At 42.3% G+C, this 69,699-nt stretch overlaps 7 protein-coding genes across 9 annotated transcripts in view; 4 read left to right on the top strand and 3 right to left on the bottom strand.

The window, feature by feature from the left end:
* trh (thyrotropin-releasing hormone) overlaps positions 1-1,502 on the top strand; it is a 2,504-nt gene extending 1,002 nt beyond the window's left edge. Inside the window, exon 3 of the mRNA XM_022189113.2 lies at positions 194-1,502. Within this exon, the coding sequence (XP_022044805.1) occupies positions 194-816 (623 nt within the window). The 3' untranslated portion in view covers positions 817-1,502. The remainder of the gene's footprint in view (positions 1-193) is intronic.
* Positions 1,503-2,912: 1,410 nt separating this feature from the next.
* LOC110947841 (rabenosyn-5) lies at positions 2,913-11,266 on the top strand. The gene is made up of 12 exons (XM_022189124.2): positions 2,913-3,056; positions 3,952-4,241; positions 4,639-4,773; positions 4,906-5,006; positions 5,111-5,156; positions 5,246-5,407; positions 5,512-5,774; positions 5,936-6,006; positions 6,115-6,201; positions 6,310-6,412; positions 7,665-7,769; positions 7,858-11,266. Exons 2-12 carry the CDS (start codon positions 4,079-4,081, stop codon positions 8,959-8,961), a joined length of 2,340 nt encoding a protein of 779 aa, XP_022044816.2. The 5' UTR covers positions 2,913-3,056; positions 3,952-4,078; the 3' UTR covers positions 8,962-11,266.
* An 11,437-nt stretch (positions 11,267-22,703) lies between these two features.
* mrps25 (mitochondrial ribosomal protein S25) lies at positions 22,704-26,003 on the bottom strand. The gene is made up of 4 exons (XM_022189112.2): positions 25,766-26,003; positions 24,263-24,369; positions 24,085-24,172; positions 22,704-23,198 (listed from the first exon to the last, which is right to left on the bottom strand). The coding sequence occupies exons 1-4, from the start codon at positions 25,897-25,899 to the stop codon at positions 23,009-23,011; spliced, it is 519 nt and encodes a 172-aa protein (XP_022044804.1). The 5' UTR covers positions 25,900-26,003; the 3' UTR covers positions 22,704-23,008.
* An 830-nt stretch (positions 26,004-26,833) lies between these two features.
* Positions 26,834-40,100, bottom strand: nr2c2 (nuclear receptor subfamily 2, group C, member 2). 3 transcript variants are annotated; one of them, XM_022189122.2, is made up of 15 exons: positions 39,961-40,099; positions 37,728-37,812; positions 37,375-37,470; positions 36,957-37,157; positions 36,690-36,795; positions 36,342-36,521; positions 33,201-33,357; positions 32,993-33,083; positions 32,638-32,783; positions 31,778-31,949; positions 31,184-31,305; positions 30,882-31,021; positions 30,109-30,246; positions 29,843-29,948; positions 26,834-29,233 (listed from the first exon to the last, which is right to left on the bottom strand). In XM_022189122.2, the coding sequence occupies exons 2-15, from the start codon at positions 37,785-37,787 to the stop codon at positions 29,059-29,061; spliced, it is 1,890 nt and encodes a 629-aa protein (XP_022044814.1). In that variant the 5' UTR covers positions 37,788-37,812; positions 39,961-40,099; the 3' UTR covers positions 26,834-29,058. The 3 variants fall into 3 exon arrangements, 2 of the variants coding, with proteins under 2 accessions (XP_022044814.1, XP_051805847.1); XM_051949887.1 differs by lacking the exon at positions 39,961-40,099 and having other exon boundaries at positions 37,728-39,912; XR_007942686.1 differs by lacking the exon at positions 26,834-29,233 and having other exon boundaries at positions 30,850-31,021; positions 39,961-40,100.
* A 10,914-nt stretch (positions 40,101-51,014) lies between these two features.
* On the top strand, positions 51,015-53,921 carry b3galt4 (UDP-Gal:betaGlcNAc beta 1,3-galactosyltransferase, polypeptide 4). Its single transcript, XM_022189120.2, has one exon. The coding sequence runs from the start codon at positions 51,848-51,850 to the stop codon at positions 52,961-52,963; it is 1,116 nt and encodes a 371-aa protein (XP_022044812.1). The 5' UTR covers positions 51,015-51,847; the 3' UTR covers positions 52,964-53,921.
* Positions 53,922-54,892: 971 nt separating this feature from the next.
* Positions 54,893-63,588, bottom strand: wdr46 (WD repeat domain 46). The gene is made up of 14 exons (XM_051949852.1): positions 63,489-63,588; positions 63,055-63,207; positions 61,784-61,864; positions 61,573-61,685; positions 61,375-61,462; positions 60,693-60,754; positions 60,156-60,260; positions 59,883-60,033; positions 58,427-58,662; positions 57,921-58,074; positions 56,407-56,554; positions 55,953-56,143; positions 55,741-55,854; positions 54,893-55,637 (listed from the first exon to the last, which is right to left on the bottom strand). The coding sequence occupies exons 1-14, from the start codon at positions 63,543-63,545 to the stop codon at positions 55,518-55,520; spliced, it is 1,773 nt and encodes a 590-aa protein (XP_051805812.1). The 5' UTR covers positions 63,546-63,588; the 3' UTR covers positions 54,893-55,517.
* A 1,172-nt stretch (positions 63,589-64,760) lies between these two features.
* LOC110972741 (cytosolic sulfotransferase 3-like) lies at positions 64,761-66,962 on the top strand. The gene is made up of 8 exons (XM_051949545.1): positions 64,761-64,858; positions 65,285-65,423; positions 65,541-65,666; positions 65,840-65,940; positions 66,142-66,268; positions 66,360-66,457; positions 66,555-66,729; positions 66,824-66,962. The coding sequence occupies exons 2-8, from the start codon at positions 65,285-65,287 to the stop codon at positions 66,934-66,936; spliced, it is 879 nt and encodes a 292-aa protein (XP_051805505.1). The 5' UTR covers positions 64,761-64,858; the 3' UTR covers positions 66,937-66,962.
* The last annotated feature ends 2,737 nt before the right edge of the window (positions 66,963-69,699 follow it).

The following is a 69,699-nucleotide window of genomic DNA, read 5'->3' as shown; positions in this document are numbered from 1 at the left end:
CAAAATAATGTTTGAAAATGTGTTTTGAAGTGGAAATTACAAAGGAACATCCCCCCTGTACAGTAATATAATGTAAGGAATGTGGAGAATCAGCTGGGCATCATCGCGCGTAATTTACGCATGAGGTACAGACAAATCGGGGGGGGAAGGAAGACTTCTGAAGTAATCTAAAAAGTGTTTCCCTATTTTCCAGAGGGGTTTTATTCGCTGCCGGAATGGGTGACAAAGAGGCAGCATCCTGGTAAGAGGTACGGCGAGGATTTGGAGAAGCGGCAGCATCCAGGGAGGAGAGAAGAGGACGAGGACGAGCAGTACTTGGATGTGCAAAAGAGACAGCACCCGGGCAAACGCGAAGATGAGATGCACTCGTTCATGGAGCTCCAGAAAAGGCAACACCCGGGAAAGCGCTCCGCTGCGGAACACAATTCTGACGACCCCCTGGTGCTGCTCAGTGAACTTTCTAAACGACAGCACCCAGGCAAGCGTTACCTGGTATTGCACAGCAAGCGCCAGCACCCAGGTAAGCGCCATCCCGAGGACGAGGACGACGACGGGGACTGGGATGCCGACGCGGATGGAGAAGAAGACCTGTCCGAGTTGGAAAAGCGTCAGCATCCCGGAAAACGCTTTTGGGATAACTCGAGTCCGGATTTAGGCACAAACAGTCCGTGTGACGTTTTGGACGCTGCCAGTTGCAGCAAGACCAGTCTGCTGCTCGACTTTTTAGACAACATTAACAAGAACCACTCCGAGGAGAAGAGACAACACCCGGGTAAAAGGCTCGCGCCGGAGGAGGATTTAGAGGAAGGAGAGTAGGTTCAGTCTGGTGTGCGTAAACTGCTGTATTGTAAGCGAATAAATGTATAAACTAAGTGACCATAATGAATTGTGAAAAATGAAAAAAGAAATTTACTTCATTTAACCCTTTGTGCCACTGTATTTTCTTTGGCAGACAGTCACTGTTTCACTGCAGATGACGTTTTCGTTGGAGAGCCTATGCGTAAAAACTTTGGACTGACTATATCTCTGTACATATGGTTTTCAGAAGAGTTGCTGCCTCGCGTTGATCTACTATTAATTAATATTTATGAAATTATTAGGGATTATTCCGTTTAAATACCTGTGCGTATTGCGAGTCCAAGGATTAAAGCATTAGTCAAGTGGCTTCAGCGATGTTGCCTCTGTGAGGAAACACACGCTGGTCAGTCGCCTGCAGTTCATGCTTGAGTTAAAATGAACGTTTACAGTAACAGGATCTCCCTTCATTGATTGTGTTTCGTTATTTTCTACCAGTGTAAAATATATCAAATACCACAGCATATAAATTGTGTCACTGATTATTTTTCTACATTTCTGCATGGAAATAAGTTCATGATGTTGAAAATGAAAAGCTGCTTTGCCTTAAAGTCAACCACCCAATGTTTTTGTTGGACAACACCAGAAATGTCATATTTAGTTGCAGTAAATGTATGTCTCACTATTAAACTGTTTATTCAACCCAACCAGGTCTAATTGGTGTCCAACAAAGTATTCACCAGCCCTGAGCCTCTTGATTAATGTAGTTCAATAGCAGACAGACAGAGTCAGGTATCCACTTCATTGCTTAATTGGAGTCATTCCATCAGAGCCTCGGGAGCAGCTGTCCATAGACCTGATCAAGATGCAGATTATTCATCAAGCACAGGCACACTCTCAAATAACTTTCAACTCCAGCAGAAAAATCCAGACTTCAGTCGATCGTGAGGCTGTTTAGCCAAGAAAATTGACATTTTCTGACGGTCAAGAGAAGCAGGGATGTCTGACACACAAACTCTTTTAGACTATATGGAAATGCATGAAGGAAAGAAAGCAATTAGCATAATTTGGATAAATCTAATGTGGCTTCAGAGTTTTACTTGTTTTCGTTTGATCTGTAAATGTATGAGAGTGAACTGCACACAAACACTTTGGTGACACTGTTAGTGTTGTTTTCAAACATTTTTCTACTCACAAAGTCACCCTAATCACAGACTGTGGTCAAACGTAGACAATAATTATGAGCAGTTGAACAAACAACTAATTTTTCCTCTTTAGGCTATTTCACTTTAAACTTCAGAGGCCTGGAAAATTAAAGTATCAAATTTCCAGAAAAAAAATCTGACAGAATATTTGTTTTTACAAAAAACATACTATGCATATATTTCTACCCTTTCTTATTAGCTTCTGGAGTCTCACAGTTGAGATGAAATCCATCTTCAGACCGAGGACAGATGATATAGCAATTATGCTCATAACTGGAATAACCATAAGGAGCCCTCTGGCTCAAATAAGCTTTGGTCTCCTATTATTCCACTGACTCTCTATGAACTGTGTATGCACTACAGTGCATACACTACTGGCATTACAGGTACACCCTGTAATGCCAGTTAAGCTGGGTGCACACTACACATGGCATCTAAATTCAGCTTTTTCCTCAAGCATGCTGTAGGCCAAAACTGCACACAGTTTCTAAAAAGTTAAACTGACAAAATTGGAAGTCTTAAAAGTAGAATTTGACACAGGAACACTGAGTCACAGAGTTAGAATAAAAATAACACAGGATCCACCTTAAGGCTGTTATCTTCAGTTAATTAAATTCTCCCAAAACTAGCTGACACAGTGAAGTCACACACCTTGTTACCCAACCTACAGCAAATAGCAAGTCCACTCTGCTAGCCATGCCAAACTTTTGTGCAACATTTCAGGCTCAATTTTAAGTTTCAACGAGTCTAAAAGCCTGTGTTATTTACACCAGCAGGGTAAGACGGACACAGAACGCAAGAGCAGACTCAAACAAACTAGCAGAATACGAAAAACACGGTACCAATATGTGTACTCACATTGTGATTCAGGTGTGTGATGGAGCTGCCACAGTGAAGTCCAGCGTATGTGAGTTTCCTGCCGTTTGTCCCTCTTCTCTTCCCGTACAGACGGAATGCTAATCACATGACCGGGCAGGGCTGCTGCTGCTGCTGCTGCTGTCGGGCTGTCAAAGAAAACCCAAACTGTCAACAACACCTTTTTTATCGGATACATATGTAAGTATAAATAATCTATAGTGTTAATTAGTCCACGATCTATTGCTGTCGTGCAGTTGGAAGCTATTTAATGTCGTGTTTTGAGCAACGAGATTGGAGAAAATATGGCTAAAGTAAGCTAGACCTACTATTAGCATTGTCTTGCTAACGTTTCCTTCTCCGTTAAATATAACGGCGGACAGAGTTGGCAAAAATATGAAACAGCAACGTTGAGCCCTTATTTAACTCTGCTAGTATCCAGATAACACTCTTATAATAAGGTGTGGCAGGCAGTAAATAAAGATTTGTAACCTCGATAGGTGTGTCTAACGCTAGCTGTGTGGGCTAGAAATACAAACTGTGAGACATGGGTGTAAAAAGTGTTAGCTCACGTTAACTTTAACTGTTAAAAATACAGCGATGAAATGCAAATTAAGTTAGCTTTACTATGCATGAGGGCGGAAAACACATGCGATCTTAAAGCACTGTAATTACTGTCAAATGTCAGATGTGTGTACCTCATTTACTATAACTTTAGCCTTAGTTAGAATTTTAAAGTCTACTTAATTGTAACCATTTTACTTGGTCAATGAGAGTAATCGTTTCACTATAAATAGCTAAAGCTGCGAAAGTAGGAATTAATGTAATTTGGTTCAGCTTCACATTCTTCTTCAGCTCATTGTGTTCGGCACTTTAAAGCTCTTTATTGCAGTCACACTCCTGCAGCTCATATTTCAGTCACATAAAAGTCACACTGTCGTTGCAGTGAATTATTTTGCAGGTAAGTGACCCACACATATAAACCAGAATACATTTTAGTCACAAATCTTTTATCTTCAGTTCAATTATCTGAGAATTCATGTGTGGATTTTGTATTCTTGTGTGTAGCCTCAATCTGCCCTGTCCTGCTTTTCAGTGTCCTGGGTTTTTCCTCAAGCGTCATGGACCTACTATGGGGTTGGCTGCACACCCCGTGACATGTGGACCAAAGCAGGATCGTGCCGCCTTGCACCTCTTCTGCAACAACACAGCCGTCTGCTGTCATGGCCTCCAGCTACCCGCCTCCCTTTGAGGGCACAGGTGAAGTGAAGGAGGGCTTTCTTTGCCCGCTGTGCCTGAAGGACCTCCAGTCATTCTACCAGCTCCAAGACCACTATGAAGAGGAGCACTCTGGAGAGGACCGCCATGTTAGGGGGCAACTAAAAAGTAAGTCATTCATTTCTTAACATGTTCTGTTACAGTCTACAAACACAAAAGTTACTTTGCACTGTCTAGTTTGACAAAAGGGAGTTTAATTGATTCGGTATTTGAGCATAGATTAAAGATACTGCAGTGTTAGACCAGAGGAAATTCTTGGCAGGATGAATTGGCAACATATGCTGCAGGTTTTTATCTGATAGGAAAATGATTAAATGTGAAGTGAAACGCTCTTGGCTGGAAATGGAGGCGTGCAATGTTAGTCAGATCGGTGATGAATTTTAAAATGAGGGAATTTTCCTGCAGACTACACACAAACAGGATTGGATTCACCAACTCCTACTCTTGCCGACTCTTTTTGGTATTTACCACACGTTCGTATTTTAATAATATTGTTTGTGTTCAGGCTTGGTTCAGAAGGCAAAGAAAGCCAAAGATAAACTGCTGAAGAGAGATGGAGATGACAGACCAGATACGGGCAGTTATGAGTCCTTCTACTATGGTGGAGTGGACCCATACATGTGGGAGCCTCAGGAACTGGGTGAGACTGGAAAACTGGAGTAAAACTGTTATTTGCCTTACCTTTAAATCACTGCTAAAAAATACGGAAAGAATATGCAACAAGTTTTTATATACGACACCCTAACAGAAATCTTTCTTGTTTCTTTTGAAGGAGCAACTAGAAGTCACCAGGACTTCTTTAAAAAACACAGAGCAGCCCGGATTGATCACTACGTCATAGAGGTCAACAAGCTCATCATCAGACTGGAAAAGGTGTGCATACAATAAAAAAATCATTTTATTTTGTCTCCCGCTTTTGCTCAAATTACAGTTTTAAATGAGCTTAACACTCTTTACAATGAAAACTTATGTTTCAGTTGACATCGTTTGACAGAACCAGCTCGGATGCTGCTAAAATCAGAGGTTTGTGTTTTATAATTCTGACTAGTTTTGGCGTATCCAAATATGATTTATTTACTTTTCTAAAAATGAGTGTTCATCCTTCCTTGTAGCCATTGAGAAGTCTGTGGTGTCGTGGGTGAATGACTCGGATGTCCCGTTCTGCCCCGACTGCGGAAACAAGTTCAACATCCGTAACAGACGGCACCACTGTCGCCTCTGTGGGTCCATCATGTGTAGGAAGTGCATGGAATTTGTTCCCTTACCTTTGGCCCGTAAGTATGCACAGATATACCAAAGCCTCCGAAATCAGAAGTCACCTTTTGCCATGCGCCTCAGTGCTGTGAGGTGTTTTTTTTTACCTTTTATTCATTAACAGAGAAGCTTATTAGTGGGACTCGAGAGGCCTTGTGTGTTCCTGGAAGTCCTGGTCAGTCCCAGTCTCCCCCAGCAGGAGGTGGCAGCAGTGGGATGGGCTCTAGGAGAGGCAGTATCAGCAGCTTGAGCAGTGTAACCTCCATGCTGGAGGAAAAGGATGACGAGAAGATCCGCTGTTGTCACCACTGCATGGACACGCTGCTGAAGAGACAACAGAAGTTAGAAGAGAAGGACCATGTGCCAGATATAGTGAAACTTTATGAGGTTGGTTTATCAGTGTTTAAAATGAAGAGCCAGCAGTGCAGTCGATTCTGTACTTTCTTTTCAAGCTCTTGAGTTTACTCTATTGCATCCTTCCTGTCATTCATTGTTTGTCTTTTGGGGTTTCCTGTTATTCGCTTGCCAAAAATTTGTCTTCCTGACAGAGGCTGAGGATGTGCATGGAGAAGGTGGATGAAAAGGCTCCAGAGTACATCCGAATGGCCGAGTCTCTCAAGTATGCTGTATTAAGAATTACATCGCTGATAGTATCTGATGTGACAGATGTTTTTTTTTCTATTTTAAAGACAGTTTAATTGTTTACTTTGGGTGTGTCATTTCACAGTGCCGGAGAAACTACATACAATCTGGACACTGCTGGTGGACTGAGACTAGAAGTCCAGAAATACTACGAACTAATCGATGCTCTAAGGTACACGTTGGCCACAACTGATAGTTTTAAAGTTAAACATAAGTCGTGTTTTTCATGTTTGTTAAATATGAAGTATTTAAAGAATAAACTAAGCTCTTTTCTTCTCAGTAAGAGGATTTTAACCCTGGGAGTTAAAGATGAACCACAACCACATCCAAAGGCGCTCCAGCTACAAAGGATGATCCGCTATACAGCCACACTATTTGTCCAGGTGAGAGGAAGTTCAGACAGCACTTAGCATGAAAATAACAAATCAGTTTCATACAGAATGCACATTACATGGGTAGATGGGAATGGAAGTATTTCCCCTCCTCCCTCATAGAAGTCATCATTCTGAAGGGCATTTTAGCCACTGGCACATTATAATAGCCAGTACTGCAACAGAAAACCTATTTAGCAATAATTATTCAATTGTATTTGAATTGCCAGAGCCACTTGCAAACTACACTAAGGTTTCTTTGTGAATAAAAAATGTACTTACATCTGCAACAGTGCTTCTGCATTGCAACTCAGAACACACAAAATGTTCCGTCTTACAGTGCAGTACTGTGATTTTATTGTTGGTCTCGTAAAATATTTTTTCTCACTTTTTACTGTACCAGCTGACTGATATTAATGATTTGCTAGCTCTGTAAAATCCTTTTCTATGTCTTCAGTTCACTGTGCACTGAGCTGATGAAACTCTGTGTAGAGTTTACCATTGTAACTCCGCTTTCATTTCCTTTGAGTAAAAAGCGAAAACTGAATTGATCGGTTCTTCTTTTTCTGTTTTTTTTATTTGATGGTGGCACCCTCTAGTTTTGTATTAATTTGGCAGAATTGAATTTTGGTGTCCATTTATATAGACAGTGGCTTCATTTCAATACAGCCGATCAAAAGAGAGCAGTCTGCTCCACAAAGATCCTATACGTTGAACAACTGCCACATGAGTCTTTCTAATCTAACCTGCAAACATGAATATATAAGTACTCAACATGCTCTTAAACAAATAACCACAACATTGACACAGATGAAAAGTAGCATATCTGATAGTTCCCCAAATATTTTTTCTCTTCCTTAGTAGAAAATAACACACCAACAACAATATATTAACATAAAAAAACATGTTTGCATTTTTTTTGCTACAAAAAAGGTGACTAAATGGGATTTCAGTTGGACTTTAAATTATGGGTTGACTGAAAAACACTAAGTAATGAGGGCTGTAATTATTACAGGGTGAGAGTCTGGAGTGCTGTTGTAGTTTTTTTTTTTTTTTTTACAATCGTGTGCGTTCAAGACATGCTAAAAATTACTGATCAGCTCAAGTAATGCTGAAATCAACCCCCCTTCCTTAGAGAACTAAATAACATACAAATACAGTCTTTCCAATCACCACTTTTTTTTCATTTACTCAGAGTTTCTGTCACATATGTCTTTATCCTCTTGTCTAAATTCACCTATTCTGTGTGTCCTCTGTGTTTCAGGAGAAACTGTTAGGTCTGATGTCTTTACCCACTAAGGAGAAATATGAAGAGCTGAAAGAAAAGAGGAAACAGGAGCAAGAGAAGAGACTCCAGCAAGAGAGACTGGTGAGGCTTTGTGCGTGTACTTGTGTAGATTTTTAGTTGGCGAACAAGTTTCTAAATGTGTATTGTTTGTGTATTTTCTACTCAACAGGCAGTCCAGGAGACTCTGAAGAGGAGGCAGGAGTCTGAGAGAAACCGTCCACCTGCCAACGGAGAGCTGCCCCAGGCCCCGAGAGCTCCACGCATGACCAAAGCTGGTGGATGGCTGCCGTCTGCAGACTCTGTCCATGCACGCAACGAGCTAGAAGACCCTCTCCTGCAGCAGATTGAGAACATTCAGTCATTCCTTCGTCAGGCACGGGAGGCCAAGAGAACAGATGAGGTGGCAATGTTAGAGGAGAACTTGCGTCAGCTGCAGGATGAATACGACCAGCAGCAGACCAGCCTCGCTATCGCGCTCTCCCAGAAGTTGGCTGAGGAGGAAGACCTGCAGCAGGGGGAGCTCCATCGCCTCGAGGCTCGGGAAAGGGAGGGAAGAGAACAGTGGGGCTCCACTGTGGGCCCCAACCAGCCTTCTTCCTTCACGTGGGAACCTACTCTGGATATCAGCCCGGCAAGAGGCTACCAGGGAGAAGAAGACACAGCAGAAGAGAGCCTGACTCCTAAAGCTGAGAGGAGTCCATCATCTGTGAGGGCGTTTCCTGCTCTCACAAGCCAGGAGGAGTCTCCTCCAAGACTAAGGAGCTTAGGAGGGCATGTAACTCCCCCTAGTGGTGAGGGCCAAAACAGTGCCTCCCTTAATCCATTTGAAGAGGAGGACTCAACGCCCATCGAGGAGGATCCATCCAATCCCTTCTTTGAGGACATCAAGAGGGAGCACAAAGAGGAGACTAATGGGAAGAAAGAATACAACCCCTTTGAGGAAGATGACGATGCAGAGGAGGACAGACAGGCCGAGACGGTACCTGGCAACCCCTTTGAGGAAGACGACACTGACACCGGTAACCCTTTCCTGGAGGCCTCTGGGAACTCTCCTGAAGTCTCGACCAACCCTTTTGACGGGGACGACGACGTTGAGGTTTTGCCTGATGTGGACATGATAGAGGAGGAACTGCTGCTGCAGCAGATCGACAACATCAGGGCCTACATTTTTGATGCAAAGCTCAGTGGCCGTCTGGACGAGGTGGAACTGCTTTCAGAGAACCTAAGAGAGCTTCAACTCACTCTACAGGAACAGAAGAAGAAGAAGCACTGACACATTTTCCTCGAAATCTCCTCTGATCACCCGCTACTTACCAAGTCATGCAAGGCTAGCTCACTTTACATGACTAATGAGCCCAATAAGTTCAGTTTGGGTGAGGTCTGCTGTACCACACATTAGGTTCATCCTAAAAATGAAATGGGTTTTAGAGCTCAGTATTCTGGAGCACCCTCCAAACATCTTTATAAACCACTTATGCCGTTTAGGGTTACAGAGGGCTGGCGTCTATCCCAGCATGCACAATTTTTAAGCACTGAAAGTAGAAATTCATTTGTACAGGCATATTGATGGACTTATTATTAACCCTGTTGTAACAGTGCAAACACGAACAATGGAAGACAGAAGAATGTCACTTTAAAGTCAGTCAGATTCTTCTTTGAGTTGAGTCCTGCTGGGGTCTTGTGGAAGTCAGGTTTTATGATGAAGTGTTTCCATGGTGAAGGTTGAACAAGCGTTTTCCAAATAAATTTTAAAGAGCACTCTGTCACACTTCTCTAACGTTGTTGGACTCAAGATGGACAGTTTTTAAAAATGATCAAAACTGATGCTGGAGAGCCAGAGAATGTTTCTTTATTCCAAGCATTCTTCCGCCTCAAAATCTGACGCCCACAATTACCCACAATGCAACTTGACTGAGAGTTTGGTGTGTAGCAGTGAATGCAGCCTCAGATGAGATGGGGAAGGGGCTACAGAGATCTGGCTTCTGTTTAGGTCCACACTCATAGTCTTTGGACCGAACCAACTCTGACTCCAGTGGCATCAGTTGAGGCAATTTCCCAGATTTCACACAGCTTCCTCCATTAAAGGCTGTAAAAATCTGTTCACATAGAATTGTAAACAGCCTTTGATGTGTAAAATCTGTTCATTGATATCCCAGCAGTAGTGTTAGCACACTTACAACTTCATTTTATTTGTGGTAACTGAAATTCCTGCTCTTCCTCAAGTATTAGTAAAGAATTAACCCATGCTTTACTTATTATTTCTAACTGGACAATTAACATTTGTCAGTCCGAACATTAAGTGTTTGAAGGAAACTGACTCTCAGATATTAATAATTGGATTCTCCTTTCAGTCACTACACATGCACTGATTGTTGTTGCAGTGCCAGTGACCCTGTAGGGGAAATTAAAGGCACATTACAAAGAGTTCAGCCTTTTTTGTTGTTCATCACTCATACCAGTACGTAGGTATCTTTTATGATATCATGATCACAAAAAAGCTTTCAGTCTTTAACCATACTGCTAACAACCACATTTGTGATACAGTATTCATGGCAGAGGTTGAGTATTTGTTGCACTAGCTGTTAATTTCTCCTACAATTAAATGTTGTTTTTCCCTGTAAAAGTGAATTCAAATGTTCCTCTCAGCTGACATGATCCGTCTGTAAGGTTTAGATAAAAGCCTTTATCAAGCAGATTTATTTCACTATTCATTTTTATTGCATCTTGTCTGTGGGTTGAAAAACTGCATCTTAAATGCCACAAAGAGCCACGTGAATATTTTTTTTAATGTCCTACTGTGTGACCTTGCGGGTTGTGATGGATTTGTTTACAGTGGCTCTTGGGCTGCATGTGTCTGTGTTTCTCTGAGGTGCTGTGTGATGCTGAGCTAGCGGCAGGGCATGCTTGTCTTTCTGCTCTCAGTTTTTTATAGAGACCATAGACATATAGATGTCACTCTGTGCTGTCAGCCAAGATCTGTATGTGAAGCATGTTATCTGTTAAATAGTTTCATCTAAGAAGCCCGTTCAGAGTTCACACAACCAGTTCACCCAGCATGTAGGTACTAAGCACTATTTGCCAAGAGACACTGTAGATAACTGTAAGTAAAAAAAAAAAACTAAGGCATCAAAGCTCGTGTACAGAAACCATTCTTTTGTGAAGATTACAGAAGCTCTTAGGTCACAGCAACTGTTTAGCCTTTTTCTCAGACATACTAACACTACATGAATGCCAGCAAGTATTATCAGTCAGTTCTAACATGAGTTTGTCTTAGCGCTTTATGTCAGATTGTTCATAATTCTCTTCATAGATGCCGACAGGAGACGGGGCTCTGCAGTTGTTGATCGTCTTACACAGAAAACTTGCAACACTCTAAATGTATTTTGACAGTGTGAAGAACTCAAGGAGCGTCTTTGTGATGTTAGCGGTTGCTTTTAGCTTCGGGAGTAATTTGAGTAACATCTCTGCATTTAAAACAATGACTGCAGAAAGAAAACATTGGAAACACAGACACTGATTTATAAAACTTTAGAGAACTCCATCTCAGCAACAATAATAAAAAAGTTGTCTAAAGCAAACTATGGCTGTGTTTTTTTCTTCTCAGGGTTTCTACAGGGCATTAAAAAGCATTCATAGTCATTAATTCAATTTTGCAAAAATTAAGACCTTAAATGGCATTAAAAATCATTAAATTTGATTCTCAGTGGCATTAAAAATTCTTTCTGCTGTTTTAAAAAAAGTTGATAATAACATATATAGACTGCGATTCATCAGATACACTATATTGCCAAAAGTATTCAGTCACCTGCCTTGACTCACATATGAACATAAGTGACATCCATAGGGTTCAATTTGACATCGGTCCACCCTTTGCAGCTATAACAGCTTCAACTGTTCTGGGAAGGCTGTCCACAAGGTTTAGGAGTGTGTTTATGGGAATTTTTGACCATTCTTCCAGAAGCGCACTTGTGAGGCCACACACCGATGTTGGACCAGAAAGCCTGGCTCTCAGTGTCCGCTCTAAATCATCCCAAAGGTGTTCTATCGGGTTGTAGGTCAAGACATCCACAACAGACTCTGTCATCCATGTCTTTATGGACCTTGCTTTGTGCACTGGTGCACAGTCATGTTGGAAGAGGAAGGGACCAGCTCCAACCTGTTCCCACAAAGTTGGGAGCATGGAATTGTCCAAAATATCTTGGTATGCTGAAGCATTCAGAGTTCCTTTCTCTGGAACTAAGTCACTGGAACTAAGTCACCAAGCCAGGGGTGGACTGGCCATCTGGCATAACGGGCATCCCAGTGGGGCTGGTCAACAGGTTCCCCCGGACCTGTAATCAGTAAATTGTAATGGCATTTTAAATTTCACGGGTCGCTTCTATCATCCCAGCGCAGCTTTTCCTGTGTTTACGTTGTTGGTTATCAGCTCAGGAAACACACAGACCAATTACACACGAAGTCAGGCATCCCATGTGACGCTACTCACCCAATGAAATCTCTGTATTGTAGCAGCTAAGCAACCTCAGCATTCAGAAAACAGTTTAGAGGCAAAGGACAGACAAGAGGACAGAGTAGATGGAAAGACAAAGAACGTGACACTGAGAAGAAAGTAGCCCTGCACATGCTGATTATGTTTGGCTGAACATACAGTTACGAGGCAGTTTTCTCAACAATTAATATAATACAAACTAAATATCGTACCAGACTGACCAATGAGCTCCAAATGTGCTTGAGAACGACCCTGACACCATTCAGACCACGACTCAAAATACTGACAGGACAACTTGCAGCGCAGTTCTCCCATTGAGCAGCAGGGAGAGATATAAGATGGGGAAAAATGTGAAAGTGTTCCGGTCCACATTTTCCTCAACTCCAGTCCAGTCCACTTTTTGGAGCGATCCAGTCCACGTTTTCCTATAATCCAGTCCGGTCCACTTTTTGAAGCGATCCTGTCCACGTTTTCCTCAACTCCAGTCCGGTCCACTTTTTGGAGCGATCCGGTCCACGTTTTCCTCAACTCCAGTCCGGTCCACTTTTTGGAGCGATCCGGTCCGCGTTTTCCTCAACTCCAATCCGGTCCACTTTTTGGAGCGATCCGGTCCACGTTTTCCTCAACTCCAGTCCAGTCCACTTTTTGGAGCGATCCGGTCCATGTTTTCCTCAACAAAAAATTTGAACAAAAAATTTCAAAATGTAGAATGCTGTCCGAAAAGGGACAAAAAAACGTCATAGTTTAGTATGTCGACTGAAAATTGACAAAAAACGTCATAGTTTAGTATGTCACCCGAAATATCACCAAAAACGTCATAGTTTAGTATGTTGTCCAAAATGTCACCAAAAACGTCATAGTTTAGTATGTAGTCCAAAAATGGACAAAAATGTCAGTTTCAGTATGTAACCTGAAAATGGACAAAAAACATCATAGTTTAGTAGGTCGTCCGAAAATGGACTAAAAAGTCATTTTTTGTCAGAAAATGGACTAAAAAGTCATTTTTTGTCCGAAAATGGACAAAAACGTCATAGTTTAATATGTTGTCCGAAAATGGACAAAAACATCATAGTTTAGTAGGTTGTCCGACAATGGACAACAAACGTCATAGTTTAGTATGTCGTCCGAAAATGGACAAAAAACGTCATACTTAGTAGGTCGTCCGAAAATGGACAAAAAAGTTTTTGTCAGAAAATGGACAAATAAGTCATTTTTTGTCCGAAAATGGACAAAAACGTCATACTTTAGTATGTCGTCCGAAAATGTTTTCCTCAACTCCAGTCCGGTCCACTTTTTGGAGCGATCCGGTTCATGTTTTCCTCAACTCCAGTCCATTCCACTTTTTGGAGCGATCCGGTCCACTTTTTGGAGGGATCCGGTCCACATTTTCCTCAACTCCAGTCCAGTCCACTTTTTGGAGCGATCCGGTCCACGTTTTCCTCAACTCCAGTCTGGTCCACTTTTTGGAGCGATCCGGTCCACGTTTTCCTCAACTCCAGTCCGGTCCACTTTTTGGAGCGATCCGGTCCACGTTTTCCTCAACTCCAGTCCAGTCCACTTTTTTGAGCGATCCAGTCCATGTTTTCCTCAACAAAAAATTTGGACAAAAAATTTCAAAATGTAGAATGTTGTCCGAAAAAGGACAAAAAAACGTCCTAGTTTAGTATGTCACCCGAAATGTCACCAAAAACATCATAGTTTAGTATATTGTCCAAAATGTCACCAAAAGCGTCATAGTTTAGTATGTCGTCCGAAAATGGACAAAAAACGTCATAGTTTAGTAGGTTGTCCGAAAATGGACTAAAAAGTCATTTTTTGTCAGAAAATGAAAAAAAAAGTCATTTTTTGTCCGAAAATGGACAAAAACATCATAGTTTAGTATGTCATCCGAAAATGGACAAAAAATGTCACACTTTAGTAGGTCGTCTGAAAATGGATAAAAAAGGTTTTTGTGTCAGAAAATGGACAAAAAAGTCATTTTTTGTCCGAAAATGGACAAAAACGTCGTACTTTGGTATGTCGTCCGAAAATGTTTTCCTCAACTCCAGTCCACTCCACTTTTTGGAGCGATCCGGACCACGTTTTCATATAATCCAGTCCGGTCCACTTTTTGGCGCGATCCGGTCCACGTTTTATTCAACTCCAGTCCAGTCCACTTTTTGGAGTGATCTGGTCCACGTTTTCCTCAACTCCAGTCCGCTCCACTTTTTGGAGCGATCCGGTCCACGTTTTCCTCAACTTCAGTCCGTTCCACTTTTTGGAGCGATCCGGTCCACATTTTCCTCAACTCCAGTCCGGTCCACTTTTTGGAGCGATCCGGTCCACGTTTTAATCAACTCCAGTCCAGTCCACTTTTTGGAGCGATCTGGTCCACGTTTTCCTCAGCTCCAGTCCGGTCCACTTTTTGAAGCGATATGATGTGGAAAAAGGCATAGTTCAGTATGTCGCCCAAAAATGGACAAAAAATGTCATAGTATGTCGTCCGAAAATTGACTAAAAACATCAGTTGTCCAAAAATGAACAAAAACGTCATAGTTTAGTATGTCGACTGAAAATGGACAAAAAACGTCATAGTTTAGTATGTCACCCGAAATGTCACCAAAAACGTCATAGTTTAGTATGTTGTCCAGAATGTCACCAAAAACGTCATAGTTTAGTATGTCGTCCGAAAATGGACAAAAAACGTCATACTTTAGTAGGTCGTCGAAAATGGACAAAAAAGTTATTTTTTGTCAGAAAATGGACAAAAAAGTCATAGTTTAGTATGTCGTCAGAAAATGGACAAAAAACATCATAGTTTAGTAGGTTGTCCGACAATGGACAAAATACGTCATAGTTTAGTATGTCATCCGAAAATGGACAAAAAACGTCATACTTTAGTAGGTCGTCCGAAAATGGACAAAAAAGTCATTTTTTGTCCGAAAATGGACAAAAACGTCATACTTTAGTATGTCGTCCGAAAATGTTTTCCTCAACTCCAGTCCGCTCCACTTTTTGGAGTGATCCAGTCCACGTTTTCCTATAATCCAATCCGTTCCACTTTTTGGAGTGATCCGGTCCACGTTTTCCTCAACTCCAGTCCGGTTCACTTTTTGGAGCGATCCGGTCCACGTTTTCCTCAACGCCAGTCCGGTCCACTTTTTGGAGCGATCCGGTCCACTTTTTGGAGTGATCCGGTCCACGTTTTCCTCAACTCCAGTCCGGTCCACTTTTTGGAGCGATCCGGTCCACGTTTTCCTATAATCCAGTCCGGTCCACTTTTAGGAGCGATCCGGTCCACGTTTTCCTCAATTCCAGTCCGGTCCACTTTTTGGAGCGATCCGGTCCACGTTTTCCTCAACTCCAGTCCGGTCCACTTTTTGGAGTGATCCGGTCCACGTTTTCCTATAATCCAATCCGTTCCACTTTTTGGAGTGATCCGGTCCACGTTTTCCTCAACTCTAGTCCGGTCCACTTTTTGGAGCGATCCGGTCCACTTTTTGGAGTGATCCGGTCCACGTTTTCCTCAACTCCAGTCCGGTCCACTTTTTGGAGCGATCCGGTCCACGTTTTCCTATAATCCAGTCCGGTCCACTTTTAGGAGCGATCCGGTCCACGTTTTCCTCAATTCCAGTCCGGTCCACTTTTTGGAGCGATCCGGTCCACGTTTTCCTCAACTCCAGTCCAGTCCACTTTTTGGAGCGATCTGGACCACGTTTTCCTATCATCCACTCCGGTCCACTTTTTGGAGCGATCCGGTCCATGTTTTCCTCAACAAAAAATTTCAAAATGTAGAATGTTGTCCAAAAAGGGACAAAAAACGTCATAGTTTAGTATGTCGACTGAAAATGGACAAAAAACGTCATAGTTTAGTATGTCACCCAAAATTTCACCAAAAACGTCATAGTTTAGTATGTTGTCCAGAATGTCACCAAAAACGTCATAGTTTAGTATGTCGACCGAGAATGGACAAAAATGTCAGTTTTAGTATGTAACCTGAAAATGGACAAAAAACGTCATACTTTAGTATGTCATCCGAAAATGTTTTCCTCAACTCCAGTCCGCTCCACTTTTTGGAGCGATCCGGTCCACGTTTTCCTGTAATCCAATCCGTTCCACTTTTTGGAGTGATCCGGTCCACGTTTTCCTCAACTCCAGTCCGGTTCACTTTTTGGAGCGATCCGGTCCACGTTTTCCTCAACGCCAGTCCGGTCCACTTTTTGGAGCGATCCGGTCCACTTTTTGGAGTGATCCGGTCCACGTTTTCCTCAACTCCAGTCCGGTCCACTTTTTGGAGCGATCCGGTCCACGTTTTCCTATAATCCAGTCCGGTCCACTTTTTGGAGCGATCCGGTCCACGTTTTCCTATCATCCACTCCGGTCCACTTTTTGGAGCGATCCGGTCAACTTTTTGGAGTGATCCGGTCCGCGTTTTCCTCAACTCTAGTCCGGTCCACTTTTTGGAGCGATCCGGACCACGTTTTCCTATCATCCACTCCGGTCCACTTTTAGGAGCGATCCGGTCCATGTTTTCCTCAACAAAAAATTTGGACAAAAAATTTCAAAATGTAGAATGTTGTCCAAAAAGGGACAACAAACGTCATAGTTTAGTATGTCGACTGAAAATGGACAAAAAACGTCATAGTTTAGTATGTCACCCGAAATGTCACCAAAAACGTCATAGTTTAGTATGTCACCCGAAATGTCACCAAAAACGTCATAGTTTAGTATGTTGTCCAGAATATCACCAAAAACGTCATAGTTTAGTATGTCGACCGAGAATGGACAAAAATGTCAGTTTTAGTATGTAACCTGAAAATGGACAAAAAACGTCATTGCTTAGTAGGTCGTCCGAAAATGGACTAAAAAGTCATTTTTTGTCAGAAAATGGAAAAAAAGTCATTTCTTGTCCGAAAATGGACAAAAACGTCATAGTTTAGTATGTCGTCCGAAAATGGACAAAAACGTCATACTTTAGTAGGTCGTCGAAAATGGACAAAAACGTCATACTTTAGTAGGTCGTCGAAAATGGACAAAAAAGTTATTTTTTGTCAGAAAATGGACAAAAAAGTCACAGTTTAGTATGTCGTCAGAAAATGGACAAAAAACATCATAGTTTAGTAGGTTGTCCGACAATGGACAAAAAACGTCATAGTTTAGTATGTCATCCGAAAATGGACAAAAAACGTCATTTTTTGTCCGAAAATGGACAAAAATGTCATACTTTAGTATGTCGTCCGAAAATGTTTTCCTCAACTCCAGTCCGCTCCACTTTTTGGAGCGATCCGGTCCACGTTTTCCTATAATCCAATCCGTTCCACTTTTTGGAGTGATCCGGTCCACGTTTTCCTCAACTCCAGTCCGGTCCACTTTTTGGAGCGATCCGGTCCACGTTTTCCTCACTGCCAGTCCGGTCCACTTTTTGGAGCGATCCGGTCCACGTTTTCCTATAATCCAGTCTGGTCCACTTTTAGGAGCGATCCGGTCCACGTTTTCCTCAATTCCAGTCCGGTCCACTTTTAGGAGCGATCCGGTCCACGTTTTCCTCAACTCCAGTCCGGTCCACTTTTTGGAGCGATCCGGTCCACGTTTTCCTCAACTCCAGTCCGGTCCACTTTTTGGAGCGATCCGGTCCACGTTTTCCTCAACTCCAGTCCGTTCCACTTTTTGGAGCGATCCGGACCACGTTTTCCTATCATCCACTCCGGTCCACTTTTTGGAGTGATCCTGTCCACGTTTTCCTCAACTCCAGTCCGGTCCACTTTTTGGAGCGATCCGGTCCACGTTTTCCTATAATCCAGTCCGGTCCACTTTTAGGAGCGATCCGGTCCACGTTTTCCTCAATTCCAGTCCGGTCCACTTTTAGGAGCGATCCGGTCCACGTTTTCCTCAACTCCAGTCCGGTCCACTCTTTGGAGCGATCCGGTCCACGTTTTCCTCAACTCCAGTCCGTTCCACTTTTTGGAGCAATCCGGACCACGTTTTCCTATCATCCAGTCCGGTCCACTTTTTGGAGCGATCCGGTCCATGTTTTCCTCAACAAAAAATTTGGACAAAAAATTTCAAAATGTAGAATGTTGTCCAAAAAAGGACAACAAACGTCATAGTTTAGTATGTCGACTGAAAATGGACAAAAAACGTCATAGTTTAGTATGTCACCCGAAATGTCACCAAAAACGTCATAGTTTAGTATGTTGTCCAGAATATCACCACAAACGTCATAGTTTAATATGTCGACCGAGAATGGACAAAAATGTCAGTTTTAGTATGTAACCTGAAAATGGACAAAAAACGTCATAGCTTAGTAGGTCGTCCGAAAATGGACTTAAAAGTCATTTTTTGTCAGAAAATGGTAAAAAAGTCATTTTTTTGTCCGAAAATGGACAAAAACATCATAGTTTAGTATGTCGTCCGGAAATGGACAAAAAACGTCATACTTTAGTAGGTCGTCGAAAATGGACAAAAAAGTTATTTTTTGTCAGAAAATGGACAAAAAAGTCATTTTGGTTGTATTTGCAAGATTAGCTTTATCCTGATCCAAGGACTGAATTGTACCCTGCAGTGTCTTAAACTGAGGCACTTTCCCCACGCAGCACAGTTTGCTGACTCTTCAAGTTTTCCACCTGCTGGGCCTTTTCTGACATTAGGTGGCAGATCTTCAGTGTAGGCACGGGGTGGGGGGGGGTGGTGATCTGATTGGCCACCCCGTGACCCACCCAACGCACACACACCAAAAAACATTTTGTTGAAAATTTACATTACTGATTCTCCGATTTCCGACGCTCCTGAACGCAACTTAGTTGTCTGACTGCAACTGAATGCACCAATGACTTTAGTTTGATCTTTTGATTGCATTTGGATTTGAAGAAGCTTTGAAGACGTTTCCAGATGCGAGAGGAGAAGATGAGCGGCTTTGTACCTTTGCAGTAGGAAGACTGTGGCCGTTTCTCAGTACCGTAACTATCCATACTTGGTTCTGACGTACTCATGAAACGTCATCAAAAAATCTCAAAGTAAAGATATCAAGTTGAACATCTGGATGGAGGCTGATAAAAGTTGACCTTCCTTCATTTCTCTGGAGCCGACTCCATGGATTTGAGGGATGATGGTTAAAGATCTGCTCTTCTAGTCGTTTTCCTTCTAGTTGCTGTAAAAAGTCACTCCATCCTCGCCGACTTCAACACCTCTTCATGACAACTTGTTCTGCCTCCGACCTGGTGGAAACTCCAGAAACTCGGGAAACCCGTCGAGACTCGGATTTTAGAAAAACTCGTCGGGCGGGGGAAGGTGTGGTGGGCGGTGGGGGAGTAGAGGGGTGCATTGGGGGAGGTGGGGGGGTAGAGGGGGGAGGCCGCTACCCACCTCCCCTCCTACTCTCCGCCCTGACTCCACCCTGACTCCGCCTTGGCCCCACCCATGTGGTCACTTGGAAACTACAATGACAAAGGGACGACGAAATTAGGTTATTTTAACTGATCTGTAGCTCAGTGAGTTAAGGGTTTGCACACATTAGCACCATGTGCTAACTGTGGCTAAAGAACCACATTTACCAAGACAACTATCCTGTACAAAGCCCTAAAACTCACCAAGAAACACATTAAAGTGGATTTTGCTGCTGGAAGCTGCAAGCCAACACTTAAAGAATAAACTAAAGCAACGGTGCCGTCTTTGTGTTACCATGGCGATGACGTCTTCCGTTTTCCGGTGAGGCGACAGGGTGTCCCATTCCTGACAATCGTATTTATACCCTCTCCCTTCAATTAAAGTGCGCTCCACAGCTGCGAGTATGACTTCTTTTGGAGTGACACTCGGTAGTGTAGGGGGAGTGTGTAGGGGGCGGTTTGGGATTCAGCCTAAATCTCTGAATGTTGACCTAAAAGGTTGGTTTCAGGAAGTACTCCGCCTACAAGGTCCTCACACATCCACCTTAAAGGAACATTCCACCAAAAATCCTTGGACATGCACCTAAAATGTTGGTTTAACCGAGTATTCCATCCAAAATCCTCAAAGAGACCAGAGGGGCTGGTTAAAAGAAATATTCCACATAAAACCTCAACTAGGACAGTATGTGTAGCAGCGACAGCAGAAAGAGGTCCTCTCTGGGTGGAAGAACCGCGTCCAAGTGGCAGCTCCCTTTCTGCTCTTACCTTACTCACTGAACTCAACTGCCATGGAGGACTCCAGTAGTTGACATTTCCTGCTGCAACCTTCTCTTTTTCAGCTTTCTTCCACGCCCGATCACTCCCAACCCGGTTTTGTTGACGTTATTTAACTCTTTTTCCGAGCTTTGACCAATCCGAGAACATTAAGTACATCTTCAGCATCGGCGGCGTAACCAATGGAGGGAAAACCACCCTCACCCACCGCCTGATCAAGAACCTGCCCAACTGCTGCGTGGTCCATCAGGATGACTTCTTCAAGCCCCAAGATCAGATTGAAGTTGGTGAAGACGGCTTTAAGCCGTACGATGTCATCACTGCTCTGGACATGGACGCCATGATGAGTACGATCTATGCGTGGCTGGAGAACCCGGTGAAGTTTGAGAAATCGCATGGCGTTAATAACACCCTGGACACAGAGATCGTTCCGAAGTCCGACCACAAGGAGGAGGAGGAGACTCACATCCTCATTGTGGAGAACTTCCTGCTTTACACCTACACGACTTTGATCGATGTGCTAAACCAACGTTACTTTATTTCCATCCCATATGAAGAATGCAAAAAGAGGAGTTGCTCTAGGAAGTAGATGGTCCCAGAACCCCCTCGGCCTGTTCGATGGCCACGTCTGGACCATGGACCTGCAACACAAGAACATCTGCTCACTGTGAAAGATTACTGAGAGCAGCTTTTTGTGATTTCTATGCAGAACACTATGTTTGCTGAGCTGTGAACTATTAAATGACTTAAGAATATGGAATATTGTTACTGTTTATTATTGTTCTCAGGTTTATTGTTAAATTTATAGTGTTGCTTATTGTATTTTATTGTATTTAAGAATATGGAGTATTGTTACTGTTTATTATTGTTCTCAGGTTTACTATTAAATGTACAGAGGACTACTTACTGTATTTTAAAATTTACATTACTGCACAGAACATTTATTATGTTACCACGGATCAAGGGTACAGATTGTTGTTCACTGTGTATTGGGTAGCACTCATTTTGATTTAGACTGATTAGCACACAGAACCCTATGATGTTTATTGTTTACAGCTGAGAACAAGTTGCTAAAATAACGGAATATTATTTCTTATTTTAGGTGTGATAATTGTCAGTAAACATTCTATGAAGTGGAAATTGACAGGGTTGTATCTAGTGCTGTTCTTGCACAATATTTGTCACTTAATTGCCTTCAGGATACTGTCCTTGAACTTACTAATTTTACATAACAGGCAGATGCTGCAGCTAATGATGCTGTAATTCACATAAACAAGAAAACAAGTCCATCATAATTTTAATGTTAACAGTCCAAAATGAAAAGGTCATGTACAGCTTTCCTAGTGGGTTAAAGAGCCAAAAAAAAAACAAACAAACATGAAAAATACTTTGTAAAAGCGAAAGGTCGGTGGCAGCTTTCATTTTTTCTTACAACTTTTTGGTGCCCCCCCAAAATATCTGTTGTACCCCCCCACTAAAATTAATCTGGATCCACCCCTGGTTCAATTATTTACATTTTTCAGGTTCCGGCATTGTTAACGATGTCCATAAGTTGGTTCAGGTTGTTCGGTCATTTTTTTTTAAGTTCTGCACTTTATTTTAAGAGATCAGTTATACAAAAAGTTATATTTATAAAAAAAAAATGTTGCCAAAATGTTTTTTGAACCATACTGAATTTATTTGGTTTTGATAGTTATTGGTCAGGCTGCAGAGTGGAGTAGTGGTTAGCACTTTTGCCTTGCAGCAAGAAGATCCCTGGTTCAAATCCCAGGGTGGGCCTGGGATCTTTCTGCTTGGAGTTTGCATGTTCTCCCTGTGCATGCGTGGGTTTTCCCCGGGTACTCCGGCTTCCTCCCACAGTCCAAAAATATGCTGAGGTTAATTGATTATTCTAAATTGCCCATAGATGTGAATGTGAGTGTGATTGTTTGTCTGTATATGTAGCCCTGTGACAGACTGGCGACCTGTCCAGGGTGTCCCCTGCCTTCGCCCGAGTCAGCTGGGATAGACTCCAGCACCCCCGCGACCCTAGTGAGGATAAAACAGTGTATAGAGAATGGATGGATAGTTGTTGGCTACATGCAGACGCTAATAAAACTGGTAGGTTACATCAACATATAGCTATCGCATTAATTCAGGTTTGACATTATGATGTTCTGGACCTGCCTGGTTTCTTCTAGAAACAACACCTGAGGCCAAACACTTTTTGGGAATCTAATTTCTCAAAGTATGAGAGTTCTTCTGGAGTTTTTTTTTTAAACTCCAAGCAGGTTTTCATGTCTGCTTGGCTGAAGAAACGCTTTGGCTTGGCCACTCTCTTTTTTTTGGCAAATTTAGCGCAAGGTTGCATCATAGAATAATGTTAAAAAGTAAAGGAGTTTGAACACACACTGGCAAATCTGAGTTTTATTTGAATGTTTACAGCATTCAGCTCAGGATGTCAGATGTAAATCTCACATGGATGATTTGGTTCCTCAACCAGGTCTCGTCATATGTAGACAAATTGTGATGTCAAGTTATCCAAATTTAGTCCAAAGTACTGACTGTTAAACATCAACGTGTTGGTGCGTTCCTGCTGATTCTCCATGAACTGGAGTGCCACTCCTCTCCTGTAGTCATATAAAACCAAATCAAACCTCACAGTGCCAAAATATTGTCCAGTATATCTACAAAAGTCTGCTGTCCTCCTCAGCCTCTCAGTCCTGTGACGCTGCCATCTGGGCACGGTATTTGCCTGTCATCTCTTTGGGCAGCGGCGTGGTGCCAGGACACGGCACCTGGCCCTCCACCTCACAGATACACTCCCTCAGACAGTACTTCTTTGGCCCAAAGTTGGCCGGGTTGGAGGCCTGCATCTTGGCTTGAGCCTCAGCTTGTAATACTTCTCTGTGGGGAGAGAGAGAGGAGGAAAATAAATACATGAACGGATCGTCTGGTCTTAGCAAGACTGGACCTTTTTCACACAGAACATTTTGACATGCAGAAAAAGCACAGTTGAATTCATGAATTCCATACAGCAATTTTGGAATCAGAGTCCTGGTATGTGTGTGCTGACTCACTGTCAGAATTTTAAAAACTTTTTTAAGCGTAATAAGGAAACACTACGCCCATGCTAGTGCAATACAGTCACATCACAATACCAGCATGCAGTGAAAGGTCAGATATTTGATTTGTAAATAAACAAAACTCTTTCAATGATAAAAGCATTCAGACACCTAAATTCAGTACTTTGTGGAAGCAGTTAGAGCCTTCAGTTTTAATGGGTAAGCTTCAAACACTCCACATCTGAGCAGTTTATTCCACATCTGACTGCATGGAAACTGCCATCCTGAGGTCTCTCCAGCTGTTCTGTGGGGTTCAAGTCAGGACTTACCCTGATCGCCCCTCATCACAGTTTTATCACAGTGTTCGACAGAGTCACTTGGACTGCATGTATTTCATGCAGTGTGAATTGTGGGACCTTTTCTGAGCAGGTGTGTACCTCCCTGAACTGAAGCCAATCCATTCAGTTTGCCACAGATTGACTCAAAAGTAGTTCTGGACACATCAGGGATAATTGCAGCAAACAAGATGCACCTGAACACGATTTGGAGCCAGAGCAAAGGGCCTCAGTACTTTTATCATTTCAGAATTTTTTTTCTACATTAAATCTAAACCACTATAACGTGTGCAAAAAGTAGAAGAGTTGGAATGCCTTCTGGAGTGACCGTAAACAGACATGCAGGTATCGTGAAACATGGTCCACACTTAGAAATAATTCTGAATATCTTACTCTGATTTGCCCAAAATCTTCTTAACATGCTGTGATATTTGTTTATAGTCCTTCCCTTCCACGTCTACTAGCACTTGCTCTCCATCATCTGGACAAAGAAACGGGAGATGAGTGAAAGTCATAAACGATATTATGCAGTAAGAACAATACACTGTAAGCAACAGATAGAGTTACACACCCAGGTAGAACTTCAAGAACGGTGACGGTGTCATGTTTTTAAACATCATAATTTGGACCCATGGGTTTTTGTACTGAATCTGAGGAATATTGAAGAACACAAACTTTCTGCAAAGCACAAGGAGAGAGAGAGAAAATGCAGTTAAGCAACAGCTTTCCATGAACATTTCAGATCTAAACTTTCCCAGCACAGTAAACCGTTTGAAAGGCAGACTTTAAAAGAAATGGTTCACTTCATTGCTAGTTCTCAGTGTTTCCTGGGTCCATCACACTAATGCTTTTATAATCTGTCAAATAAGAAGACTGAAATTTACACATCTGTTGACTTAGAGGGATAAAGTTTCTCAGGTTATCTGAATCAGTCAAACAGGCAAAACTGACAAAATGTTCAAGAAAAACAAATGCTTTCAATGACTTTTAGCCACACATAACACTTTATATTTATTCATATTTTAGAAATTGTTTTTACAAGTTTTTTTCCTTTTTATATATTTTATTTCATTCTATAAGTTTGATCTTGCGTTCATTTTTGCACTTTTTTTATTGCTGCTTCTCTGATAACATGTACAGCACTTTGGTCGATTCAGGTTGCTGAAAAAATCATGTCCATAAAGTGTATCTGGTTATGGACATAAATTCTGAGTTGTCCTAGTGAAATATACTACTTGGCTATGAAGCCTTCAAGGAAACACATTTGAACACATCCTACCGGTTTAAAGAATGTTTAGTTCAGTGTGCTTCGTTTTAAATTTTGAAACTATTATGTGTTATTTTGGAGAGAAACAGGTGCTGGTAGAAAACAATTTAGAAATATATTTGCAATATTTTGGTTTTATTCATGTATGGAGGCAGCTGTGAAAAAAAGACTGAGATGGTTAAATAAATAATTAATCAGCTATTTTGAACATAGATTCATTATATAAGCATTTTTTAGCATTAGTACAGTGAGTATGTCTACATTTTGTTGTGCTCTACAGAAAAAAACGACCAATTTGAGGGTTTCAAAAAGGGGAGTACATGTTTTACTGATTTTCTGACAGAACAGTTCAATATTCTAATCAATATTATTATTGGAATTATTTGTTAGTTGGCCTCTGGTCGTGCTATATTATTGAGGCAGTATTGAATGTTGAGTAGATACAGCCCTTCATAGATGATGTGAAACTGAGACTGGGGATACTGGTCAACTCGTGCGTATGCAAACTTGTGTGTATTGAGTGAATGTAAAATCAGTGTTTTATTATTTATTTATGGTGATCAAACATGGATTTATAAACCACTGGCATGTTTATGCGTGTGCAGCAAAGCTAATGTGCTTAAGATGACAGCCTGGTCACTGGGATAAAATTGGTGCCAGTAATTCTCAGCTTACTATTTTTATTTCGATCTGTCAACTTTTCTTTAGCATTATACGAATCTAAATGACTTCAATCTGGCTGTGAAACCTGTCGGGACATCTGTATGCGTGTTGCCTCCTGCTACACCGTTAGCCGTTAGCGCTGACCTTGCTCCGTCGCTGAGCTCTCCGTGCGTGTTGTAGTTCACCGTCATGATCTTCACTCTGTTTTTAAAGATGATTTCGCCCTTCTGGAGATACTCCAGAGTCCTCCTGATCGGAAACCTTCCTTTCATAGGCATTCTGAACCCTTTTTATTGGCAAAACACCATCAGTTACCGGTCTTGAGTGCCTCAAGTCACACAAGCACACCGAGACGCGTCTTGATGACGTCACAGGTCGTTGTCACCGGGCGACTGAGGAACGACGGTAGCTGTAGTTTTTATTTTAACCGAAACTCAAGATCAAGACCTACGCAGAGAAGCATTAAACAAACCCACCACAAAATTAGAAGTAAAAAGGATTTTAAAAATCCATTAACGCAATTCTTACTTCAAATACAGTATGAAATGTGATTCTAACTGATATGAATCCAAACAAGAAAGCCCACATGCAGATAAATATTGAATACATTTACTGTACAGATTTTTTTCTTCCATTTCTGCTTTCTGTATCTCTGTATCTTTAACGAGATAAATGTTCAAATTTGTAAAAGACAAAGTTCTGACATTGGGTTTTTTCCCCCCAAAAAGAAAGTCTTTGTCAAGAATAGCATAAAACCTCACAATTTCTTTACCTTGGGTATTGATCAGGGTGGAGTATTTCTGCATCCCAAATTCTACATTCAGACTTTGGAGATGACTTCATTACAGGGCATCCATGTTGAACAGGAAAGAACCCTATTTTACCTACTTGAAAAAGAAGTGTGACATAATTCATATTGTTACTAATAAAAAAAGTGAATTCAGACAAAAAAAATCACATTTAACACACTTAAGATAAATCAAACAAAAACAGAGAATACTACAAGCCTTATTCCTTAATATTGTCAAATGGTGATGTAGCGATAGAGTCTTACTTAGTCCCACAATTAGTGACTTAATCAATTCATATACTCCTTCAAAGTGAAAAGAATCAATATCTTAACATCAAATATAATAGAAATAGGGCCTCAGACAGTCCTACTAAAAGAAACACGCTTATTATCCATCTTTAGCAAGAACGACTTCAGGCATGTCATATTTCATGAGTAACTGTTTATTTTGTTTAAAATGTGTGGCTTCAGAGAAGCCAGCCTTAGAGACTGGAATGCTGATACAGGAGCTCAGTCATTAATACATTTGTTTTATATCTTCATCGGTGTGAGGTAGAAATGTAAGGTTGTGACCAACTTCAGTAAAACATGAATGTTTGAATTTCTCAATCTCAATGTTTGAAGAAATACATTTTACATGAGCATAAAAACAAAATACATTTACAGCGTATAAAATTTTAACCATAGGATACTTAATCCACATAACAAAAATAACAAAAAAAAAGCTCTAACGTCCTCTAATGTATGAGCTGCTCATGGTAAGTATTTTAAAGCCACAACATTTAAATGATTTTTTTTTTCATACAGCATTTAATAAAATGCGCTTAAGCAACTTCTTCATGCATTGCAATGCACTATAAAAATGATAACAATACTCCATATTAGGGCAGACAGCGACAAGATTATAAAACCCTGCTTAAAAACAACATGCACTCATTTTAATGAAATTACATGTACAAAGGTCGTTTCACACCAGTGCCTTTACAAACAGTCTGCTTGGGTTTTCAACCCAAATATTACAACTGACATTTATTTCACAAGACATGATCAGTACTGACTTATTTACATCCCCATTATCATTCATGTTGCTGCAGATGCTTTTTTGAACCATTATACAGGGTAAGCCCATGCATATCTCCATATTGTCTTCAAGACATTAATGCACTCACGACTGGCTTACCAGAAAATTCCACTCTTTTTTTAAATCAGGGAAACCTGCCCAAAAGTACTTTAAGTACACTTAGTATCCAACAAGCAAATTTGTTCACAGCAAATAAAAGTTGTCAGAAAACATACAAAACACAAAGTTTTAGTCAGCATGGATGCAGTGGAATGCCACGAAAGCTGATTGATGTGCACCAGAATACAAATGCAAACAGTACAAGTGCAAAAACAGTAGCATAGCTACATATAAGTTACATTTCTGAACCCAAATCTTTAAGATAATTGAATTTCTTAAAGGAAATAATTGCCACTGATAAATACACACACAAAAAACAAATTGAGAAGCACAGTCATGACATTGATGGGACAGAAGGAAACAACACAGAATTGATTGTCATAAAGGGAAAGTGATGAGGTGATTGCACGGATTATGTTAGCAACATATTCATAATAACCCAGGAATAAATGTACCACATAGACACACATGCACATAAAAAATCTCTGAGATGTTGTTTAGTATAAGAAAAGACACATGGTCAATTAAACCAGTTATTTTGGCTTATGCAATTTTTGCAATTGTAAGTTAAAAAGGGAAACTGAAAGAATGAAATTAGACATTGGTTGTGTTGTCGCTGAGCTAAGAATGCACTGTGTGCTACCTCTGATATGACAGCCAGTCTATTTAGCTACTTTACAGATATAGTTGAGATTTGGTACTTACACCTGATTGAAGTTGTCTTTCCAACTGGTGATTTGATTTAATTAATGAACTGTACATTAAAGTCAGCTGTGTGAAAATTGATAAAACAGGAAACATACAAAGCATGTTTCATTTTTGTAGAACATTCAGAAAATTCATACTTAAAGCCAAATTTATCAGCACAGTTATTAAACCTTCCAGTTCCTACTGTGCTGATGTTTGCAAATGCAAACTAAATCTTCGTAGGTTCAGAGTAATCTGTCTATTTTAGTACACAGTGAGCTCCCTCTTCCACATGTAATATTTATATTTATATGACTTTTTGATTCTGGACTGTGTATCTTATCTGATGTCGGCATCAAAAGCGACTGTTAATAATGGTCAGCATGAGAGTGCATGGTAAGGCTTAGATACATTTACAACATTTTAAAAGGCTTCGGTCGAAGGTAATGTAATTAGGCTGAAGTGCTATAATGACATTAAAGGACATGAGCACAGTTGCAGCTGCAGAGGAATCTTTTTTCTTGTCGTTCATAGCGTCTGACTGCATCAGCTCCAGAAAACATTCATCCCAGTCATCCTGGCTTTCCAATTCTTTGTTATCTTAATCTACTATGTATTCCTGAATGACTTTGCTCCATGTATCTTTAGAAAACAAGGGGCTGTTGCAGGATTTTGGACTGCAGTTCAACACTGCACCCCCCGAGAGACAAGGAGTGTACCTGAAGAGGAGACTCACTAATCTTTAAATTGACAGTTCTGGGTGCTGGGAGTGATGGCGTGTCATTCTGCAGAGTCGGAGTCCTGGCTGTTGTACTCAGCCGTCTCCATCTTGAGGATGTAGGGAATGATGCTGTCAATAGAGACGTTACCTATTAAGCCGGTGAAGAAGAGCTCCTCGGTGATGCTTGAGTTCATCAGGCGCAGGGCGGGTAGACGAGTCAGGATACGCGTCAGCCTGAGGACACGAGCACAACAGTTCTGCAAAGTTATCCTGATTTCTTGTACTCACCTATCTGAAAATGTGATGCTCCTGTAAGTGCCAATTTCCTGTTAATTTACCAGATACATGCAATTTAAATTTAATGAAAAAATGGGACAAATCAGCGGAATGAGCATAGCATTTCCATGGCAGTGAGGGTGATACGTGACATTATTGACACAATAACAGTTAAATCATTTACATGCTACAAATAGTAAACAATGACAATAAAACCCTTTCTGTTGCTAGACAGTGATGCATGCTGCTGAAACAGTTTCATCTATCAATATAAATTGGTGCCTGTGAGACGCTTTAAAAACCAAGATTGACACACAGCTCTCATAGGCACGCCACTAAAAAAAAGTTGAATAATATCAATCACTTCTCTATCTTAGCTCTTCTTACACCGTCAAAATATAGAGTATAATTTTCACACATTACATATTAATTCATACATGACCAGAAAGTATTGCCATGAAAGTTAAATGCTTTGGATGTGAAATACATTTTGTTTGTTCATCTTACTTCCACAGTGATCACTATGCTATTCCTTGTGTTGGGTTTGTGTTGCTGGTGTAAAAGTACCTGTAGGTGTCTTCTGGATACGTTTTCTGCACGTAGTCCTGCAGCTCCATCAGCGCTTTTTCCTGGAACTTCTCTATCTGCCCGCTGCTGTCCACACCTGGATGATCTGACGAGTCAAAAACACAACAGCTGGAGCTCAAAATACTGGTAATATGCCTAAATTTAGTTCATTCTTGTGTTGGATTTGTTGGATTTGACTAGTAAGAGCTTGAACATTCATTACTGTTTTGATGAAGAAAACCAGAATCTCCTCTGTGCAGACTCACCGGGGCTAAACAACACTATAGCCTTCAGGTAGGCATATTCGTAGCTGTCGGTCTCCAGCCTCGTCATGCTGTTGCAGAACTCCTGGAACTTCCAGATATGCTCCATCACCTGCTTCACCCTCTCTCCTGACAGCTTGTCTGAGAAGGAAGGAAATGTCCAGTTTGACGCATCAGCAACCGTGGTTTTACTTATTTCTGTAGTTGTTTAAACTTTATCTAAGAAAGAAAGCAACTTAGAGGCACAACGAGAAACGTCATCACCACCGAAGGATACGATTCCCCATGCGTGTTAGTGAGTGGCAAACCGTGTGTCTTTTTTCAAATTTTACATCAAAATTCAATTTGCGGTGTCTGAGCAGTCAATTATGACACATGGACAAAATCATACAACAAATCAAGTTTAACCATGCTCTGATCAACACTGCCTACTACTGCACAACGGATTAGCAAATGAATGGAGCAATGCCCACTTTAGATTTTACCATGTGAGAAATTAAGTCACTCTTTTATCCTAAAAGGAGGTTTCCACTGTATTTCAACCTGGCACACGTCCCATGATTGTGGCACTACGATTATTACCAATTTTACACTCTGCACCTCCAGGTTTACCCAAATCTTTACAGTAGAGGTGCAGAGTACATCCCACAGAACCACAATAGTTGAATAGACTAGACTGTTAACACTTAAAATAAAAAAAAAAAATCACATTTCTTTACTCCTGTTTATATGCGTGTGTCCTACTGTGAAATGATGACGAGGTCTGTGGTCCATACCATCCTGGATGCTGCTTTGAAGGTGGTTGATGATGGCAGCGAGGATGGTTGACAGGTTCATCACATGAGCGCACTGAGCTAGACCCAGAGTGAACAGCTCGTTCCAGCAGGCTCGCACCAAACTGGTGTTCGCCTCCTGACTGAGAAATACAGACGAATACGAATAGCTGACTGTGACTGTGTAGACTGACAGCATTGTACTGCATTCCTGTAATGTTTGCAAAGCTTGTAAACAAATAGGAGCTCACAGTGTTGTTTCCAAGAATAAAATTCAAATGTTCTTTTGTCAAACAGCGTCTCACCCGAGAGCTGAGAAGGCTGGGATGGAGCGTGCCCAGTGCATCGACAGGAAGAGAAGTCTGGATGCCGACTCACAGATGTAGTGTACATTCAGATACTCTGGCATTGGACTGGGCATGGTCAGCTAAACAAAATAAGCAAAGAAGGACATTTGAAGAAGACTACCAGCCACTATCTACACATGAATGTCAAAGCTTCACATATAGGCCTATTTGAGAAAACCCAGTATAGAATGGATAAGAAACATTCAACATAACCACGTTGTCTAGAAACCGACTCCCTGCTGGGGGCTCCTTGTTTCAGGTCACAACCCTCTTTACCTCTCTGCCAGCATTTCCTGTCCATATCTGTACAAGTGTGTCAAATAAAATGCAATAATTCCAAAAATAATCCTAAAAATGTTCATGCTGTACATGTACAAACAACAACTTTTGCTACGTTTGAACAAAGGAGTGCTATTTAAAAGTGTGCACCTGCATATGCTTCCATATTAGTCCGATCTATAACAGGTGAATAAAGGCTTTTGCTTCACTCTGATGTCTTTCTGTGGACAGTTACAATCCCTCGTTTATCAATCACGCTCAGAGAGGACTTACTTTGAAGCCGACGTGGCTGTCTGTGAGCAGTGGTCCTTCCACCTCGATGATGGGGGTCTCCTGGTCTCGGCCAATCAGCTGGATTGTCGTTCCACTGACACACTGTGACTTATCAGCCAGATTTTGAGCGACCTCGGGTGGGTTGAAGACCTTGGCAAGGGTGTCAAAGGCACTGGGCGCAAAACACAGACAGACACAAGCCTTTAACTTCATTGATTTGACAGGAAGCCTTCTGCAAGCCAAACACAAATACGTGAACTTCTTGTATACACAAAATTTTACACATAACTGAATAATAACAAAGAGATTAAGAGGTTGTTTTCTAAGCTTTTAGTCACTCTTTTTTTCATAAAACCAGCCTTTTCCTGGTTTGTTGTAGTCTACTGCATGCTTGGGAAAGGATTTGATATATTTCAGTGATTAGGCACTACAATTACAAAATTTTAGCATATAAATTCAAATGAAATAAAGTGATTAAATAAACATACAAAATAACACAGAGTATATTATTCTAAAACAATAAGGAAATAGAGTATTTTAGTGGCTAAATCGTTATAGTTATTTCAACCCAAAACACAGGTTGACTGTCTTATTAACCCATTTTTGTTACAAAGTTAAACAGTAAATATTACACTTGAAAACAAAGAAAGATGATAACCTTTGAGGAAGTGCTTACTTTATCTATCATTTTGACATTTTTGCATCCGCAGAGACAAACCTGGTCCATTTTAAGAAGCCACTAACTTGACATATGAGAACAAATCTGACAAAACAAGACTTCACAGTGGAGGCTGTTAAAGTGAGTGATGAAATACCTGCCACAAACACAACCTCCTCCTCTTTGTGCATTACCGACTGACCGTGTTATCTCGCTGGCAGACTGCTCCTCGTGTTGGCTGTCTGAGGTATCACCGTTGTTCAGGTTTTCTTTTAGTGAGTCACTCAGGTTGGCTAGTGATGTTACCACATTGGCTAGCGTCCCTAAATCTCCCTGCCCAGAATCCATCTGAAGATAAATGAGACGATGCAGATTATTTTCATCATAATCATGCAGGTCAGTTAAAGCAAGATCGACTTCAGACACAAAACAGAGTGTCTCATTCATAGTTCTCAAAATTCATCATAGGAAGCTCTATTAAAAGGAGCGGAGGGAGACAGCAGCAGAAATGGAAGATGATTTATTTAGTGTTACACTGGCTCTATTATCAAATGTACCTTTGAGTCAGTTGCCAGCAGCAAAGTCCCATCACTCTGGATGACTGGCTGCTGGATGTTAACCAGCATCCCCTGGTCGAGCAGGCCGGATCTACACATAGCAGAGAGCTTCATCATAACAAGTTGAGATACGGCAACATTAGCAGCTTAAAGATGGAACAATTCAGAGAGTTCAGGCCCGTCATTTACAGGTCTGATTTCCACTGACCTGGAGCCATCTGTCTCTGTGTCGGATATGAAGGTTGGCGTGGCGATGAGAGGACTGTTTAGGTCCTTGCGAATGTAGATCTTTTGGGTGGAGGCAGCACAGTTGGGATGCTTCTCTCTGGGCACTATATCGATGGGCTTTCTCTCACTCTGCACAGCTGAGGAATAACAGAAAGCAGACTGTGTTTACATTTGTCTAATGCTTTTAAGTGAAAGGTCAAAATCTCATGCTCTTCAATGTGTTTCAGCAGGCGTGCTTGTAGGAAGCCACAAGGTTCTTTTGGCTAAGTGAGGACTAGAACCATAGACTGCTATAACATAATGGACACAACCACAGTGACATCATAGAGTGGTAGGTGGACCTAAGTTTTGAAGCCATGAGTTTGCCATCTGGGGTTTTCTTTTTACGAGTGAGTGATAAGTAAAGGGTGGATCTAAGAGAGAACCCGAGGACAGTATCCACACTAGTTAGTATGACATGACGTTCATTTTGTAAATTTTGGTCACATTCAGGATGTTTTGTCATGTATTTTATCCTAAATGTGATCAAAATTTACAAAACGAACATCATGTCATACTAACTAAGACCTAAAACTAGCAATTTAACATAAAATAATCAGGAAAATGTGTACTGAGACAATCAATCATGTGATAAGTAGGGTCATTTTCTCATAGACTTGAATGCAATCAGACTTCTTTTTGCAGCCAGAGAAGTAGCCCCCTACTGGCCAACAGTAAAAATGCAGTTTGAGGGCACTTTCAGACTCGTTTCATTTTTCAGGACTTAAAGCTAAATTCATCTTTTATACACAGTGGATGGCTTGAATATTCATTTTTTAAGGTTAGAGGACAGCTTCCCCTCTTTCCAATCTACAGATAAATAAGAAGTATTTCTGCAGCATGTCTTTGAATATTAGACAGAATGCAATTTAATGCATTAACAGGTGTACAAACCATCAAATGACAGAAAACAAGAGGAACAATGATGTCTATGATTATATATTTAAAGCTTGATTTTTTTTTCTACATTCATGTCATTTTTTCAGCTGCATAGAAATCTTACTAATATAATTAATGACTCATTCATCTCACACAATTGTATTTATCTATGAAGTCAGAAACTGATCAGTTAGCTAGACTGCAAGATTGTCTTAAGGACATTAAAACCTGGATGACTTTTAACTTCCTACTGCTAAATTCAGACAAAACTGAAGTCATTGTATTTGGCCCCAAACATCTTAGAAACTCGCTTTCAAAGCAAATAGTTACTCTGGATGGCATCACATTGGCCTCCAGTACTACTGTGAGGAATCTTGGAGTTATTTTTGACCAGGACATGTCCTTTAACTCACATAAAGCAAGTCTGTAGGACTCCCTTTTTTCACCTGCGTAATATTGTAAAAATCAGGAACATTCTGTCTCTGAGTGATGCAGAAAAACTAGTTCATGCTTTTGTTACTTCCAGGCTTGACTATTGCAATTCCTTATTATCGGGTTGTCCAAATAGCTCTCTCAAACATCTACAGTTGATCCAAAATGCTGCTGCGAGAGTACTGACAGGAGTTAGCAAAAGAGATCATATTTCCCCTATACTTGCTTCTCTTCACTGGCTTCCTGTTAAATCCAGAATAGAATTTAAAATCCTTCTTCTGACATATAAAGCTCTTAATAACCAATCTCCATCATATCTTAAAGATCTGATAGTACCTTATTATCCGAGTAGAACTCTTCGCTCTCAAGCTGCAGGCTTACTTGTTGTTCCTAGAATTTCTAAAAGTAGAATGGGAGGCAGAGCCTTCAGTTATCAGGCGCCTCTCCTGTGGAACCTGCTCCCAGTTTGGGTTCAGGAGGCAGACACCCTCTCTATTTTTAAGACCAGGCTTAAAACGTTCCTTTTTGACAAATCTTATAGTTGGGACTGACTGGGTGACCCACAGGGGTTCGGCTTGTGTCTTCATTTGCACAGCTGACTCCCTCTTGGACGTCCCTTCGTTCTGCCTCTAGTCATGCTGCTATAGGCCTAGGCTGCTGGGGGACTGAGCCCTTCTCTATCTACCTTTACATTTAATATGTATACCGTTATTGCAGTACATTCACTCTGTTTCCCCCTGTGCTATTTCTCCAAGTGTCCCTGGTCCCAGAGCTGGATGCTTCAGATCTGCGGTCGATGTTCCACCAACTGGTCCAGTCTCCACCATGTCCACTGTGGGATGCTGCTGCTGACCTTCCTCCAGCCCTCTGCTTCCAACCCCCCTTTTCCACCAGTCAACTCTGCATCGCCTTCACTATACTGTTATGCTAACTAAGCTATAATCTGGTGCAGCACATCTCTGACTCATGTGAGCTTAATGTTTCTGTACATTGTCCCTTAAATAAAGACTAAAATAAAACTTACATACTGTTTGAATTTTACTGCTAGCTATACATGTAGTATGTTTAATGTCAGAGCCGTACATCATAAGAGTAAATTATGAGTCAGTTTTCAATGTTAGCTTATACTTTGGTTCACATATCCTGTCATGCATGTATCCAAATGTGTGTTGTGTTTTCCTTGCTTTCCCACCCCTCCCTCTTCTCCCATCCCTCCCCCTTGCCCTCTTCTGTCCTTCTCAACCCGCCCGGCCAGCAGGCAGATGGGTCCCCCCTATATAGAGCCGGGTTCTGCTCGAGGTTTCTTCCCTGTTAAAAGGGTGTTTTCCTTGCCACTGTCGCCTTTGGGCTTGCTCTGGGGGTCAGGCATATGGGTTCTGTAAAGCGTCTTGAGACGATTTGACTGTAATTGACGCTATATAAATAAAATTGAATTGAATTGAATCTTGTCAGTGACAGATGGCTGACTTAAAAATTAAATTCCTATCAAAAATAATACACATATTTGAATTAATTTAAGTTCTTACCAAAAGTGACACTGATACCATCATGAGAAGATTACGTTTTTGTAGCTACTGTAGCTATGTCGCTAGCTTTAGCTAATTGTAGGGACAGTGTTTGCTAAACAGCCTGCAGTGCAATTAACAGGTTTCTTTGACTTTTTAGAGGGAACTAAACCCATTGTCTTCACGGATATTGATAATACCGGACTTGTTTTGGAGTGAACCTGTATCTTTGGACTGTGTCATGGCAGAAATGGATGCAAACTCACACTCTGTCTTCATCCCCATCTTAAGGCATTTCCTTAATCGACAGAACTGGCAGCGATTGCGGTGGTGCTTGTTGATGACACAGTCCTGCTTACTGCGGCAGCTGTAGGTCAGATTCTTCCTCACGCTCCGCTTGAAGAAACCTTTACACCCCTCACAACTGACCGCTCCGTAGTGACGCCCTGAACACGGACGAAACCACACAGCATGTTAGAGTCACCATGCACATGTGGGTGTGATTGCTGACACTGTGAAGCTAAACATACTGTTGGACTGGACATCAGGAAGGAGTCCTCAAAGCACATTCAAACCATCCCATGCCTAGGTCACAAATCTGCAAACTGGAGTACCTGAAGCCTTGTCCCCGCACACCACGCAGTACTCCACTGGCTGTGGTCGAGTCAAATCCCCTGACTGTCCTAACAACCGCTCCATTGACACTGGATCGGTGACAATCTGAAAAGCAAAGTCAAAAACATGCCGGTAATCTTGTGTTTCACCTTAATGCGTTGTCAATAACATGGTTGCAACTCCAGTTCAAAACCAGTAGAAACCAAGATATTGCCAGCAGCATTATCAAGGTACGTGCTGTGTGGTGATATTGTGGGGAATTATACCTGTATCCTTCCTGGCATCAGGCTGTCTGCAGCAGTGAAGATGAGCTGCTTAGTGTTGTGACTGTCTGGTGAGGCCAGGATAACCTTGCCTGCCCCTGAGCTGTCAGCTGTAGTCAGAATGAACTGCTGCTTGGGAGCACTGGACGGGTTCATCGCTGTCACTATCTGGATCTTCTGACCTGTCTGCTGGTCGGTTACAATCTGAGGGTGTCGGAGATGAAGGAGGATGACAGAAAGAGAGGGAGGCGGAAATGAACACACACCAATAGGATTGAGGCAAAGAAGAGAAGCGAATGACACCGAGGGTGGAAGAGCCAAGTCACATATTGTATCATCAACTTGTTCATCACTGCTGCTAAAAGGGAACAAAATCAACAGGTAGTGGCAGTGTCACATTCTCTGAAGTGTGAGAAGTTACCTGTATTCGCTGTGGTGTTGTGGCAGGCTCAGTGGAGATGACCTGAAAGCGCTGCGGAGACTCAGTCATCACCGAGTCTGATGGAGAGGATGGCACCTAGCGAGGTTAAACACATACAAATGATCAGTCAATTAAAACACAAACATATTTAAACAAATACATTTCAGCATACACATAATACAGAAATGTTGCTATACATTTTACACAATGAAGTAAAAGCAAGTTGTCTCTACCTTAAGCACAAAGCTAAAGAAAGCAGCAGCTTGGTATTTTTGTCATAAACTATCATACGGGTTACATGGAACAACTGCTAGCAAATAGTACATCATGAAACTCTCCCTCTGCTCACTCACCTCTGCCTCATGCTCAGAGTCCACTTTCTGCTGAGACAGCAGATTCAGGTTGGTCGTCATGATGATGTAAGGTCATTAGTGAGGTCTGTGTGGAAGGATGCCAAAGACATTAATCAACGACAAAGGTGTCAACTGTCGCAGAGGAGCAGGCCGACGCTGGGACATTTTTAAAAATACAACAGTGCTGCCGGATCACAGAAAATGCATGATAATATAGATTGACAGTATAAGTTGATTTTGTCTGATTTGTCTTGTTCTTATTATGTTGTTTTGATGTATTATGAGAAACACATCAGTAGTTTTGAGAGGAGGTGGTGATGTAAACACCAAAGTTGTGTTTTCATTCCGGGAACGCTACATGTATGCTCTAAAAAGCACTGTCTTCACAAGTCATATGATCATGACAATCCCATCTTGTCGTCTTTAAAAAAAATGCACAAAAACATCACATCATATGGTCACGGATGCAATTATTTAAAAATGGAAAACAAACTGAAAATCTAATAAACAAAATACTTTCAGTTGTCTGCTTACTGCTCCTTATCTGTCCTGCCATTTAAATGAAGCTACACACTGTTATGCACATCACACCTATTAAACAAATCCAGTGATGGCATGATGTCAGCGTGTCAGTGTTTTATCTGCACATTCCTACATCACAACTGCTTCTGCTACTCCCAGTGCTTCTACCTGTGACCTTACAACGACTATATAATATGTGGGAGTGAAAATTCTGTTATTCTATTTAAATGGAAGTGCTCGATTCTGAAGCAAATTATACTTGTTTAAAAGTACAAAGCCTTATGATTGAAACTGTGTAAATCACACTAAGATACCTTTACTACCTAAACAGCAGCAGCAGTAGTTCCTTATGTTGTAATAAGAGTGTGTACACAGCAGTTCCTTTTCTGTCATCTACTGGGGCACATACTTGTTGCATCACTATGAGTGCAATGAACTCATAGTGACTTCCAAGTGTCACTTCCAAGTCTTTTTGAGTCAAGAAAAGCACGACAGTTACGGTGTCGAGAACATTGTGAGCACAAAACTTGAAATCTGGGTGTTTGCACTGTTTGTTAATAGTATGTTTTGCAAATCACACTTTCTAATATAATGTGATGTAACTGATAGCTGTGTGAAATGTCAAAAGTACTGCAACAAAGGAAGTGAATCTGAAGTGGCGATGACACTCTGGCACACTAGAAAGGAGTGCTTAGAGGGAAAACTGTCATAAGTAGGTGGACAGACAGTGTGAAACAACATAACATCATCTATTTAGTCAAATCAGGGCTATAGACATCTCTCCTATATATTTAACTTTAATTTGAAAGTGTGTGCATCTATTCTGAGTGCAATCTCACTCTGTGAGTCCCTCTTTAATGTGCCTCATGCAGGTGTTGTAAAGGTAAGGGAGGGACATAGTTATGGTTGCCATGGTAGGATAAAGTGACAGAATGCACTCTTTCCAGCATCCCTGCATTTGAAACTTTTGTCATTGTTGATTTGATGTTATGCTGTAATAAAGAACACAACTTGACAGCCTCGATGAACTCTTGACTGCAGCACTCCACTGACTAAAGGAAGGAGTACACAGCTTCATTGTTTACAGATTGGTCTAACAGTTTGTCCATCACTGCCTCAGTTCCCAAACGCATCACAACACAGAACAAAATGGAGAATCTGGCAGTCAGCCAAAAACACGGGAGACGAATCCTTATGATAAATATATTAGATCAATTTTCTTTCCAGACAGCAAAGTGGGTGGCTGTAGATATTGTAAAGGCAAACGTTAAAAAATATGCAGTTGTGATGAATAAAGACACAGTAATCACAATCCACTCCTGTCCCCGGGATGGCAAAGGTAAAAGGGTCGAGTTCATCTGCAGCAACTGTAGCTTTGCGGCGTTAGCTGTTCTCGCTAGCTCAATACAAGTAAACGCTGCAGTAGGAGCCGACAGTGGACGTGTCTCCTGCTGGATCTGACACTTTAGCATACAGGGATTAGTTCGGGCTAAGTCGACAGCGATGTCACGTATTAACAGTTAGTTTAGCTGTCTGACAAACTGCGCCCAGCGTTTCACGGTCCATGCCCGGATCCGAGCTGCCGGAGACGGGCAGGAAGGCAGCACCGCAGCGGCTAGCTAGCAGGCTAGCCGGGCGATTAGCTGCGCTCTTTTATGATCCGGTATCTCAGACAGCTTTCTTGTGTTTTCAGTCCGGGACCGGGACTTACCTCCGGGAAGCGGCGGTCACGGATTTAGGGCGCTCTGCTATTTTATAAAATATTTGTTTTGGTTTTCTTCTGTTAAAGGTCATAGTTCGTGACCCCGCACCGCAGCGCACTGACGATGGTTCGGGGTTTTTTTTCCCCTCCTTCCTCTCGCACGTCCCCGCGCGCCTCCAACACCCCCCACCCTCGGCGCGAGCCAGACAGGGCTGACGTCATTATGTCTGAGTGTCAAGAGACTTTGTTGTCAAGTTGTGTTTTAGAAAACTAACATGGGGGACAAACAGTCTAATAACAAGCGTTAAAAAAAAACAACTGAACAGTTAGTTTTTTTCCCTTTCTGCTGTCTTCAGTGAACTCCACAAGCACTGTGAGCAAAATTACGCAAAATAACAGATTCCACATGTTTGATCACAAATAATGAAAAAATATAAATATCCTAAATGACAATGTGTGATTTTTGTGCACTATCCTCCGGGTATGGTTATTTGTTTGTTCGTGTTTTGACAGAGATTCTTGACACAGCTGCTTTTGTTTATTTTGGAAAACCGTTAGTGTTTTTTTATTTATACTGAATATCATTCACAGAGCAAAGCAGTCAAATTCCAACCCACATACTTATTTATTTTATTTATTGGTTCCATTTGAATAATTAATTCACATCTAACAGCACCACTGTATCTAAAGTCAATGAAATATGAAAGACTTTACTTAATCTTAAATCACAAATATAAATGCTGTAAATGTGGGAATTTTTTGTGCATTATTCTCTTGCTACACTTGGATTTACATGTTTTTGACAGAAACACGTGGCCCAGTTGCTTTATTGACAGAGCAAAATGGTCAATATCCAGCTTATATTTTCATTAATTAATTCATTTTTGTTTATTTATTGATTTGTTTGCTTGTTTGTTGTATTTATATATTAATATTGTAATTAATTTACAACTGTGCCACCACTGTGTATAAACAATACAAACCAAACATTATTTCAAAGAATAATGGACTGCTTTATTTAGACTCTTGACAAAATCACATTCCTGTATACACTCACTGTTACAATTTATGTTCTTAGAACAATGGGGAAATTACTGTCTTTCATTCTGAGAAAAACGCCAACATGTATTTTTTTAATTAATTCACTTTATGTGATTTTAAAAAAACCCTGCCAGGCCTACAAAATTCCTACTTTGTATTATCAAAACCAATTTTGTTTCAGTAGTTTCTCTTCCTGTGATTTGACTGTAAATATTTGCAATTTTTTGGATGTTTGTTAATGTTTCACAATTGATATTGTAAATTATTAAGCCCATGATTACTGGTCTCATTGTTATTGTTTATTAGATACACATACAGAGGCACACACGCATATTCATATAACCATGAGAATACCTCACTGCTATTACAGGACTTTTTAGCATCACCGCAGCTAACAAAGATGTTACAAAATATGGGCTTAGATTCAACCAAATATAAAGAGAATGATTAAGAGTCATAAAACACATCATTGTCCATCAAAACCTTCTGTATCAGACAAATGTTCTTTGCTAGCTGCTAGCTGAAGAATGTCTGATCATCACGTCATCCCATTTTTTGTGTCACAGTTACACTATAATTGTCACGAATGCAGGTGGAAAGACGAAGGAAAGACGAAGGAAATTATGGAGAGGAGTAAGGTAAACTAAACAAAACTAAACTAAGGGCGGACCCAAAGGCCAAGTTAAACTAAACATAAAACAAAACTAATTAACGGGGAGGGGAGACTCACGGAGTGTCCAGGGTGTGGAAGGCGGAAGCAGACAGAATGGAGGGAGCAGATGGAGAGAACATGGCGAGGGCAGGGAAACAGGTAATAGTCCAAAGGGAAGCTTGAGTCCAGGAAGCGGCGTGCAGGAGATGGTGGATGGAATGCAGGGTATAGCAGAGTGCGTCGTGGCGTGGATGACGGAGCATGGAGCAATGAACCGGCAGTGAGTCGTGAGGGGAGCTGGGCTTATATGCGGCACAGATTAGAAACTCACGCCCTGTATAGCCGCTCGTCATTGCACTGATGAGCAAGCTCGTTGGAACCAGAGGGGCATGACAGTATCCCCCCCCTAAGGTGCGCCTCATGGCGCACACTAGACCAGTTGGGGTGCCGGCGGCCGATACTAGGACCGGCAGGGATCCGGCAGGAGGGACCGCTCCTGGGGGCGGCCCGAGGGACGGGTGGGCTGGGACCGGGCGCGTGGGAGGGACAACGTCGGAGGACGGTCCAGGGGCTGGACAGGTTGGAGTCAGACAGGCTGAAGGGACCACTCCGGAGGATGGCCCGGGTGCAGGATAGGCTGAGGCTGGAACGGGAGCTGGTAGCCAGGCCAACGGAGGTCCTCTGGTGGCCGGACTGGGAACCGGCAGCTACAGCGGTTGGGGCCTTCTGGAGGCCGGGCTGGGAACCGGCAGCAGGCCCGACGGGAACTCTCCAGAGGCCGGGCTGGGAACCGGCAGCAGGCCTGACGGGAACCCTCCGGAGGCCGGGCTGGGAACCGGCAGCAGGCCCGACGGAAACCCTCCGGAGGCCGGACTGGGAACCGGCAGCTGGACCGATGAGGACCCCCCGGGGGCCGGACTGAGAACCGGCGACGATGGGGCCCCTCCGGGGGTCGGGCCAGTGGCCGGACTGGAAACAGGCGACGGAAACAGGCCCCCTCCAGAGGTGGAGCCGGGGGCAGAACTGGAGCCGGGGGCAGAACTGGAGCCGGGTGCCCCTCCAGGGGCAGAGCCAGAGCTGGGGGCCCCTCCGGGGGCAGAGCCGGAGCCCCCTCCAGGAGCAGGACTGAAGCCGGAGGGTCCTCCCAAGGGAGGGATGTAACTGAAGGCCCCTCCTGGAACAGGGCTGGACTGGACTAGGATGGGACAGAAAGGACTAGAAGGACAGGAGGGACAGAAAGGACAAGAGGGACAGGAGGGACTGAAAGGACAAGAGGGACAGGAGGGACAGAAGGAACTAAAAGGACTGGATTAGAATTAAACTGAACTAGAACTGGACTGGGCTCGAATTGGACTAGACAAAAACTGGACTGGACTAGCTTCTGGGCTGGTAATCCTCCAGGGGACAAAACTGGGGACTGAACTAAACAAAAAACAGGGGACTGAATCGTACAGAGACCTGGCAAACCTTCGGGGAGCAGAATTGGATATGGAACTGGGGACAGGACAGGACAGGCTATTGCTGCAGGTGGCCTATTTGGAGTTAAGGTGGCCACTGCAGGGGAGCCACTTTGTGTTAGTGTGGCTTGACTCCCATTCGGGGCTGGTAGGGAGGCACTGAGCCTCTTCTGGGTTAGGGGGAAGATGTTGCGTCTCCTCAAGGCTGCCGAGGAGGAGCCAGGCTCCCACACGGCTGCTGAGGAGGCGCCACGCCCCTTCAAGGTTTCAGGGGAGGCGGTATGCCTCTTCAGGGCTAGGGGGGGAGACGCTATGTATCCTCAAGGCGGCTGAGGAGGGGCTATGCCACCTCAAAGCTGCCGAGGAGGCGCTACGCCTCTTCAAGGGCTCAGGGGAGGTGGGGCACCTCACCAAGGCCGCGGGGAAGGCGGGATGCCTCACCAAGGCTGCAGGGAAGGTGGGACGCCTCGACAAGGCCGCGGAGGAGGCGGGACGCCTCGACAAGGACGCGGAGGAGGCGAGACCCATCCTTGAAGCTGCCAGGGAGGCGGGCCGCCTACCTAGAGCAGCAGAGGGGGCAGAACGCTTCCTAAAGACTGCAGAGGATGCAGAACGCCTCCTTAAGGCTGCAGACGGAGCTTTTGGCTCCTTAGGTGCCGCGGGGGAAGCTCTTGGCTTCTCTAAGACCGCGGGGGGAACGTTAAGCTCCTCTAAGGGCGCTGGAGAGGCGGGACGCCTCGACAAGGACACGGAGGAGGTGGGACGCCTCGACAAGGACACGGAGGAGGCGGGACGCCTCGACAAGGACACGGAGGAGGCGGGACGCCTCGACAAGGACACGGAGGAGGCGGGACGCCTCCGGAAGACTGCAGACGGAGCCTTTAGCTCCTTAGACGCAGCATGAAGAGCTGCTTGTTCTCTGGACGCTGCAGGGGGAGCCTGTTGCTCCTCCAGAGCTGCAGCGGGAGACTGTTGCTCCTTCAGAGCCGCGGGGGGAGCCTGTTGCTCCTTCAGAGCCGCGGGGGGAGCCTGTTGCTCCTTCAGAGCCGCAGGGAGAGCTCTTGGCTCCTTAGACGCTGCAGGGGGAGCTTCTTGCTCCGTAAGCGCTGCAGGGGGCGCTTCTTGCTCCGTAAGCGCTGCAGGGGGCGCTTCTTGCTCCGTAAGCGCTGCAGGGGGCGCTTCTTGCTCCGTAAGCGCTGCAGGGGGCGCTTCTTGCTCCGTAAGCGCTGCAGGGGGAGCTTTTGGCTCTTTAGACGCTGCCAGGGAAGCATTAGCTTCCTCAAGGCTGCGGGTGAAGCCTTTAGCTTCCTTTGCAGTTGTGGGTGGAGCTTTTCGCCCCTCCAAAACTGCAAGGAGAGCCTTAAGCTCCTCTGCAGCTGCAGAAAGAGCTCTTAGCTCTTTTAACCCTGCAGGGGAGGCTGGGAGCCTCAACACTGCAGGACCCTCATGGACCGAGGATGGGGCAATGGCCCCCTCAAGGACAGAAGCAGGAGCAATGGGCCCCACAGGAACCTAAGACGGGGCAAGGGGCCCCACAGGAACCGAAGACGGGGCAAGGGGCCCCACAGGAACCGAAGACGGGGCAAGGGGCCCCACAGGAACCGAAGACGGGGCAAGGGGCCCCACAGGAACCGAAGACGGGGCAAGGGGCCCCACAGGAACCGAAGACGGGGCAAGGGGCCCCACAGGAACCGAAGACGGGGCAAGGGGCCCCACAGGAACCAAAGACGGGGCAATGGCCCCCGCAAAGACTGGAGACGGGGCGGTGGCCCCCAGATGGACAGAAGACAAAGCAATGGTCCCCATACAGACAGGAGTTGGGGTGATGGCCCCCACAGGGACAGGGGAGAGGGAGGCGACACGGGGCCTCTCCTCAGCCGGGAGTGAGGCGGCACAGGGCCTCTCCTCAGCCGGGAGTGAGGCGAGGGTCTCTCCTCGGCAGGGAGTGAGGTGACACAGGGCTTCTCCTTGGCAGGGAGTGAGGCGACACAGGGCCTCTCCTCGACAGGAAGGGAGACGGCGTCGACCCGCTCGGCAACAGTGGCCGTGTTGACCCGTTCTGGAGGTAAGGTAGCACAAGACCCCTCCAATGCTGCAGGCGAGGTGGTACAGGGCCCCTCCAGCACTGCAGGCGAGGTGGCACAGGGCTCCTCCGGGACAGGGACAGGAGAGCTACATCGCTTCCTAGCGCCGCCCCTTCGGCGGCCAGGTCTTCTGGCGGCAGGCTCTGCGGCAAGCGGGGACCCAGGAACGGGTGGACTGTCAGGGAAACGGCTAGGGGAACCGGGCAGGCTGGTCAGGGGGGCGTTCAGGAACTGCAGAAGGTCGCGAGGAATGTGTGGGATTAACCCTGGCTTCTTCGCAGCCCACCTGCGCCCCTCCAACACCGCTGCGTCCCTAGTTGCCTGTCCGGCGGCATTCCTCCATCGATCTATCTGGGTATAAAGGCCCCTAAAATAGCTAAACGCTTCCCTGGCTTCAAAAAAAAACATCCATAGCACCTACAGGGGACGCGGAGAAGTCTACAGGATCGGAGATGCCTGCTGGGTTCTTGGGTGGCCGGTACATTCTGTCACGAATGCGGGTGGAAAGAACCCAAGCAGCAGGCACAGACAGATGGGTGAGATTAAATAATGATTTAATAAAACAATAAGAATATAAATGAACAGAAAACGCTGAATAAAGAAAGCCGAAGGGAAATTGCAGAGAGGAGTAAGGTAAACTAAACAAAACTAAACTAAGGGCGGACCCAAAGGCCAAGTTAAACTAAACATAAAACAAAACTAATTAACGGGGAGGGGAGACTCACGGAGTGTCCAGGGTGTGGAAGGTGGAAGCGGACAGAATGGAGGGAGCAGATGGAGAGAACATGGCGAAACAGGTAATAGTCCAAAGGGAAGCTTGAGTCCAGGAAGCGGCGTGCAGGAGATGGTGGATGGAATGCAGGGTATAGCAGAGTGCATCGTGGCGTGGATGACGGAGCATGGAGCAATGAACCGGCAGTGAGTCGTGAGGGGAGCTGGGCTTATATGCTGCACAGATTAGAAACTCACGCCAGCTGTGCAGGGAGCACAGCCGCTCGTCATTGCACTGATGAGCAAGCTCGTTGGAACCAGAGGGGCGTGACAATAATAGCTTCATCACGATAATCAGCTGTCATGTTCTCAGATTTCCGTCTTCTTCTGAGAACTTTTACCTGAACACTAAATAGGTTTTCTGTCTATATGTATGTTGCACTAACAATTTTAAGACTGTGTGCGGTGAATCAGGAGGTCAGCCTCTCTGTCTCTATCATGACGTTGCATTGAGCTGCCTATAATAATGAACCAATGAATCCTAGATGTCTTTAATATGAACTGTGTAGCTGCCAGTACAAATTCCACTAAAGTTATGGTCTTTGGTGGGGACTCGGAGGGAAATGCAAAAGGTTACCTAACAGAAACATGATGAGGTTTCACTTGTTCATGTCACCCACGTTTTAATAAGCATCTAACATATTAACAACATGTTGACAGCTTGGAGAGTTATTCCGATCTTTTCTGGAATAAACCATAGTGCAAATACTAATTTTAAACTGCAATATACACTGCCTGGCCAAAAAAAAAAATCGCACACTCTGATATTTTGCCTTGAGCTTTGAGGGCACTCAGTTGTTGTGGAAATTCACATGTTCAGTAGCTCACACACAGTAACATAAATAACAAGACAAGACAGATCAGTAATTTTAACATTAAAGGTTAGCATATACTCTGAAAAACATACTGTATAATACTTCCCACTTTAAAATCTATAAAAATACTAAATGTAATTAGAATTCAATATACAACATTTACATATTTCAAGGCACAGTGATTTAAACTGATTTAAAGGGAATTCGGGCGATTTAACGTGATTTAAAACGACTTCGAAAGGTAGTAATAAAACAGCTGTATCAAAATACCTAAGGTGCATAGAACTTTTACAGTCACATTGGTTCTACTGTGATCATGACTGCGTTTCTGTCCAAAGATGCATTAATTTTTCACTAAGATCTTATATTGATGATGATAGAGTCGGACTGCTGTGCAAAGTCTTCTCCAGCACGTCCCAAAGATTCTCAATGGGGCTGAGGTGTGGACTCTGTGGAGGCCAATTCATGTGTGAAAATGACGTCTCATGCTCCCTGATCCACTCATTCTCAATGTGAGCCCCATGAATCCTGACATCGTCATCTTGGAATATGCCCATACCATCAGGAAAGAAAAACTTCACTGATGGAAAGACCTGAGCATTCAGAATATTCAGGTAGTCAGCTGACTTCATTCTTTGGGAACATAACATTGCTGAACCTGACCAACCCCAGATCATAACCCTAATCCCCACAGGCTTGTAGGCACTAGATATGATGAGTGCATCATTTCATCCACCTCTCTTCTTACCCTGATGTGCCATCACTTTGGAACAGGGTAAATCTGGACTCATCAGATCACATTTGTTCCTCCAAGATGATGGTTCACCACTGTCTTTCAGGTTTTATTAATGCGTTGGACAGTTCTTAACCTGATTTTAGTAGTTTCACAAATCTCCTTAGTTGTTTTCTTTGCTTGATGCAGGCCAATAATTTCACCCTTCTCAGACAGATTACCATCCTTTCCATGACCACAGGATATCTCTTCCAACATGGTTATTTAAGAAATGAGAAGCTCCTCACGGCATCAACTATGGTTAAATAAGTTGCTGCAGCTGAAACGTATTCATCTCTGCAGTAATTATCCATCCATCCATCCATCCATTCATCCATCCATCCACTCTCTATACACCGCTTTATCCTCACTAGGGTCACGAGGGGTGCTGGAGCCTATCCCAGCTGACTCGGGCGAAGGCAGGGGATAGTGATGTCACGCTCGAGCCAGTTTGCTCAACACAGTGCCGAGCTTTTGAAGCGAAAGTGTTCCGAGACGGTGTTTCGATCCCTGCTTCAGCATGCCCACAATCACGTGACTATCGAGAACGAGGCCTCGTTACGTCACATCGCGTGTCGCGGTGCTTCGCGCGAACTTTGAAGGGGTGGGACATTTCAATCTGTCCAGGTCTTAAAAAGCATAGGGGTCTGATTCACTCCTCAAATTGTGGGTTTTTGAGAGGAGGAGATCACGCTAGTGCATTTGCCATTTGTCATTTTGAGAGAAGTTAGGGAGAGTATACATTTAGTTAGAATTTAGTTTAGATATATCTAGTTGCATTTCATATATTAAGTAACACACAGATACATACGCAGATGTAACACTCTAAGTTTCATTGTTCATTATATGAAAGAACAGGTATTCAAAAATGTTCAATGTTTTATTTATGTGTACAAATTGTGTTTTATTTTAATTTCTACAGCGTAAATTTATTTGGTAAGTGTTGTTAAACATGTTCTGTATGTAAACAGTTATGTTGCAGTTAATTTGGGAAGACTGGTGTAGTTTTCGGAAATGGCCAGCAGGGGGATCGAGCGGTCCGGGGAGGAGTGAGAGAAGAAGAAGTGAGAAGAGAGTGGACGAGGAGGAAAGCGGACGAGGAAGAAAGCAGACGAAATGTCAAGAGAAAAAGGCAAAGCCGACAGTGGTGAGCTTTGTAGTAAAAGTAACGGCTACATGGGGGAGAAGAACACTGTCCGACCGTCCACCCGACGTCGGCTCGTCCGTTTTTCCGGCTTTAGTTTACTTTGGTACTCATAAAGGGCCCATATGTATATGTGAATGTGACATATTGGTTGATTTTCATTTTATTTTATTATTTTTCAAAAAAATCAGTTCTATATAAATGTTTGCTATTTTAATTATTTGAGTATTGTGTATTTACTCTTAGTGTGACAAAGGGATATGATATAACAGCTTGGTTATCAAGGACCCATGGCCTTGCTCTTCTATAGTATAAAGAGAGCAAGCGCTACACATAGATTCACTCATACACAACACACATTCATTCATAGAAACACACTATACATATATGCACACAAACATACATATATAACGTTTTAAAACATTTATTGCAAGTACAAAGCAGTGTGAGACAAGCAGTCCTGAGGCTTTTTCATTTGTTTCCACTTAGATGCAGTTCTGACACATGACCAGCAGATGTCACTCTTCTGGTTGTGTCAAATGCTTCGAAGCAATGTGTCATTCTTGAAGCAGATGTGTCAAAGTGGTTCATTGCTTCATGAAGCTTCGATTTCACCATCACTAGCAGGGGACACCTTGGACAGGTCGCCAGTCTGTCGCAGGGCTACATATACAGACAAACAATCACACTCACATTCACACCTACGGACAATTTAGAGTAATAAATTAACCTCAGCATGTTTTTGGACTGTGGGAGGAAGCCGGAGTACCCGGAGAAAACCCACGCATGCACAGGGAGAACATGCAAACTCCAAGCAGAAAGATCCCAGACGCCGCTGTGCAGCCAATAATTATCCAATGGATACTTATGTTTAGTTAAATCCAGGTGCCAACTTTTGTTTTTTGTCCAGGCAGTATATTTTACTTCATCTGTGAGTTTTCCATTCTTGGTTATCTTATGTGCCGTTGTCTCATTTCTACTATACTGCCTTGTGAATTTTTGTTTGCACATTATTGATATTGATATTTGTAAACATAGATGATCACAAATGAAACTGCTAGAAATTATATAATGATTAGAATGTAGGCTCGTTATTAATATATTAGAATGTACACATTTATTACATGTATATTGATACAAATACACTGCATATATACCCATATATGCATACATGCATATTTGTGTATTGTGAATATATGTAATTTAACTATTGTATTGCTTTATTGTATTGTAATTCACAATATAGTATTTGAATAAATTATCTGTGTGTAGTATGGAAAGCATTACAGCTGCATTTAATTCTGCAATTCTGTGGCGAATACTTAAAATAAAGATTAACTTTGAAGTTCATAATTGAGGCAACCCTAAATAATAAAACACAAAATCATTACTACTTTCCCTCACACACATCCTTTAGATTATCTAGAATTATTGAGGCTTTCAGATGGTCTTGGCAGGAACATAGCTGTCAGCAGTTGCTCGACTCTAAGTATCACATATGAAAGTATAAAAGGCACCTGATTTTCACATATTTTGCAAAATATTGTCAAAACACTTTTGAGCTTTTTCGCAAATTCAGAAGTTTACACAAATGCGATCATAGCTGTTCATTTATCTTCCTATTTGTCTAATGACTGGAATAGCTGATGCTGACTTACACTGCTGTATTGCATCTGCAAACTGCAATAAACACTTATCCGAAAAGCAACAAAAAATGTATATACTGCTATGAAAACATTCATATTTTTTGTGACCTTTTAATGGATAAAACACACACACTAGCCTGTTCTTTAAATGTTTAACTGAGTTTTTACAATAGTTGCACCCATACATGATAAAACACATCATTATTATTTATCATGTATATATTGAACAATAAAACATATTAAAACATAAATAATACGGCGTAACATTTACGGCGTAAATGTTACTCACCTACACAAATCTGTGGAAACTTCATACAGTTTACTTGTGAAGTTAAAAATCCCCATCATTACTTTTCTAGGATGTTTAAGCTTCACTGTGCAGAATGATAGAAGATGGCTCTTATTTGTGGAAGTTTCTCTGACTTCCAGACAGAAACAGTTTGATTCTATCATTTCGTTTGCAGTTTTTTTCGCAACCTGCGTAAAAACTGCATACTTACTGGTACATTTTTCCATGGAGGCTGTTTAACTGCACTGATACTACTCACATCTCTGCAGCAAGGGAGCACACTTCACTTCACATCTGCTTGAGCCACTTAATGGCAACAAATTAGTGCTTTATGGGCCAACCTCAGTTACACACATGTGGTAATCATTACCACTGAGTGACCAGCAGGTGTCGCCCTGCGCCACCAGGTGTGATGAACTGACTGCAGTGAACAATAGGCGCACAGCAGGACTTCAAACGAAGCACGATTTAAAATACAACCCCTCAGATTTATTAGTTGATGTTGTTGGGTTGTTTTTTAGCTTCTCTGAGTTGCTAATTTCACATCGGTCGTGGATATTTTAACCTAATATCCTTACTGTACTCCGATGCAATGGCTGCAGCACACCTTTTTTTTCTACAGAGCATCATGTGATGCTTCGCCATTATCACCGCTTACTTTCGCTATCGCACGGTGAGCACCTTGTATGTGCTTTAATGTTACACTACATTTGAGACTTTTCTTCTTCACAGTGCAGTAAGGTTTATTGCGACGTAGCATATTAATAAGGAATGCACATTTTTGCTCAACAAATGACACATAAATAAAAACATGTGGCATTAATTCAACATCTATGAAGGTAAATAGGAGTCGGGACGTACTATCAGAGCTGAGTAGTGAGCAGCAACACGTCGGGACAAAAAATAGCTTTGGGCTGCTGTCGAATCGACCGTTTCTTTTGCGCAGCTGCATATCCCACTTTTTTTGTATTCGAGTGGGCAGCAGGAAAATCAACAGAAGTCCATCAGCCGTTTTACCGCATCTTCAATGTCACCGGGGCTCTCCACCTTCCGCTGCTGCGTCTGACTCCGGACGGATCGAGAGGTGAGGAAAGGCGCAAAAATGCAATGACAGCGGAGCTTTTTTAGCCGCAGAGACAAGGAAAGACAGACTTTGGGAGAAACGGGGAGCGTGGTAGCAGCTACAGTGGTCTTCAGACCTGTGCAGAGGAAGCGGGGATTGGTCATGGTGGGACGGGGATTGTGGGTATGCAAGCCCCGGTTTGGGAAGCGGGGAAACAGGCTCGGGGTCCTGACGTTTCTGTGCGCAGCGGCAACGTGCGCGGCGCTGCTGGCTCTACTCTTCGTGGACTTCATCGAGTCGTGGGTCACCTCCATGGGCCAGAACACGGTGGTGGAGCCGTACGCCGGCGTCATCCCCCCGCAGAGCGTCCCTCCAACCAGACCCGAGGAATTCCTGCTCATGCCCAGCCCGCTGGTGTGCCAACGTGCCAAGCCTTACCTCATCACCATGGTTATCTCGGCCCCTGCCAATCAGAGGGCCCGTCAAGCCATCAGGGATACCTGGGGAGGTGAGGTGGAGGTGAGGGGCCTGCGGGTCATGACTCTCTTCATGGTGGGTGTGGCGTCTGACCCTGGACTGGCCAAGCTGTTGATAGAAGAAGCCCGGGAGAGAGGTGACCTGATTCAGGGGCGTTTTCTGGACAGCTACTCCAACCTCACACTGAAGACCCTGTCCATGCTGGGCTGGGGCCGCCGCTTCTGCCCCCAAGCTCACTTCATGGCCAAAGTGGACGATGATGTCCTGTTCAACCCCAGCGCCCTGCTCCACTTCCTGAACAAGAGTCGGAACCCCTATGAGCAGGGAGACTTGTACCTCGGCAGGGTGCATCTCCGTGTGGCTCCGGACCGTGATCCGGACAGCAAGCACTACCTCCCCTCAGGGGCCTACCCTGCCTCAGTCTTTCCAGATTATTGCAGTGGTACTACCTACGTCCTGTCCCGCTCTGCATTGCTCAAAATTTCCCTGGCAGCCTCTGCATCACCTTTATCCACACCTCTGCCACCTGAGGATGTGTTCGTAGGTCTGTGTGCCCGGACAGCTGGAGTGCTGCCCTCACACTGCCCTCTCTTCTCTGGTGGTTTACCTGTGCCATATGGGCGCTGCTGCTATCAGGGCATGGTGTCCATCCACCGCATCTCACCCAGGGAGATGCTGCACTACTGGGCCGAGGTCCATTCTTCAGTTCCTTGCTCCTGGCTCAGTCTCCGGGCTTCTCTGGGGGTGTGCAAAGTCAGGGGGTTGCTGGGCTCAGCTCTGGGGCTGGAGCAAGGATTGTGAGGGTTAACAGGAGGACAAACTGGACTCATCGGGGCTGTGCCTTGCTTCAGTACTGTGAACAGCACAAGTGCTCTTAAGGCTGTGCAGCTTCACTATGTGCACTGAAATAATGTCACTTTATTTTTTTATAGTTTGATATTCAACTGGCTTTTATTTTTTTGCAAAAAAGACAACGATCAGCTGGTAGCATGGAGAGCTGTCAGAGTAATCTTTCACCTGTCTTTAGACTGTTAGAGCATCCTGCAACATTACACTGACACAAACTGTAGATTTAGAGCAAGCATTAGCATGCTGATATACAGTGAGGAAATACAGCTGCTTATGTGATGAATGCACATTCAGAAAATGATGCTGACACAATGTCTGACATCTATAGGCTGCTGCCTTCATTTATTTAACACCTGTGTAGTCTAGTACCAGGGACTTCAATTGTAGTAGTCTATTTGCCTAAATGCATGTCTCCAAAATATAGTGCAATAAACATGAAATCACAGGCTTCATATACCCCAATAGAAATGGAGCAACAAATCACCAAAAGCTGTTATGTGCTAAACTAATTATGACTTGAGTAAATGAACAGAATTGATGTAATTCAATAATGGGGACTGGAATGGCAAGCCATTAAATGGACGCTGAAATTGGATACAGTGAGATCTATGCGGCCACTTCTGAAAACAGACAGCAAAGGGAATTTTTCTCCACAGCTGACACCGCTACCAGTGACTGTGAAATGACGTTATACATAGACAGACAGCATTATTTATAAGTTTTCTCTGTAACCTTGAGTTTAAACTGAAACGTGTGACGGCAGCTCTGTGCCGACAGGTCTGGACTTGGTTTTGTGTCTGCTATGTGAGGTGGAGATGACATTTTAAGAGAGAAAGTCAGTGTGTTTATGCTCAGGAAATACATGTACGAATCAAATATAGTCACCAATAAACCACTCTGTGAACCAAAAGGTCTGCTTTGTTTCAACACTCAACAGGTATTTTGTACTATATCGTTCCTTCCTGGGTGACAAAGGAAGAAGCAAATGTTGGGAAATATGAACCGTCAATTATTTCTTAACATCTATGGTCAAGTTATTGCTTAACTTTCACATTTCAAGACTAATAAATTCCACTACAGTGTTCTTTTCAAACCATTAACTATCATTGCTGCTAATGAATGTGCAAAACCTGTAATCCTGCTAAATGTAACAGACTTCTTAAGTTTTAGTTATTTAGCGAGTCTCACTGAAATCAGGATCCCTATACATGACATAAAAACAGCCTACAGAGTATGTAATCCCAACAAAGTAGTAATTACATGCAAACGCGTCTAAAACTTGTAACAGCTACAAATATTATTTAAAATATGCTGCACTGGAACTTTTGCTTTCACCCTGTTAGTGGCAGGATACAGAGTGAGGGAACACAGTCAGGTTCCACGCCTGCTGAGGGAATTCACTGCTTTAAAAGCCTTTGCACTCCCGCATTTAGCACTAACTGAAGAATGTGGTCGAACCAGTGAACCATTCAGTCACTCCATTTATTAAAACCACTTAACCCTTTGATGCGCAGCGTGGGACAGGAGATACCCATTTTCCATTGGTCTTGGATCACTTTTGACCCATGTTGTGCATCAAAGTGTTAAGTGAATCCATCAGAAAAGAAATGGTCTCCAGACGACCTTTCAGGGAGAAGCAGCTGTAACACTGTCTCACGCATCATTCAATCCATATTGCAGGGGGAGCTTCATAGATGAGTGATTTAATCATGAAATTTCCCACAGCAATAAAAATAGTGAACGTATTCCGTGTTTTGATATTCAGTTGCGACATCAAGTAGTAGTTTGTATTCAGAAAGTTTGTCCCACCGTATTTCTTTTCAGAACTTATTTATATAATAAATATAAACAGGCACCAAAGAACTCAGTTTGACAAGGTCAAAAATCTTACAAAAATGTATTTATAGGCAGAGAAAAAATAGCATATGAAAGAGTAGTGTGTAAGATTTAGGGGACTCCAATAGCAGAAACTGAATATAATATTTATGTTTCCATTGCATACATTGACCTGTAAGCGATAATCATTGTGTGTTAACTACCTTAGAATGAGCCCTTTACATCTACAGCAAGAGTAGGTTGTCTTCCATGGAGTCACTGGCGCCAGAAAGGGTCTTTTACGTTGTTGTTTAACGGGAAGGCGATGCAAGCAGTGTTATTTGCAGTATGCAATGCCTTCTAAATCCTACACACTGCACTTCTAACACAAACTCTGGATGACACCCATGTCAGCTATAGAACATCACATTATCTTCACATGAAAGAAGTGCTCCAGGCTGCAGACATTCAATAGTGCTGCCCTACTAATGCACTCAGCATTGATTCAGTGAACTGTTGCCCATCAGAATGCACGACTTTATATGTCAACTGCATTCCGAATGTCTGCAGTTGCATGGTTTGTTCCCACAGAGGCGTAATGTGAACAAAACTGTCTCTTTTATGTGAAGTTCAAAGGTCCACTCCTACAGAATGTCACTGGGGTTTGAGCTGCACAAAGAATCCTCCTTTTCTATTTTTTGAATCTGTCCAGGGCAGATTTCTGATTAGATAGAGCTGCCTTTTTCTTCGCTCTCTCCTTGGTTTCTTTTTCCATTTTCATTTTGTCTTCCACAGTTTTCCTGATTTCGTCCTGAGGGGTAAACAAGTCAAGAGAGACAAGGCATTTAGTTCAGACACAGCAGAAAAATAAAAGTGGGCTTTAACAAACGTCATCTCATATTCTGCCTACTCACCCTCTGGTCCTCGTGAGCCACTTGCTTTTTGCGCCTTTCAACGGCACCAGCAGAACTACGACCTTTTTTCTTATACTTGGGAACAAATTTTTCTTTAGCAAGCGGATCATAGCCCTGAAAATGAAATAAAGCATGCATTTTAAGAGGTGGTTGTGACTTTAAAATGTGTAGATCTGTAAATATTTATTGTGAAGATGCTTTCAAACGCTGACCAGAGCTTGGACCCTGTCTTGATGCCTTTGTTCAAATGTTGCACGGTCAACGTATCCCAGCTCAGTAGGATCGAGGCTGATGAGTTCTGGCTGGATCTTCTCCAGCAGGGCTTTAACCTCCCATTCCTGCCTCTGCTTCGCACTGCGGTATGGATTTGCATCCAGACCATCAAAGTTAGGCTCACCCGCTCCTGTGAATGTCAATGGGAAACACAATAGCAGTTCTAATGTACATTAAAAATGTATGCCTGGATTCAATAAAACATAGAGTGTAGTGATGGCAGCTCTTGCAGTTTGTTCTACCCATCAAGAGACACATGACAGGAAACGTGTGGTTTAAGCGAAACCACACGTTTACTGTAAAACGGTCTCTTTCAACCATGACCCATTTAGCGTGTCTTGGTTGTTCAAGCTACTTTAAAACTTTCCAGTGTAATGTAAAATTGAGTCTGACCAGGTACGAGCATGCTGGTGAAACCGTCTCCATGCCCAACTCCAAGGACATCCTCAAAAGGACAGAAGTGCAGCCCCCACACTGATCCCCGAACTCTGTGAGCCATGTAGGGTTTAGTCACCGGAGCGCTCCATACGTCCCTGTACACCTGCAGGGGGAGACACAAATTGGCATGGAGGCAAAAAGTTAAAGGGGAACTTCATTTTTTTCAACCTGGGGTCTGTTTTCGTATGTCATTTCATACATGTGAGTGATGGAGAAATTAATTTTTGACATATCTCCAGTATTTAGCCAGGCAGGCAGCTTAGCAGCTCAGCTCGCAAAAAGTATGGGGCAACTTGCCCCCCCCCCCCGTGTCAAAGTTCGCCCTAACGTGCTTTTTTCCCCCACACTGACCGGCTCAGATAGTCTCAATGAGCGTCCCACAACATACGAGAGATGAGAAGTGAACGAAAACCTCCACATTACCTGGCGATCGCTCTTTGTTGTGGTCTGTATCCAAATCTCAGGACGCTAGAAAGCAAATCTCGTTCCGAAATCGTGCGATAGCTCGCGCCAGAACACCGGTGGGGCACGAGCTATTGCGCGATTTCGGAATGAGATTTGCTTTCTAGCGTCCCGAGATTTGGATACAGACCACAACAAATAACGATTGCCAAGTAATGTGGAGGTTTTCGTTCACTTCTCATCTCTAGTATGTTGAAACAAACAACTTAATGTAAGGGAACAAGAAAGTAGCTCAGAAATGAAATTCCAACCCTGGTCATTTGAGGACTTTACACATGCCTTCCTGCTAATGTCACAGGTTTAAAGCAATAACATAAAATATGTTTTTTTTTAAAGGCCATATAAATGTTTTCACACCAGATGTTTTCTGTCATGTGGTCTTGGGATGCATCATTCATGAAATCAGTTTCCCCAGACAATACAGAAAGCCATACTGCACAGATCAGTTTACAGTCCAACAAGCAAACACTGCTTTTCACAGATCTCACAGTAAGGATAACTTGGAACAATACTGTGATCTGGATATGCAAATATGGAAAATCATTCCACAAGGAAGCACACAATTTAATACATACAGTTTCAAGTTATCAGTACTAAATAAAGATAAGTGAATATTTGTTTGGATTTCAATAAAGCACTTTCTCTTGAGGAAACTCCTTTGTAATTACTAACTACTTTTAAAATCAATACAAAATATTAACATCAGTTCAAGACTGTACTTCTATTTGATCTATATTTACCACTAAATATTTACAGAAAACCTCCTAGATCATTATTAGGAAATCACAAATCTATCAAAGTGTTTACTCCCACTAATGTCACTGCTACTATGAAATTAGTTCTTATTTTGTGTGCTTCTGGTTAAGATTTTTTTTCGACTAAAGAATAACTGCTTTGCTGCTCATCCTAAATATAAAGCTCTATTCACTGCACTAATGCGCTTCCTGTGGCTCTGATTGGTTTTCAATGACAAATCAATCGCTGTTAGGTGTGGATGCGATCGTGACCTGAACAACATCTCCCGTGGCTGCAGACAGCAGTCCCCTCTGGCTCAGCGATAAACAGGAAGCTCCAGCAGGGAGGAAGTATGACTTGAGGGGTTTGAAGGCTCTAATGTCATACACTTTCAGCTTTTTATCCAGACCAGATGTCACCATGTATCTGCCAACAACAGGAGAACATAACAACAGACTGACTTCTGGTGGACATTGAGGAAAATGCAGCTAAATTGTCACCACAGAAAATGTAACAATTATTCAATCAATTGTAGATTTCTTCAGCAAACTTGCTAACTTATCTTCAGGATGTGATTGGTAATTTTGTCAGTGATTCAAACAACTTATTACAGTTTTAGACATGAAGTAATATAGGACAAATAATGTTTAAACTGGTACTATAGTGAAACAGCATCTACACAGCACGTGCACACATTAGAATTTACAGCTTACTGCCCCTAAAAGAAATAAAATTTCCATGCTGTTAGATAAAAATGCACAGTTTTAATGTGACTTACGTGCCCGTCTTGTCCACAGTGACAGAGCGCACACCGCCTTGGTGACAGAGCATCTTGACGAGCGCTTCTTTCTGGTTTGGCGACCAGAGGGTGACCGTACCGTTGGGGTGTCCCAGGTGGATGATAGCATTATGAGGGTTCTGGCACATCACGTCAAGTCGGCCCATCTTGGTGCAGAATGCTGCCACCTCCTTTCCTACTGACACGTCCAGGTACTGCAGGAAACTTGTAGCACTCTGAAGACAAGAGTGAGACCAAGATTATTGCTGAAGACAGACTTCAAGGATCTGATTATGTTTGTTAGAAATGCGACACGCAGACTATGTGTCAAGATTTATATTCCTTTAAATCATTACTCAGTCATCCCTGAACACAGATACCATACACATGTTTTGACATTCAGTGGGACTTACACCTCTTAAATCATTCTAATTCATCCGATCTGAATGTTTCTTATACTCCTTTGTAGAACATTAGAAGTCGTCTTTGGTGTTTTTGTTAATTTATTGTAACAATATTTAAAGGGGAACTTCAGTTTTTTTTTCAACCTGGGGTCTGTTTTCATATGTCATTTCATACATGTGAGTGATGGAGAAATGAATTTCTGACATAGCTCCAGTATTTAGCCAGGCAGGCAGCTTAGCAGCTCAGCTAGCAGCTCAGCTAGCAAGAAGTATGGGGCAACTTGCCCCCCCCACGTCAAAGTCCGCCCTAACGTGCTTTTTTCCTCACACTGACCGGCTCAGATAGTCTCAATGAGTGTCCCACAACATACGAGAGATGAGAAGTGAACGAAAACCTCCACATTACCTGGCGATCGCTCTTCGTTGTGGTCTGTATCCAAATCTCGGGACGCTAGAATGCAAATCTCGTTCTAAAATCGCGCAATAGCTCGCGCCAAAACACCGGTGAGGCATGAGCTATCGCGCGATTTCGGAATGAGATTTGCTTTCTCGCGTCCCGAGATTTGGATACAGACCACAACAAAGAGCGATCACCAAGTAATGTGGAGGTTTTCGTTCACTTCTCATCTCTCGTATGTTGTGGGACACTCGTTGAGACTATCTGAGCCGGTCAGTGTGGGGCAAAAAAGCACGTTAGGGCGGACTTTGACGCGGGGGGGCAAGTTGCCCCATACTTTTCGCTAGCTGAGCTGCTAAGCTGCCTGCCTGGCTAAATACTGGAGCTATGTCGAAAATTCATTTCTCCATCACCCACATGTATGAAATGACATGAAAACAGACCTCAGGTTGAAAAAAAACCAAGTTCCCCTTTAAGTGCTGCCCTCTTAATCAGATCTACAAACACCTGGAAAACTGAATGAGTTTCAACAAAACAGAAAACACAACAACAGCATTAATCTTAGAGGCAAATTCAACACAAGAAAAAATTTTGTTACTGAGGAAATATAAATATGCGTATATCATATACTATCAGAATGGTTTAGAAAACACACCGCTGTGGCGAGTAAAAAGTGGTAGGGGAGGAACTGCATGCGAAGGACGTCATTGAACTTGCGGATGCAGTGAAGCTCTATTCCATTGGAGTCATAGATGTACAGCCACTTCTTCTGAGCCACTGCATACATAGCCTCACTATGGAGCCACCTAAATGAAGGCAGAAATGCATTTTACTCTGGAGAAGATGTTGAAATATGAATGAAAATGATGTCTGTCGCTGGTAGGTGTAGTATGACTGTAACATAATAAGCTAAATGTGAATGACTTACTTTACATCGTTAACAGACTCCATCACGTTTATCTCACACATCAGATGTTTGGACTGCCAGTCTATACAAGCAACGTGGCCTCTCCTCCCACCAAGCAGCAGGTGACTGAAGTGAAGAGAACACAAACACACAACTCAAACACAGAAATGTGTGATAATCATTATCTGTAGATCACCAATGACTCTTTATGTAAAATGTGTTGCTCCACAGTGATTCATCACCCAACTCTGCAGGTTTGTCTAAGCCAAGTAGTGCACTTCAGTGTCTTTCTATGTTTCATTGCTTTGGTTTCATGGTCTGCAACTTTACTGTTTTGGTTCAATCTCAACACTCTTATTAGTGCCCCTTTCTACTGCAGCTGACAGCTTTTTTTCAGTGAAACACTAAACAGATTTGACAAAGGCTAAATATTACAATTTACAATTGTCAAGTAGCCACAAATACAACTGTTGTAAAGTGATAATAGGTGGACCAAAAAAATCAAGTATCTGGGATCCACTCACTACACTGTATGAGTCTGGAGAATGTGATACTGACCGTCCAGTCTTAGTGTAGTCAACTCGATATGGCCCAAATTGAGAGAGTTTCAGGTTGAAATACTGAAGACGAAGAAAGAAAAAAATGCTGATTAGTAAAAGTCAATAACAGAAGCACTTACCAGGAGACTCTTGAAAATGACTAATCTAAGTAAGTCATAAAAAATACAGCTGAATACGATGTTATATCAAAAACACTTTTATGCAATAGTTTAACTCAAAGTGAACAAAAAATAATAATCAAAAAGCTAATTTGTATACATGACCTAGAAGCAACTACATAAAGTCAGTTAACCACGTTGTTCTTTCCGTGTTCTACCATTATGTTTGTATAAAGCAAACAGTAGCAAATAACACTGATGTGTCTAATCAGTAGTTAACAAGCTGAAATCAAAGAGTGCTGTGGATTGCCAATGATTTCTGCTTGTGTGAGCTTGTGCAAATACTGCTATTATTTTTGTGGGTTGAAGATCCTGCATTGATTCAAGTAAGAAGCAGAAAACACACAGAGAATGTGTGTTAACTTTGTGTAGTAATAAAATAATTTCTTAAGCCAGAGAAAGTTTTTTTTTTTAGACACAGCTGCTAAACTGTGGGTTTCTGCTGTTAATTACTTACAGTATGACTAGGGTGTTAAAAAAAAGAGCAAAAGTAAAGATATATATTAACAAATGCCCCTGTACCTTTGTTCCAGAGGTTATGTCCACTGCTTCTGCAATGTCCTCCTGTGAGATTGTACATGTGTCCTCATCTTCATCTCCTTCTAGAAACCTGAGAATAACAGAAAACATGGCTGAAGTTACATTTTTTATTCCCTAACCTCTGTCACAGCATACACTGTGACACAAAGAAGTTATAGAACATGTTTTAGAAGAAATTACCCTGCATCCTCGGGGAGCAGGATGTCAAACCGGGCAGCTTGTTTCTGGGACATTTCTGAGGCTTCATCTGATCTTTTCATTATGTCTCTCAGCTTGAAATGCTGGTTACGAGGCTAAAATTGAAAGAAAAAAGAACTTAGATACTTGCGAGAGACAGCAGTTAACTCCACTTATCAAAACAATTGTACATAACAGGCATTTTGGAGCTCACCCTTTTAGCCTTATCTTTCCTCTTGAATTTCTGCACCCTCTCTTTTGAAAGTGGAGCAGGACCTGGGAAAGGGTCGGATTTCTGAGAGCGTAAGAAGATTAATTAGCACAATGCAAAATAATGTATTACCAACGTTACATTACAAATGTAATCATTATTGTAAGTTCATGTATAGCTGGGAGATTTATTGACAATATTAATAATATCAACATTAGTGTATAAAAATAGACATGGGTAATTACCGAAAATAAAGAAATGGAGAATTCACAAATATAAGACTCCCTAAAAGTAGATTAATTTCACACCACATTAAAAACAGAATTCTAAACTTTTTGTCAGGCAACATAAAAGTCCCAAAGACAGTAAATATATTGGACTGAAATTTGGGGAAAGATCTCTAAAAACAAAGAATCATCATCCTAATTTCCAGGTGATGGAACCGCACAGCCATAAAAAACATGCAGCCTTACTTTATGTAATTATTACATTTGGTTTCCAGGTAATTAGGTATGCCAAGCTCCAACTATTACAAAAATTTTTATTAAAATCAAACCTTCATAAGGGTAACACAATGTACTGTTTGCAGGTCTAGAGATGTGTTGTTCAGCTTCTCAGACATTTTGAAGTTTGTGTCGCAGTTTAACTGTATTGAGTTACACAGTAATGAGATGACCATTTTGTCAGCCTTATTCGTATCAATTAGGAACCCAAGCAGTTGAAACATCTCTCAGAATAACACAACACTAACAATCAATTCCCACATCTCAGTAATAAATTACACAAAAAAATCTGAACCATTATGAAGAAAGGATTTAATGCAACAATGTGGCAGTGTGGAACAAAATGATGTTTTCCAGTTTTGAAACAACTTGAAGAGAAGCAAAAAAGGACAAAGTAGGTGTGAAAATAAACAACTCACACTGTTGATTTCATGAATAGTTACACATTAAACATCATCTATGTTAAATATATCTATAATCTTAATCCTATCACACTTTAGCAAATAGACAGAATAGATTAGTGGCATCCTTTGAGTTTTAGTAAAAAGCAGCAGAATTTCTCTTTCAGGTTATGGTGCTTTCTACAGAGGCTCCCAGAATTACCATGACATGGATCTACACAGAAATTAATGACATCATTTGTTACCATTTATATAACGTTAGTTATTAATATGGTTTCAAGTCAGAACTGATGCTGTCATTGACATGAAACACAATGAATGACAGTGGTATCCTGAACCAGTCTAACAGCGACCACACTTATTCGCTTACCCCTGAAACAAATTTCTTTCCATCTCTTTGATCCTCTTGTTGCTTTCTTTTCTTTGCTTTCTGTGTCTGTTGATCCTTCTGCGGCAGAGGCTTTTCTTCATCCTTTTCATCTTTCCCTTTATCTGGTAACTCCTGCCAATAACGAGCTGGTGGCTGTTAAAAATGAGCAAGAGGTGGCAAATTAGTAGCAGTGACTTTATGAGGAGGACATGGAGTCGATTAATTGTGTATAGAAACTGGGTCAGTTCGACTCAATTGGGACTCCGTACACCAGTGCTAATAGTGTTAGCAGCGAAATGCTAGCAAATGATAAATTACTGTTACGTTGTATATACTCGTGTAAAAGCTCTATGGTGATTTTTCTTAGCTAAAGATATACAAATATTGAAACAGTAGCAGTGCTGTCTTCTTCTTAATAATTTATTGGCAGTTACCTTCTTATTTTTCCCCACGTGTGAATCACCCGTCGCTTCTTCGCCGGGAGACGCCATCTTTGTTGTGTACGCTTCTCAGTTCCTGCGGCGTCACTTCCGGATACATGACTTCCAGATTAAGATTTTTTGTTTAAAATAAATTTTGTGAATGTAAGTTAATTTCATATATTAAATTTATTGTACTGCATTTGCCCAAAATATATTTATTATTAATGCATTTTGCATGCCGTGTACAAAAACAGCACTTTTCCATTCTCATTTGTACTTCATTTTCTGAGAGAGATTCACAGCTCCAGGGCGCTGTTTCTGAAACTCCTTAAATATAACATTAATGTTTCTGTACAACATTTCTTTTGACTTACGGCCTGACATATATCAAAAATAGAGAGGCTGCAAATTTTATCGACAATGCACTACTTTAGGCCTACATGTTGGTTGAACCGATTCATCATTAACCACTTGTGTTTTAAATCAGCGGTTCCCAACCTCTTTGGCTTGGAGCCCCCTCATAAGCTGCACCCCAGCCCCAGAGCTCCCCACCCCCACCCCACCCCACCCACACACACACACACACACACACACACACACACACACACACACACACACACACACACACACACACACACACACACACGTACACTACAGTTCATAAGAGGGAAGTTACTGAATTGTATTACTAATAGAAAATTCCCTACAGTTATGAAAAAAATCAAACCAAGAGTTGTACAATGACGAGCAGAAGGGAGTTCATGGTTGCTGTAAATTTGGTGGCACTACAGTGCATAAGAGTTAAGTTATTGATTTTTTTTTACGATAAAAACTCCTTAAAATTATAAAAAACAAATATTTAACATCAAACCAAGATTTGTAGTATGACCAGCAGGAGTCAGTTGCTGGCAGCAGTAAATTTGACACTATGTGACACTATATTGTATCAGAGTTAAGTTACTGAATCTTTTTCTCTCTTCGCTTTTGCAGCGGTTTGTAACTTGCAGATGGTCCCGGTTTAATCGTCGCACAGCCGCATGCATATAGACACCAATGTTATTTCTGCAGCTTGAAAGAAAGTTACTTTTGATTAAACTGGACTTTTAGCGCATTATCTACCCTACAACGATGGGAAAGAGGCATTGTTTATGTTTTGACAACGTATATTTAAGGAGTTATTAATGCCACAAGTCCAAATCTGTGAATGTGTTTCTGACTTTACCGAACTTTCCAACTTTACCCAACTGTGAAAGCACTATGTCACAAGACAGTTATGCAACAAGAAAAGAGGGTAAAGAAAACGTTACACAAATAAGCAAAACACTGGAGTCAGAGAAGACAGAAAACCAGCAGAAATCAGAATATCGTTTGATCAAACCAAGGTATGTCTGATATCAACACCAACTTTTATTTTATTCTACTGTGAGTTTCATTTTCATCACGGTAAATGCGTAATGCTGAATTAATAAGAAAGGATTTGTAAATGGACGTGTTTGAGGTGCATGAAAGAGCTGTGGAGCTTCAACTGCTTTTGCAAACCTTTAAAGGTTTTAGGCCCTCTTTTCCTCAGTCAGCCCCAATGTTTGCTTGTTTGTTTTATGAGATTTTGTCTTTAAACACCTGTATTTTTGGAGTGTTAAATATTTGTTGTCTCCTTTCATTGTTTTTAAATGAATGACTGTTAAAAGCATCTGAGACAATCTGACTTCACTATCTACAACGGACAACATGACTTTCCCTTTTTCCTCTAATCAGTGATCATATTGTTACAGTTTGGGATTATTTCTTTACCTTATTTATTTTTAAAGATGGATTCACTTATTCGACCAGTGCTGGTTGATTTCCATGGAATCTCAATGACCAAACTTTTCACTGACAACTGGGAGAACATTCAAAACTTTCAGGCCAGGCCAGATGATATACTTATTGCGACATATCCAAAAGCAGGTCAGTTTACAATCATGTGTAAAAGGCTTTGTAGCTCATAAAATGTGTGTATAGAGATAAGGGATTATGTCACTTTGTTACCTTATTTTACCTCATTCTCTCTCTTTGTCTTCTTAGGGACCACATGGGTCTCCCAAATCCTTGACCTGCTATATTTTGGTCAGACGGAGCGTCACAAAACCCTCCCTATCTATGATAGAGTGCCTTTCTTGGAGATCCACAAGAAAGACACTCCCTTGAAAGGTGAGCAAAAACCACTGTATTTAAAACCAGGATTTATTTCATCATCATTGCATCTTTATTTAGATATTGCTGAACTTCTAATGCCATTTGTCTTTTATCATATTTCAACAACACAATATAAGTATTTCATATGAACAGGGTTTCGCTTACTCCATTTTCATCTCTTCATACAGGAACAGAGCAAGCAGACAATCTTCCCACCTCCCCTCGACTGATTAAAACTCATTTGCCATACCAGTTAGTGCCAAAGTCCTTTTGGGAGCACAACTGCCGAGTACAGTAGCCTCTTCATTGTTTGCATTATCTCAATATATGAGTTGAGACAATGGATAATACTGATGTTGTGCAAACTAACAGATTGAGAAGCATGTTGGAATCATATCGTATTTGAAGGGGGAAAAAACAGCCAAAAGAAACATTAGAATTAAAGCCTGTCTGGTTCTGATTAAGTATGAAGTGTTTTCTTCTTCTCTAGATTGTCTATGTAGCCCGCAACGCAAAAGACAACATGGTGTCTTATTACCACTTCAATCGCATGAACCAGGTTCAGCCAGCACCCGGAGACTGGAACAGCTTCTTCAAGAAATTCATGGAAGGAAAGGGTAAGTATGAAATACTATGGTGCATATTATTCAGTCCATTTATTCCACTTTGCTTTCAATACTACTTTCTTGTGTCATTCTGTGGCCTCAGTGGTGTTTGGACCCTGGTACGACCACGTGAATGGCTGGTGGAAGAAGAAGCAGACTTATTCAAAAATTCATTACATGTTCTATGAAGATATGATTGAGGTAGTTTTTGTGTGAGTCTATCTATTCAGGCAACTTTTCTATAGTACTCCTTTATCTGGTTGGAATGCAGCGATGATATTCAACCTTGTGTTTCTAGGACACTGGACGGGAAATAGACAAACTCTGCTCCTTTCTTGGTTTGTCTCCTTCAGCTGAAGAGAAGAGAATGATAGTTGGTGGAACGCAGTTTGATAACATGAAAAAGAATGAGATGGTCAACTATTCCTCAATCCCACAGATGGATTTCAGAATTTCTCCCTTCATGAGAAAAGGTATGGTGGACAGTAATATGAGATTAGAAGGGGGAAAAAACCTGACATTCCACATTGAATTAAAAGACTTGACTGATTCTCTGTGGTCCTGCAGGGAAGGTTGGTGACTGGAAGAACCACTTCACTGTGGCCCAGAATGAAGAGTTTGATGAAGACTACAAGCAAAAGATGAAGGATCCCACACTTCAGTTCCGTACTACAATCTGAGCAGGACCAGACACACTGTGTGTATGTAAAGACGGGTCCATGACGGACCAGATGTGGCACTGCTAGACAGTAGTAGAGGTGTTCAGGAATTTTACATTTTTTGTGATTTTATATAAATTCAAACCAGAAATTTATATTATGAAGCACCAAAAAAATCAAAGCGAATGTCTTTCAAAACAGAGAATTTATGTGTAATAAACTGATCACACAATTACACAATAAACCAAAAAAGCTGTATGACTGTAAATTGTTTTGGCACTGATACTTTGAGTTGAAAATAACTTTTGTATGAGAGATGAATTGAAAATAATTTAATTATATCCATATTTTTTATTTATATTAGTATATAGTGCAATAAAACAATACAAGCTCATTTCTGTTGTTCATATTGTTTTCTTCTGTGTGTGGGACATTTAAAAAATAAGGTAACAGAAACAAAGGATATTGACTCTTGTACTTCATTCAATCTCTCTTGCCATCTCTGAGGAGAAGACAATCATGCATATATGAGAACTTGTGATGTACTATGAAGACATCCATCCATTATCTATACACCGTTTAAACCTCATCAAAGTCGTGGGAAGGCTGGAGTATATCCCAGCTGACTTAGGGCGAAGTACAGCTCACCAGTCTATTAAAGGGCTACACAGAGACAAACAATCACACTCACATTCACACTTACGAACAATTTAGAATTATCAGTTAACCTCAGCATGTCTTTGAACTGTGGGAGGAAGCCAGAGTACCTGCAGAAAACCCACGCATGCACAGGGAGAACATGAAAATTCCATGCAGTGCTCTCCTGACAGCTAACAGAGGGTGAGTGGTCCTCCCTCGACATTGAGTAGTGTTTGGAAGGTTACCACTAACAGGTCACACCCTCAGAAATTCAAAAACAATAGTGGCAGAAATGTCCGGATTGGTCGTTGTAAGAAGTATGGGTTGTAGTTTTCCAGGAGAAGGAAGAGAGTTGGATAAGTTGTAAAATATATAAGAAGTTGAAAGACATTGCTTAAACACTTGAAATCTCAAGATTTGACTCATGTTTGTTCTTAGAACTGGTTGTATTGAATAAACATTATTCACAGCAAACTCCAAAGACTGAAGACTTTTTCTCCAAGACCTCTAAAGATACTAATAGTTGATCCAGAAGCGATTTTTGAACAAGTTGGTGGATGAAGCTGTCAGAACAGCATCTGTCCCTTTCTGGCAGACTGAGATCCAACAAGCTTCACAACGACTGAAGTTGGTGTACATCAAGAGCCACCAAACACAGACGTCTCCAAGAAAGGAGCTACAACTGTTGAATTCCTCATATTAAGCCACTCCTGAACCAGAGGTTGATGTCAGAAGGTCTTAGCTGGGCTGAGGACAAAAAGAACTGGAGTGTCATTCATTGGTCCAAAGTACTTTTTCAGATGAAAGGAAATCTTGCATTTCATTGGGAAATCAAGGTCACAGAGTCTGAAGGAAGAATGGAGAGGCACAGAGTCCAAGGAGTTTGAAGTCCAGTGTGAAGTTTTCAATCTGCAACAATTTTGAGTGCTTCATCATCTGCTGCAGCTCTGGCTTGGAGGGGAGTGGCTTCCCCAAGTGAAGGAGTTCAAGTATCTCGGGATCTTGTTCACAAGTGATGAGAAAATGGAGCGTGAGATGGACAGGCGGATTGGTGCAGCGTCAGCAGTAGTGCAGGCGTTGTATCAGACTGTTTTGGTGAAGAAGGAGCTGAGCCGTAAGGCGAATCTCTCAATTTAACAGTCTATCTATGCTCCAACCCTCACCTATGGTCATGAGCTCTGGGTAGTGACCAAAAGAACAAGATCGCGGATACAAGCGGCCTAAATGAGCTTCCTCCGTAGGGTCGCTGGGCTCAGCCTTAGAGATAGGGTGAGGAGCTCAGACATCCGGAGAGAGCTCGGAGTAGAGTCGCTGCTCCTTCGTGTTGAAAGGAGCCAGTTCAGGTGGTTTGGCCATCTGAGTCAGAGGCCTCCATGGAGACTTCCTCTGGAGGTTTTTCAAGCACGTCCACCTGGGAGGAGACCCCGGGGCAGACCCTGAACAAAATGGAGGGATTATATATCTCGTCTGGACTGGGAATGCCTTGGCATCCCCCAGGAAGAGCTGGAAAGCGTCGCAGGGGAGAGGGGCGTCTGGAATGACCCGCATTGCCTGCTGCCTCCACGACCTGGCCCCGGAAAAGCGGAGGTCGATGGATGGATGGATGGATGGACGGATGGACAGATGGATGGACATAAACTAATTTTTTCAGAACGTCTTCTCTTGGAAGTATTTGAAAATGAAATTTTGATGAATTACTATGACAACAAATGAATGTCTAAAATACCACCTGGATGTTGTATGCTTCAGTTGAAAGAGTTGGTAAACACCAGTGAGCAACAAACAAAAGAGAAACAACAATCAGAGCACAGACTGAGGGATCACTGATCTTCACTAGATAGGCCTCCATGTACTAAAATGTTATGCGTCTCTTTCAAGTGGGGTTTAATGCTGTTTCAAGATGAAATGTGGAGCTGATCAGAACAGATTTGTAAATCAACCTATTTTGTCTCCCTCAGTAAAGATGATTTGTGGAAGCCGTTTCTAAAACCGTTTACTGCAACTGCACGTGACAAACTGAATATAAACTGAATGCATGACACTAGAATTCTTCCATCGACAGCATGTCAGCTTTTTTTTTTTTTATAGATGGATTTGTCTTTGGGCTGCACAGTGGGGTAGGGGTTAGCACTTTCGCCTTGCAGC

Source organism: Acanthochromis polyacanthus, chromosome 6 (genome assembly GCF_021347895.1).
Source record: "Acanthochromis polyacanthus isolate Apoly-LR-REF ecotype Palm Island chromosome 6, KAUST_Apoly_ChrSc, whole genome shotgun sequence".
In the NCBI taxonomy this organism is placed as follows: Eukaryota; Metazoa; Chordata; class Actinopteri; family Pomacentridae; genus Acanthochromis; species Acanthochromis polyacanthus.
The sequence above is the reverse complement of the archived record's forward strand: the minus strand, read 5'-3'. Positions and strand labels throughout refer to the sequence as shown.

Excerpts from the sequence above, each read along its gene's own strand:
- LOC110947841 (XM_022189124.2), top strand. The coding sequence starts at position 4,079 with ATGGCCTCCAGCTACCCGCCTCCCTTTGAGGGCACAGGTGAAGTGAAG. Across the intron at positions 5,775-5,935 it reads ATATAGTGAAACTTTATGAG|AGGCTGAGGATGTGCATGGA; the intron begins GTTGGTTTATCA and ends TCTTCCTGACAG. Across the intron at positions 6,007-6,114 it reads CGAATGGCCGAGTCTCTCAA|TGCCGGAGAAACTACATACA; the intron begins GTATGCTGTATT and ends GTCATTTCACAG.
- mrps25 (XM_022189112.2), bottom strand. The coding sequence starts at position 25,899 with ATGCCTATGAAAGGAAGGTTTCCGATCAGGAGGACTCTGGAGTATCTC. Across the intron at positions 24,370-25,765 it reads GAGCTCAGCGACGGAGCAAG|AAAGTTTGTGTTCTTCAATA; the intron begins GTCAGCGCTAAC and ends TGTGCTTTGCAG. Across the intron at positions 23,199-24,084 it reads AAGATTTTGGGCAAATCAGA|AGAAGTATTACAAGCTGAGG; the intron begins GTAAGATATTCA and ends CTCTCCCCACAG.
- nr2c2 (XM_022189122.2), bottom strand. The coding sequence starts at position 37,787 with ATGACGACCAACCTGAATCTGCTGTCTCAGCAGAAAGTGGACTCTGAG. Across the intron at positions 32,784-32,992 it reads TGCTGGCAACTGACTCAAAG|ATGGATTCTGGGCAGGGAGA; the intron begins GTACATTTGATA and ends ATTTATCTTCAG. Across the intron at positions 31,306-31,777 it reads ACAGCCACGTCGGCTTCAAA|CTGACCATGCCCAGTCCAAT; the intron begins GTAAGTCCTCTC and ends TATTTTGTTTAG.
- b3galt4 (XM_022189120.2), top strand. The coding sequence starts at position 51,848 with ATGGTGGGACGGGGATTGTGGGTATGCAAGCCCCGGTTTGGGAAGCGG.
- wdr46 (XM_051949852.1), bottom strand. The coding sequence starts at position 63,545 with ATGGCGTCTCCCGGCGAAGAAGCGACGGGTGATTCACACGTGGGGAAA. Across the intron at positions 58,663-59,882 it reads ACTTTTTACTCGCCACAGCG|AGTGCTACAAGTTTCCTGCA; the intron begins GTGTGTTTTCTA and ends TCTTGTCTTCAG. Across the intron at positions 55,638-55,740 it reads TGGCTCACGAGGACCAGAGG|GACGAAATCAGGAAAACTGT; the intron begins GTGAGTAGGCAG and ends TTTACCCCTCAG.
- LOC110972741 (XM_051949545.1), top strand. The coding sequence starts at position 65,285 with ATGGATTCACTTATTCGACCAGTGCTGGTTGATTTCCATGGAATCTCA. Across the intron at positions 65,667-65,839 it reads GAAAGACACTCCCTTGAAAG|GAACAGAGCAAGCAGACAAT; the intron begins GTGAGCAAAAAC and ends CTCTTCATACAG. Across the intron at positions 66,730-66,823 it reads TTCTCCCTTCATGAGAAAAG|GGAAGGTTGGTGACTGGAAG; the intron begins GTATGGTGGACA and ends GTGGTCCTGCAG.